Source organism: Eucyclogobius newberryi, unplaced genomic scaffold (genome assembly GCF_026437365.1).
Source record: "Eucyclogobius newberryi isolate DKJ021-1_F unplaced genomic scaffold, fEucNew1.0.hap1 SCAF_2, whole genome shotgun sequence".
Taxonomy (NCBI): domain Eukaryota; kingdom Metazoa; phylum Chordata; class Actinopteri; order Gobiiformes; family Gobiidae; genus Eucyclogobius; species Eucyclogobius newberryi.
In genome coordinates, this window is record NW_027315834.1 from 41,717,123 (window position 1) to 41,786,389 (window position 69,267).

At 41.1% G+C, this 69,267-nt stretch overlaps 7 protein-coding genes across 11 annotated transcripts in view; 5 read left to right on the forward strand and 2 right to left on the reverse strand.

The window, feature by feature from the left end:
- Positions 1-2,289, reverse strand: part of LOC140367490 (synaptic vesicle 2-related protein-like) — a 5,036-nt gene extending 2,747 nt beyond the window's left edge. Inside the window, exons 1-6 of the mRNA XM_072453988.1 lie at positions 2,202-2,289; positions 2,007-2,131; positions 1,414-1,499; positions 874-972; positions 736-807; positions 539-663 (exon numbers count right to left, since the gene is read on the reverse strand). Of these exons, the coding sequence (XP_072310089.1) occupies positions 539-663; positions 736-807; positions 874-972; positions 1,414-1,499; positions 2,007-2,131; positions 2,202-2,260 (566 nt within the window). The 5' untranslated portion in view covers positions 2,261-2,289. The remainder of the gene's footprint in view (positions 1-538; positions 664-735; positions 808-873; positions 973-1,413; positions 1,500-2,006; positions 2,132-2,201) is intronic.
- An 8,091-nt stretch (positions 2,290-10,380) lies between these two features.
- Positions 10,381-19,472, forward strand: myo1hb (myosin IHb). Of its 4 annotated transcripts, XM_072455461.1 has the most exons (31): positions 10,381-10,560; positions 10,739-10,854; positions 12,610-12,808; positions 12,897-12,977; positions 13,286-13,465; positions 13,535-13,633; positions 13,708-13,821; positions 14,350-14,421; positions 14,513-14,632; positions 14,726-14,793; positions 14,871-14,976; positions 15,055-15,135; positions 15,198-15,289; positions 15,363-15,457; positions 15,530-15,576; positions 15,643-15,723; positions 15,800-15,905; positions 15,973-16,090; positions 16,593-16,706; positions 16,784-16,860; positions 16,930-16,998; positions 17,077-17,161; positions 17,228-17,390; positions 17,477-17,560; positions 17,990-18,083; positions 18,183-18,238; positions 18,298-18,433; positions 18,498-18,583; positions 18,757-18,854; positions 18,928-19,027; positions 19,122-19,472. In XM_072455461.1, the coding sequence occupies exons 1-31, from the start codon at positions 10,435-10,437 to the stop codon at positions 19,146-19,148; spliced, it is 3,090 nt and encodes a 1,029-aa protein (XP_072311562.1). In that variant the 5' UTR covers positions 10,381-10,434; the 3' UTR covers positions 19,149-19,472. The 4 variants fall into 4 exon arrangements, 1 of the variants encoding a protein (XP_072311562.1); XR_011928161.1 differs by lacking the exon at positions 18,498-18,583 and having other exon boundaries at positions 19,122-19,211; XR_011928160.1 differs by lacking the exon at positions 18,498-18,583 and having other exon boundaries at positions 18,303-18,433; positions 19,122-19,211.
- A 412-nt stretch (positions 19,473-19,884) lies between these two features.
- On the forward strand, positions 19,885-30,464 carry LOC140368430 (sushi domain-containing protein 2-like). Its single transcript, XM_072455463.1, has 16 exons — positions 19,885-19,976; positions 20,042-20,240; positions 20,643-20,794; positions 20,878-21,045; positions 21,125-21,299; positions 24,168-24,369; positions 24,600-24,685; positions 25,585-25,853; positions 25,932-26,066; positions 26,455-26,616; positions 27,622-27,870; positions 28,297-28,480; positions 29,272-29,366; positions 29,440-29,619; positions 30,213-30,309; positions 30,384-30,464. Exons 1-16 carry the CDS (start codon positions 19,910-19,912, stop codon positions 30,430-30,432), a joined length of 2,469 nt encoding a protein of 822 aa, XP_072311564.1. The 5' UTR covers positions 19,885-19,909; the 3' UTR covers positions 30,433-30,464.
- A 1,074-nt stretch (positions 30,465-31,538) lies between these two features.
- LOC140368429 (heat shock protein beta-1-like) lies at positions 31,539-34,747 on the forward strand. The gene is made up of 3 exons (XM_072455462.1): positions 31,539-32,263; positions 32,463-32,526; positions 33,439-34,747. Exons 1-3 carry the CDS (start codon positions 31,879-31,881, stop codon positions 33,590-33,592), a joined length of 603 nt encoding a protein of 200 aa, XP_072311563.1. The 5' UTR covers positions 31,539-31,878; the 3' UTR covers positions 33,593-34,747.
- A 465-nt stretch (positions 34,748-35,212) lies between these two features.
- Positions 35,213-43,183, forward strand: taok3b (TAO kinase 3b). Of its 2 annotated transcripts, none has more exons than XM_072455465.1 (8): positions 35,213-35,962; positions 37,632-37,868; positions 37,934-38,062; positions 38,235-38,435; positions 38,677-38,916; positions 39,132-39,344; positions 40,850-41,032; positions 41,443-43,183. In XM_072455465.1, exons 2-8 carry the CDS (start codon positions 37,683-37,685, stop codon positions 41,602-41,604), a joined length of 1,314 nt encoding a protein of 437 aa, XP_072311566.1. In that variant the 5' UTR covers positions 35,213-35,962; positions 37,632-37,682; the 3' UTR covers positions 41,605-43,183. The 2 variants fall into 2 exon arrangements, with proteins under 2 accessions (XP_072311566.1, XP_072311565.1); XM_072455464.1 differs by having other exon boundaries at positions 35,215-35,962; positions 38,232-38,435.
- Positions 43,184-45,766: 2,583 nt separating this feature from the next.
- Positions 45,767-48,402, forward strand: m17 (IL-6 subfamily cytokine M17). Its single transcript, XM_072455466.1, has 3 exons — positions 45,767-45,871; positions 46,137-46,285; positions 46,604-48,402. Exons 1-3 carry the CDS (start codon positions 45,775-45,777, stop codon positions 47,078-47,080), a joined length of 723 nt encoding a protein of 240 aa, XP_072311567.1. The 5' UTR covers positions 45,767-45,774; the 3' UTR covers positions 47,081-48,402.
- A 1,164-nt stretch (positions 48,403-49,566) lies between these two features.
- tescb (tescalcin b) lies at positions 49,567-52,436 on the reverse strand. The gene is made up of 8 exons (XM_072453989.1): positions 52,217-52,436; positions 51,614-51,683; positions 51,325-51,405; positions 51,122-51,261; positions 50,994-51,055; positions 50,518-50,625; positions 50,103-50,150; positions 49,567-50,008 (listed from the first exon to the last, which is right to left on the reverse strand). The coding sequence occupies exons 1-8, from the start codon at positions 52,278-52,280 to the stop codon at positions 49,931-49,933; spliced, it is 651 nt and encodes a 216-aa protein (XP_072310090.1). The 5' UTR covers positions 52,281-52,436; the 3' UTR covers positions 49,567-49,930.
- Positions 52,437-69,267: the final 16,831 nt, after the last annotated feature.

Here is a 69,267-nt window from a genome sequence, read left to right on the forward strand (position 1 = left end):
TGTGTTTGTAGTTAATTAACAAAAGGGACAATGCGTATTATTAAAAACAAGAAAATGTTGTTGTGGAAAATATATTGATAATAATCCATTTCTGAGCCTTGGTGTGTTAAGAAATAAAGTATTCTTTGTTACAAGAGATATGGATAGGACAAGGCCTTCTACCAAAGACCGAGCCCCTGTCCTCGGAGTATTTTATACCTGAAGTACAACGCTTCGTACATAACAGCACAGCCATAGTAACTTTTACACTTGAAGACAGATTCAGACAAACAAAGGGTTTCCTGGGTGGAGACTGTGTGCCTGCTGAGCTTCTTTACGTTCTGTATGTTAATGTATGTCTGGTTTCTCTGGCAGAATCACATGCATTAACACAAAGATTAATTTCCTAATAAGAACATAAATATCGATACATTTCCATCACAATGCAAAAAAAAACATGCTTGCAATACAACAACATATCAGAATCAGACTACTGTATATGCTCATCACGTCAGTAAAATGACCCAGACCATTATTATTGTCGTTATTTGTTACTCACGCCTGAGGTGCTCCTCCAATACCGACCCCCACAAGTGCTCGGAGGGCTATTAACCAGCCATAGTTCGGAGCAAAAGAACTCAGCAAGCCATAGTACAGAATCCACACCATACAATAAATGACCCCCTATGAAACATTTACGTTCAGCAAGAGAACACTACATAGAGAAAACTGAAAACAACATAAAAGCCCACGTACTGTTCTTCTGCCATATCTGTCTGAGAAATGACCCCACGAAGGAGCGCCAATCCCCATCCCAGCAAACACCACCTGACAATGTGAAGATTTTTTCAGCAGTTTGCTACTAAATTCATGGCTGGGATTTGACAGACTTACTGATGTGATGAGCGCCACCTCCAAGCCCGACAGGCCCCACTCACAGTGTAGGTGCGGGCCCAAAATACTGAGGAGCATCATCTCCATTGCATCCCCGATCTGATCAGAGTGAAAGAGAGTTCATTACACCAGCATTTGACGTGGTAGATCCCTGTGCTCTGGACCGTCAGTAGTTTAAACACACCAAAAATATAATTGGACTGCACCACACCCATCAAACACAAGAACCCGAAAATGTATGAACATTTAGCCACATTTCTTACTGTACCCAAATGTAAATAATGTCTGAGAGTGAAGGAGTGAGGTTGAATGAATGAGTTTTGAATGTGTACAATGTCACTGATGTAGAATGTATAGAGTTGAATGATGTTTTAATATGTGTTGGTGTAGAAAAGCTGGGGACGGACTCTATATGTGTCGCATCAGCTTCAAAATTTGCTTTGCAACCATGTCTGACCGCATCTGTGCATTGTTATTGCTGTGACGAACAAATGCTGACACACCGACCAAATCATTGTATTGTGCGTGTATAAAACTTACCCATGACAGTCCTGCAAATAGACAGATTTTCCACTGGAATTTTCCAAAGCCTATGGCCTCAAGAGCATCGTCAATAGTAAAAGTATCTAAAGTACAGAACATACAGATCAAACGGTTATCTCACGTAGAGAACTGATTTCATAACATACTGTTTTATTGCATAATACCAGAGTCATATTTTGAGGAAATGCTCAAATGTTTTGTAATATGACACCACATTAGTATTTCCTTTTTTGTTTACGGACAGGACAGTAGTGTGAGTGAGAGGGGAGGGAATACTACTTTATTTGTATATTTTTGTTTGAAAAAGTTCAAAAAAAAATCTCAGCCATTTGAGGCAGTCTCAAACAGCAAAACAATCAGGGAGATTATTATATAATTTGGTTAAATACAGGCTCGGATATAGTCAGGTACTTGTCGTCTATAGCTAGAGACAGCCCTGGTTTTTAAATAATATAAATGAAAGGAACAGTGATTTGGGAAAGCAAACGTCTTCTAATTGGCTGAATGCAACACAATGACACATATGGCAGTGAGACTAAAGTGCCTATAATGGTATGAGACAGGTAATAATGGGACAATTAAATAAATACCATCGAGTCTGCTGGCTCCATAGAGGGTCGCTGGCTCTCTTGCAGGACGCCTTTTTGATCTGGTTTGAATCTCATTGTCAGAGCAGAAATCCTCATCAGATCGTCCCACTATGACTTCCTCAGTTCTGAAAGTAAATTACAGCAGCGTGTCAGTTATTACAGGCTGTTTCTCTGAGTTAACAAACCTAAACATACATTTGGTGGGAATCATCCCTCCATTTCTTGTACAGAACTTTGTGCTTCAACTGCTCCATGTTGAATCATATCCATCCGCATTGTCCTCGTCCAACCTGCTGGTTCACCGGCTCAGGCTCAGGTGTCTGTGTTTTCTATTTAGACCATGAGAGCCCAAGGGAGGAGTCAGGAGAGAGAAGGAGGAGTCACAAAACAGCAAAGGCGTTTAGGCTAACCCAGAGTTGTGCAGATTTGTGAGTTCAGGTCAAAAGCTATAACCAGGGGTCATCCGCGGGCACTTGGGGGCCATTTGGGCGGTTACCCCACGAGTCCGGAGGTTCACTTGCATGTGTGGGGAGCTGCGCGCTGAAGTGCCGCTTGTTGCGCCAGTTAGGGACCGTCTCTAAAATACGATTGCAAGTGTTTGTTTAAAAATGTGTTATCTTAAAAAATATCAAACATATTTATAAAAAAACAACAACAACATTGAGCATGAATCCAAGTAGCTAATCCTAGATGCCATAGTCCTTTTGGGTTAAAAAAATGAATCCTTTGTAGATTTTTAAAGAATATTTTTCTTAAAAAATCAAGGATTCTTTTCGATAGCTCACAAGTCAGCCAACCTACATAGTCAACGCTAAGTTATAATAGTAGTTTGAGTCTCTAGGTGTCATGCACACCTTTGACGTATTATTATTCTTTTTTTTAAATATGTTTTATCTTTTTTAAGATAACACATTTTTAAACAAACACCTTACGTAGTTTAGAGACGGTCCCTAACTGGGGCACGAGCCGCAAGGAGAGCCACAGTTTCGGACTATCACGCCTTTGGACTTGTGGCCACCCACAAGTCCTCTCTCAGTCGCAGGACCTGTTCTAAATTTAGAACAGGTCAGTTAGAGCTTTCTAGTTTCGCCAAACCCAAAGAGACGTCAAACCCAGAGTGACGCATCGTGTGCACAAACAGCGCTGGATCTGCGGTGCGACGCGCGGGAAAGAGACGTATTTAGATCGGCAATATTTCAATTCAAAGACAAGCAAAATGGAGACAATTAATGCTCAATCCCGTCAGAAGAGGGCTGTTTCAGAGAGCAGAGGAGGAGCTGTCAATGCAGGACAGGACCACTATCAGACCTGGACCAACCCAGAACTAAACCAGGTCTAACTCATGCAGAGGCAGAGCTAAAGTTTAAAGTGGCCGTGGCTACAGAGCCGTGGCTACAGAGCCGTGGCTACAGAGCCGTGGCTACAGAGCCGTGGCTACAGAGCCGTGGCTACAGAGCCGTGGCTACAGTCAAATAGCCCAGCAGTTTCAGGAGCCGCGGCACGAAATAGCCTAGCAGTTTCGGTCCCAGGACTCACACAGGACTGAACCAGGAAGACTAAATTTTTCTTATATTTGCTATGCACCTTTGCTTTTATTTTGACAATTGCATTACTCATTGAAGGAGTTAGGGCTGGATTGAATATAATTCAGATTTTTAAAGTGTTACATTGTTCTTATCACTCACTGGTTTAAAAATGTAAATTAAGGTTTGGTTTTAGAATTCAAAAATACACGATGAATACACATATATTGAATATTTACTGGGTTTAATTGTTGTGTAATCTTGTTACGTATGTAAGCCCTTGACCAAGTCAGTGTTAATAAATTAGCCCTTGAGGTTGGTGACCCCTGCTTTAAACAAATAACATTCATTTACGGTACCCCGAATAATTAAACTACATTAAACAGCGGCTTAAAGGCGCAATGGACGATTTTTCGGCGATTTGAGAACGCAGGCGGAAGTGCTCATGCGCACTCCCCCGTGCGGACTGATACAACACACACGTGCGTTTGTTTATTAGCGCAACGGATCACATCGCATCGCTCGTCTCCCGTAGATTTCTGTCCACTTCTGAGTCAGCTCAACTGTCTTTCTCCGTCTTCATTTTGCCCCGTACACTGAGAGAACTATATTATGATAGATCCATGCGCTTAGGCACGCGGAAACGTGGGGACGAACCGCACGCGGCTGCAGGTGAGCGATAGGTGCGTTTTATGATGTATACGTGGCAGGACAAATGATTTATCCACGCCATGAGGAAATATGAAATTTGCTGAAAAAAATCAATCGTCCATTCCACCTTTAACAGCAACTTTCCACAACATTTTAAGTTTCTAAAGATTAATGTTTGATTTGATTAACTGAAACAACACTTGATTGTTTCTCTTTTAGTTGGAATACTAACAAACATACACTACCCTCACCTATGGTCATGAGCTTTGGATAATGACCGAAAGGACAAGATCGCCGGTCGCAATGATTTTCCTCTGCCGGGTGGCTGGGCGCTCCCTTAGAGATAGGGTGAGGAGCTCAGTCACACGGGGGGAGCTCGGAGTAGAGCCGCTGCTCCTCCACGTCGAGAGGAGCCAGCTGAGGTGGCTCGGGCATCTGTTCTGGATGCCTCCTGGGCGCCTCCCTGGGGAGATGTTTCGGGCATGTCCCACCGGGAAGAGGCCCCGAGGAAGACCCAGGACACGATGGATGTCTCTCGGCTGGTCTGGGAACGCCTCGAGATCCCCCCGGAGGAGTTGGAGGAAGAGTCTGGGGAGGAGGAAGTCTGGGAGTCCCTGCCCTGGATAAGCAGAAGAAGATGGATGGACGAATGGACTAACAAACATGCAGTGAAGTAGATAAAGTTTACTTTATTTAGTTTGACAACAATATATAACAATATAACAATATTCTTTTAGTGTTTAATAAAAGCCTATCTGATGTATTAGCATTAGGCATGCACTTCAGTCATGTTAGCTCATGTTAGCTCATTTTAGTTCACGTTAGCTCATTTTAGTTCACGTTAGCTCATAGGGCTACTTAAGCCAAGTTAGGCCTACTCATGGTGTAGGCCTAAAACGGGAAATCTTATCTTTTGGTGTCAGTATTACCATAGTATGGTATGTATATGCATAGTATAGACCTATAATCACCTTATTCCGGACGTTAGACTAAGTGCCGCCATCCAACATGGATTATGTTCTTCCTTCCGCTTGTATTATTTAACCTAGGACTGCCGTCCTCGAGTTCTACACAGACGTCAAAGCTGTTTTCAGGCCGTCCAGGGAATTGGTGCATTGTTGACTTGTTGGTCACATGAACATTGGACATTTTACTCAAATACCCGTAGATATAAGCAGCATATTTTAGCAGCGAGACTTTTCCCTTGTTCTCCACTGAAGTGAACAGAGTTCCCCCTTGACCGGAAGTGCCATTACTACGAAGGTGCTGATCCGTGAGACAAAAGTGGGTGGAATGGAATAAGGTGAAGAAAGTGTCATTTGCCCATTTTCTCACCTTGTTAAGTCATACTTTAGTCCAGGTTTGTTCCACATAAAGTTAGATCAAATCCATAGGTCTCCTTAAAGCCACATTATTAGAGGTAGGCTATAGTAGGCTACTTGTTGTGTTAAAGAACCGACTTGACCTTTAGGGGTGACAAAGAGACAAGAATCTCTTTGCTCACATGAATAAGTTAGAGGAAAGTTGTGTGGCACTAATGGGACTGTGATGTTGATTTGGTTCTCTTGTAACTGAGTGCGTAGACTTGAATCAAGACGGTTAAGTTACAGTTAGACAGAACCTTGTCTTTTTGGATCTGTACCAAAAGATGGTGCAGATCAGCACTTCTGTTGTAATGCAACTTCCAGTCGAGCGGGAACTCCTTTCAATAAGTGGAGAATGAGGGAAAAGTCTTGCAGCTAAAATATGCTATAAAGTAGATTGATTTCTGTAAAAATATTCAACGTTCATGCGCAACAACAAGTCAACATACGACGCTTGATGTCGACAGCTCTGTGTTTGCAATCACAAGCGGTGGATTACAACTGATGGCGGCGCTCAGGGAAACCTCTGGAATAAGGTGAATAGGCATACAGACACTGGCCTATAGAATGATTTATCCTTTTGGGTCAATCAAGTTTTTTCCAAAAGAAATCTAAATGTACATTTGACTCACTGGTCTTCACTAAAGAAGCAGTGCAAAGGGGCAAGACAGTTCACCCGCCTCGCCGCTTGTGTCTGTGTACACTGGTGTGGCAATTTGTGTCTGAATGGGAGACTGGTTTCCTTTGAGTGCCCTGAAGTTAGAAAAGTGCTATGTAAAGGTATGATTTTATTTACCCACCTTACCCGTCAGTATTTGCATAAAAGATTACTTAATGACAATGCCAGGTTTTCCATTAGGCCTAATAATATCTTATGTCACTATTTGTTTGAGCCAAAGTTAAGGTTGTAATACAAGATGCCCTTGTTGATGCTTACAGGAAGCTTGAATTTAAATTTTAAACAGACGGAATAAGAGGGCGATGTTACGTTGGTCACAAGATCATATAAATAGTATTAATATCAGTTTGGCTGATTTTTCCTAAAACACATGACTAACATAACTCTCAATTAAAACTGAAGCTGTTTCCAAACACTAGAAAGTATGAAAACATGACTTTTCTCTTTGTGAAGCTGTAGATCTTGTGTCTAATTGACTCTAATTGAAAGTGATAACAAGCAGAGGAACGTCACATTTAAAATCCTGTCAAATATTAGTAAAACATATGATTTGGGGAGCTTGATAGTTCTCTTTTATCAGATGGTTGACAAAAATAAATAAATGGTGCAATTTTCGTATGTACCTCTACGGCCATGAAAGCATTTTAAGAGGTTTAAAAGCCTTTACTTTTCCTTTAATGAGGCATTTTGTATTTGCTCCACATTACTTCCACATATAAATACATAAAAAATGTTTGTTGCTGTCACAGTAGGGACCTAATCCCCTTTAACTTGAATGTCGAGCTAGTAATTAGTTTGAAATCCATCTACCTAATCAAAGATCAGTAAGGCAATACCTTGACTTAATTTTGTGTGGAGAAAGGTGAGGACGGGTCTCCAAGGGGATCGGGTTTCTACATCCTTGTATTAGCCTACATACGCTGTCCAGGCTCCATGCTCAGGTGAGGCAGTGAGTGAATGTTCACTGTCTGTGCTCCATAAATGTTTAACCACCTCACTGCTTCCAGGGCCAGATCGCTCATTACAGCCTCATTACCGACCACACAGAGGCTCCGGGCCGGCACCACATCACTACCACAGTCCTCCGCCTCTCTGTGCCCCAAACCAGCACTGTTTCCAACCAGGAACCAGAACCACACTTCCTCTGGTGCTGACGACTTGGAAAAGAGTGAAGCAGAGTGCTGTAGGACTTTTTCTCAGTGGATGACGGGCATAAACTCAACATTTCGGAGAGGTTTCCCTTTGGTCTGAAGATTTCTGAAGTTTTGCTCAGCCATGACACACCAGGCATTGGGAGTGAGAGAGGTAATTTGAAGTGTGTTTGATTTATTGAGTAATTTTTAACCTATATCCTTGAATTCTATCTTATTTGGTCATTAACTATAAGAGTTTTGTAATATTACATTTACAAATATGATTTAAATGTCCTTTTCATGTTAAAATGGCAGGTGGCTGATTTGCCGTGTGTGCAAAGAGTACTGAAAGTTTGTACTCAAGTGAAAGTACAGTTACATTGCTGAAAACATAGTCAGTGTTATGTGTGTTTGTCGGTACATAGAGGATACAGTGATGAGACAGCAGTGCATTGGGACAATTAGGATGTACTCTGTAACGCCTATGATTTTGAATTTGATGACGCACAATTGCAATGAATAACCATTATACTCGGGTTACAACAGGAACATGTTTAAAAAGAATCCACTAAAATGTTCCCGAAACCAATTAGTACTTTTTGCAATGACTAACATTCAACATCTGCTGAAATGATTCTTATCGCATGGCCTTGAAGTGAAGGCATGTGGCCGTACCAACTTGTCAATGCTCGATCTCATCAGAGCTCTGTAGCTAAGCAGGGACTGGCCTGGTTAGTACTGGGATGGGAGGCCACTGGAATGCCACAGGAGGGCGGTAGTGTATGCTGTCGTTGTGCCCTTTGGCAAGACACTCACCTTGCTTCCATTGTCCATGTTTGCTGGTGTGTGAAAGAGAGTGTGTTTGGGAAAGTGAATGTGACAAAATGGATGAAAATACTCTTTATTAACATGTTAATAAAATTATTATTAAATCGCTATTGCTGAATCATAAGGGGACCCTCACTCACTTTTTCATCCATCCTGCCCCTTTCATTCAAAATTAAACATGCAAAACAACCAAACGAAGATATATTTGGTAAAAACAAAAAGGATGAGCTTGTGGCCAGCCTAATTTCCCCCATTATTTGCCTTAATAGGTTTCATGTACACCCTATCAATGTTGCATGTACTGTATGTACAGTAGGTGAAAGTAATCAAGTACTGAACTGTACATTTTTTTTTTTTTTATGACAACAAATCTGGACAATTCTTTATCAAGATCATAATTTGACATTTGAACAGTTCTCAAAATGACTTAATAACTTAAATACATTTTTAAATTTATACTGTAACTTTGACTCTAGTATTTTCTTGCTCCTGTAACTGCACTTGTAACAAAAGCTGTACTTCTTCCACTGTGTATGCAACATATCGACGGTATACGGTGGTGACACAGCAGCATCACAGGAGGCAGTGTGTGTGATGGGGGTCCGCTCAGGTTTCGGCGCACACCCCAAGCCCCTAAATGTGCGTTGCCGGGGGCGATGCGAGGTGTCAGTCAGTGGCCCACGAGGAGTGCTATCTCTTTCAGGAGCATAACTGCCACTTTGTGACCGGTAACAGGATCCTGTGTCATCCTGGAAACACAGGGACAATAGAGCGCCCTCTCAGGTCAGATAGACTTACCTGAGCTGGTGAACACACGCATCAAACTGTGATGTTCACAATAACTGTATTTTGAGGCATTATAAGATTTACATTGCATCAAGGTGAGGTGATCTGCTTTGGGGACACTGTTGCATTTTAGTCTATTAAACAATGACAATGTGCCCATCGTTGTGTCGCTCCATTTATGTACTTACTAAAACACAAAAACAAAACCATTTATGAATTGAATATATGATTCTCAGATATGTTATTTAAATTGTAATAATTGAGCATGTATTTTCTATGTGAGAACTGTCTTGTCCTTAATAGTTTAAGTTAATTTAGTTTATCACACATTTTTATGTTTTAAAAATACATACGGTATATATTTCCTGTACATACAATAATTAGTTTAATTTAATCTATTGTGGCACAGCAGTATTTTCTTTTCTTTTCTATTCTAATAATCCCCCAAAAATATATATAGAACCAGATATGCTTCCTTTGGTGCCTCCTCTTAATAACTGATGCTTTCCTTGTGAAGGAAGTTAAAGCTGCAATCTATCAGAGCTTCCCGACACACCTCTTTCCCCCTAAATATAAAGAGATGTTCTGTGTGGGAAAGATACTTGCATTGCCATCTTGGACTTGGGTAGGTACTGAATACTTTTAATGTACTTTGTGGTGTCTGCTGTGTTTTCATTGTAAAACTAGGGATAATCCATAAACTTTTATGTTTCATATTTACATAGGGTTCATGCCATCCTATTGAAGTGCTATGCAAGTGTGTGTTATTGTGACTTGGAGACAGATGAACTTAGCCGTGATGAGAGCCAACGCGCTGAAGCATAGACACAGAGCCTCTTTGATAGTGCAGTAATTAAAGTGCACTGCACTCTTCCTGGCATGCTGTCATCTTTGAACTTGGAGCTGACCGGGAGTATTGAATAGACTTAACGGTGTTAACTTTCACCTGGAGATCTATACATGTCTGCGCTGAACAAAGGAGTGCCTAATCCTAATGCCTGATCATAATTCCAATGCAACATTGTATACCTGCACTTAAAATAATGTTTATTTAACTTTCAGGGAAAGTGGTCCTCTGTATTTAACCCATCATTGACTGTGCTGGGGCAACATGTTTTAGGTAAACGTGCATGTATCCTCTTGGACTATTTGTGTCCGTGTGGATGGATAACATTAGGAAGCAGATTAGATAATAGTGGCAGGATTTCAGCTAGTCATATATAGAGGATGCTGTCAAGGACGCACACAGGCTTATCTGGAAGTCAGCAGATACGGCAACCATCAGGATGTGGGCTGTCCACTGAAAACCAAACGTCCAATCAAATATAGATGCAAACACACCAAATAGTTACACTGACTATGGTTTGTCAAAGATAAATACTACTGTATTTATGTTATTTGTCCCACTAAGTCTTTCTTTAATCACAGAGTCTGGAGCAGCGCTATAACCGTATCCTGAGAAACATGGAGGCGTCGCTGACGGCCCGGGATCGAGTTGGGATCCAGGACTTCGTGCTGCTGGACGCCTACACCAGTGAGACGGCCTTCCTGGAAAACCTCAAGAAGCGCTTCCATGAAAACCTGATTTACGTGAGGCTTTCTTTTCTCTGCATTTTTATCTGTAAAAAACATATAAGGTTTATATAGATTATTATTACCTTCACAGTGATCCTTCTTGGTCTTCTTGAAGCTAAATGACATATAACCACATAAATGAACTATACAGCTGATCTGCTTTAAAACATCATCGTCATATCTTTCTGTGCAGACCTACATTGGCACTCTCCTGGTTTCTGTGAACCCTTACAAAGAATTAGAAATGTACAGCCAGAAGCAGATGGATATCTACATGGGTGTGAACTTCTTTGAGCTCCCTCCTCATATGTAAGATACACAACAAAACATTCTCTATCAAATTTACAGTAAATGCAAACTTAAAGGAAAGGTATGTATCCTGCGCTTTTACTGATTTAAAGGTCCCATAACATGCAAAATCGACTTTTCAGAGCTTTTAACCTTCTTACATTGCTATTTGTGCTTCATATATGTACCCAGAGTGTTTTTTTGATTGATTCCCGCAGTGTTTAGCTATATTACAGACTATCTCCTTTCCTCAAATCTCCAAACTGACGGGGGTTGTTCACAGGACCGCGTCATAATCACAGGCACGCGTCATCATCCCCCCTCCCCCCTCTCCACCCGCCTCCCCCTCCCGCCTGCCGCCCCCCGTCTCGTCTCCCAATACAAGCCCCGGAGTTTTTCTGCTTCGATTTACGACGAAACACGGCTCAAAGAGGCCCAAAACTTCATTAATGATATCACACTCTTTACTATTATCACAATGGTGAAGGTTTATGTGGCAGTTGATGCAGCAACCGGGACAATAAACGGAGAGAAGTTCTATCCGATACCGAAAAACCAGGAAATAAGAGCGCGATGGACATAAGACTTTTATATATATATATATAGATATATATATATATCTATATCTATATATCTATATATAGATATATATAGATATATAGATATATCTGTTCTGCGCACGCTGTAGAATAAACACCAGATTTATTTAGGCTCAAAGTAGTGTTGATCTGAAATTCTATCGTTTCTCACTCAGTCGCGCGGCAGGAGCGGCGCAGCGCGGAGCAGACAGCTGTGGGGCACACACTACGTCACGGGTGGGCGGGGCACACACGTGCTCTGAGACTACGTCACGGGTTGGGCGGGGGAGCCAGATCGCTCTTCGCAAGGGTGGGGGCGAACATCAAACCAAGCCGTTTGCATTTCCGGGTTGGTGAGGGGGTCCAAGGTCTGGGTGATATTTCTTAACTATTATGTTAAGGGTGTTGCACAACCCTTATTATTATCAATTATACACTTAGGATAGACTACGAAACGTGAAAAAAATTATGTTATGGCACCTTTAAGAAAGGAACTCCAATCACAACCGAACCTGAGCTTTAACCTGCAGATAGAAAACACAAACAAGTGTTTTTCCTTCTCAGTTTATGGACAGGCCATGCTCATGTTCAGCTCCTTCTCCTACAGAATTCCAGGCTTACTGAGCTGCAGAGGCTGCACTAGCACTGATGATTTGTGCATCTCATGATTGGCTGCTTGTGCTGGAGGTTAAGTCGTGAGTGTTCCGATCAGAGAGAGGACGCATAGGTTTAAACCAGCTGTCCCAATAGGAAGAGGCCCCGGGAAAGACCCAGGACACGCTGGAGGGACTATGTCTCTCAGCTGGCCTGGGAACACCTCAGTATCCCCCCGGACGAGCTGGACGAAGTGTCTAGGGTGTGGAAAGTCTGGGAGGCCCTGCGTAGACTGCTGCGCCTGCGACCCGGCCCTGGATAAGAAAATGGATTGTTTTAGACATTGACACTGGCAACCTAAAGAGAGACTCATGTGAGGCTTGAGTCTTGAACCAAAACCCAAAATGAAATCATCAAACACTTGGCCATCATGTAAATTTTGTTGTGTATTTCTGTGTTTCTTTGTTTTTTTAAGAAACAAACGTACCTTTCTCCATGCAGAACATTAACTTTGTATTTTCAGTGATGTGGCACCTCTACACAGTATTGCTTTAACCATGCCATATCAAAACGGCAAAATGTTTACAATTGCCTGTACTTTCAGCTATGCTCTTGCAGACAATGCGTTTCGCACCATGCTGTCAGAGTTCAACAACCACTTCATCCTCATCTCAGGAGAGAGTGGGGCAGGAAAAACAGAAGCCTCTAAGAAAATCCTGCAGTTTTATGCTGTTAGTTGTCCCAGCACAAAACTCCTGGACAACATTCGAGACAGACTGCTTCTCTCAAATCCAGTGCTGGAGGTCAGCATCAGTGAGCTCGAACTATGCACATGGAGAGATGTATTTTCAACTGCTCAACCAGTCATTAAGTTTTGTCTTCACCTTCCAGGCTTTTGGAAATGCCAAAACATTGAAGAATGACAACTCAAGTCGCTTTGGCAAGTACATGGATATCCAGTTTGACCACCAGGTACACACTGATTGTGATTTGCAGTGGCACTATTTTTTATTCAGAATTGTTGTCCCACAGGCCATGGATTAAACATGCTGTATCCAGACAACTTAGACTTTGCTTTAATTTATTTCATATATCTATTAAGAGTGTGTTTTTTGAAACTTCCTATAATCTGTCCTTTCCTCCTGTTCTACTGCGTGTAACAACGAAATTTCCCCTTGTGTGGATATTAAAGGATTATCTCATCTTATCTTATCTTTTATACAGATAGAATAAATTGCAGTATTTTTCTGATGTTCACAGTCAGTATTCTTCTGTTGCAGGGTGGCGCTGTCGGTGGTCACATTCTCAGTTACCTCCTGGAAAAGTCGCGTGTTGTCCACCAGAATCATGGCGAAAGAAATTTCCACATTTTCTACCAGCTGGTGGAGGGAGGGGAGGAGGAGCTGCTGCGCTGGCTCGGCCTGGAGCGGAACTGCCAGCATTATAGTTATCTCATGCAGGTAAACCAGCGAAAACACATCTTTTCGTGGAACATAATGCCATTCATTATATTTTGTGTATATTGTTAGGGAAACTGTCCCAAAGTCAGCTCGATAAACGATAAAAGTGATTGGAAAACAGTACGAAATGCTCTCATGGTCATAGAGTTCAGTGAAGTTGACATTGAGGTGAGGGGATTTTAATACAAAATTAGACCCGCGTAATTCTATATTGTTATATAATTTCTTCTTCTTCAATGCAGAACCTATTTGCAATAATTGCCAGTGTTCTTCATTTGGGGAACATTAAATTTAAAGCCAGTGCACAAGGATATGCCACGCCTAACAACAATCAAGAGATACACTGGGTGTCAAAGGTATAAGGCAACCAATATTAAAGGGGACATATTATGCAAAATCAACTATAATGGGATTTTAACCTTGTTACAAAAGTGTTTCTTCATTATTAGTTCACTCAAAATTTTTTTTTGAGTTATTCATGTTTTAATAATCCTGTATTTTCTTGCATCTGAGGCTCTAGTGCTCAGGAAAATGAAGACTCCGAGTTACACACATAGAGTTCTACAATGTCACATAGCCGCTTTTCAAAAATAAAACCATGTAAATGACAATCCGCTGCTTGTTACAAAGAAATGTCACAATGAAGAGGCGGGGCTTATCAGTTATGCGGTTTTGAACTGGATTTAATGTGTCCGTCTCTGTTAATGAGCCGGTTTAGATCAATATTGCACTTTGCAAAGTACAAAATATACAATCATGATCTACGTAAGTTCAATACTAAGTACCTAAAAAAAGCATAATATGTCTCCTTTAATGTGTCGCGTGTATATGTACCTGTTGTTCAATGTTTGGAAAAGTAACTCAGATAAACGTTTGCGATGCAGTTACTTGGCATTCCTGCCCCTGTGCTTCAACATGGCTTAACCCATAAGAAGATTGAAGCCAAAACGGAGGAGGTTGTTCATTTTATCTTGTGCTACTTTTACTACCACCTTGACTTTTACTACTAATTTGATCACATGACACTATGAATCTATTTTGTTCAAGGTGCACAGTCCCTTCTCTGAGGAACATGCTGTTTATGCCAGAGATGCACTTGCCAAAGCCATCTACGGCCGGACGTTTAACTGGCTGGTCAACAAGGTCAACGAATCATTAGCAAACAAAGTATGGAAAAAGGCAAATGTTCTAATTTGTTTTAGATTTAAAGGGATGTTTACTTTCATATGGTATCTAACACTCTACATTTGATCCAAACAGGACTCTTCTAGAAAAACAGTAATTGGTTTATTGGATATCTATGGATTTGAGGTATTTAGTGTGAACAGGTAAGTCTAGCCGAATAAACACTTGCTGGAACAACATCCAGGTTGAAGAGTGTGACGCACTGAAATTTGTATTTCAGCTTTGAACAGTTTTGCATCAACTTCTGCAATGAAAAGTTGCAGCAGCTCTTCATCCAGCTGACTCTCAAATCAGAACAAGAAGAGTATGGGATTGAAGGAATTGAAGTAATTGCAACACTTATGACTTTGTTATATTGTATGTCCCCAAACTGTCAGCTGTAATAATGCTTTGTTTCTATGCAGTGGGAACCTGTGCCATACTTCAACAACAAAATCATATGTGATCTGGTAGAGGCAAAGCACAAAGGCATCATCTCACTATTGGTAAACAACAACAAGCAATTTGTTTGTGACTAGTATCTAAAGAGAAGTGTCCCTTTTTCTAGGATGAAGAATGTTTACTTCCAGGTGAAGCCACCGATCTTACCTTCCTGGAAAAGATGGAAGAAGAAATTGGAAACCACCCACATTTTGTCACGTGAGTTAAATTCACTTTTTTATTTGATAAAACGATCAGATCATAATCTACTAATTGTGGTTGCCTGGTACAGACACAAACTGGCAAATCAGAAGACTAGAAAAACTCTTGATAGGGGAGATTTCCGCCTCTTACACTATGCTGGGGAGGTTACATATTGTGTTGTAGGTAAGGTGTGAAAAATGAAATCATAATTGTGTTAATGTACACTTTAATTAACAGTACATTTTTGCCTGTAAGGATTCTTGGACAAAAACAATGACCTCTTGTATCGCAACGGCAAAGAGGTCAGTTGCTTGTCTTTTTACTCTTTTTATGTTGGGTTTGTATGCTGACACTTTTTCCAATCCAAGGTCATGCGCCAGTCTTCAAATGCTATTATCAAGCTCTGTTTTCCTGCCACTGAACCAGACAGCAAGAGGAGACCAGAAACAGTAAGCAGCTGCTATAATCTTTGCAACAATCTTTTATTGTCAACAGATAATAGCTTCACTGGTGCCGTTTATTTAGGTGGTGACTCAGTTTAAAACCAGTCTGGTGGGTTTGACTGAGATTCTGTTGTCAAAAGAGCCCTGGTATGTCCGCTGCATCAAACCAAACGAATCTAAACAATCAGGTATAATAACCCTACGTCTCCTTACGCTGCTGGGATGACTGTAAATGACCTATACTGCTCTCTGCAGGACGCTTCGATGATGTGCTGGTGAGACACCAAATCAAGTACTTGGGTCTGATGGAGCACCTCAGGGTGAGGAGGGCCGGATTTGCCTATCGCCGCAAATATGAGTTTTTCCTTCAGAGGTATGTGTGCTGTAGTGATGTTTGACAGCATTATTTCAGTACTTTGACTACACAATTTTATTTAAAGAGAATATTTAATACTGTGTCTTTGTTTTAAATGAATTGCTATTAGTCCTGTGTGTGATGTAGTGTTGTCACAATACTGAAATTAAACTCATTAAAATGTTGATATTTCTATTACTAATACAAATAGTAATTAAATAGCTTGATACTCCTTGGATACCAAAATTATCTAAAAAAATGCTCAATGTTTAGACAATATAATGACATTTTCAACACTAAATAATTACCTATGCTGTACTTTATGTTACAACGTAGTTTGATAGTAATTCTCATAAAAATCAAGGCCACTCTAGAACATGTCAAGAAGGATCAGGTTTGTACTATTAATGTGATTTTGTTCAATAATAATACTAGTTTAATATTGATCAATATCTAATTTATACTATTTTTCACAACCTTAGGGGGATACGGATACCAGTAACACATTTATTTCTGACAGATATAAGGCCCTGTGTCCAGAGACGTGGCCCAAATGGAAAGGCACAGCCGCAGAGGGAGTGCTGTGCCTCATCAACTACTTGGGCTATACACCTGACGAGTACAAGATGGGCAGGTAAAGATGATTAAAAACAAACAAACAAACAAACAAACACCACTTTCCTACACCTATATTTAACATTTCTGTTGAAGAACGAAAATCTTCATCCGCCATCCTCGGACATTGTTTGCTACAGAAGATGCCTTTCAGCTCTGCAAACACAGACTTGGTGAGACACAATTGGGTAAACGTGCACGTGTATAATTCGTCAAATAAACGCGCGTGTTTGTTTGTGCAGCCACAAGAATACAGGCCAAGTATAAAGGCTACCGTGTGAAAGGCGATTACGTCAAGCAGAAGGAGGCTGGTAAATGATCAAATGTGTTTTGCTCTTATTTTTTCAAAGTCTTGGCACAATTTTTGTTTTACTTATAATCTTGTTTAGCTACTAAAATTGAGAACTGCTGGAGAGGGTTAATGGCAAGAAAAGAAAGGGAAAAACGACAATGGGCGGTGAAAGTCATCAAAAGGTAGGAAGACACACATCGTGGCATAATAATTAGAAATGTGAAAGTGTAATACGGTATATGTCTTAGGTTTATCAAGGGCTTCATGACCAGACATGATCCAGCCTGTGTGGATAACAGTGAGTATCTGGCCTATGTGAGACAGAACTACCTCACACGACTCAAGGATAATCTTCCCAGGACAGTGCTGGAGAAGGACTCGTGGCTCACTCCTCCTCCCATAATGAAGGAGGTGAGAGATGTCTTATTTACTCCTAACAGTAGCCAAACTACTGCCCCCCAGAGTCTTGTTTTTGCCATTGTGTTTGTGTATTTCAGGCATCACAGCTTCTGAAAAAGCTCTACATTAAACACATGGTGCAGATGTACATTCGAGGGGTCACTCCACAGAGAAAAGCAAAAGTACCCGATTTTAAGTCATACTTTTATTATTCTTCTAGGCCAGGCATGTCCAAACGACGGCCTGGGGGCCCAAATGTGGCCCTCAGACCAATTTTTGCTGGCCCTCTGGCTTCCTGCCAAGTTGGTCCAAACAACAAAAAGTAGTACTTTTTAGTGTAAAATTGGACAAATTCAAGCATTTTGATGTTCAACCAACCTAATATTAATGTTCCAAGTCTAATTAAAAGTGTGGCGGCATTGAGACAATGTAAAATGCAAAATGCCCCATATAAGTTTCAAAATGCGGCCCTCTGGGAAAAAAGTTTGGACACCCCTGTGCTAGGCCATGACAACAGTTTATTTGTAATTGCCCAGTTTAATTTGCATATTGAATGGAGTATGTATTATTATATTCAGCTTGTGGAGTGGTGATTATAGTTTGTTTTACAGATGCTGCTCAAGGTTCAGGCCAGCTCCATATTCAAAGGAAAAAAGGAAAACTATCCCTTCAGTGTTTGCATGCCCTTTTTCAACACGCGCATTGGTAACGGTTTCATGTTTAGTTTGTCTTTTACATGTGAGCTAAAGTAACACCTATATACAGTTTGTGAACTTTATGCCCTGTATTTTATTCTCCGCAAAGCTGAAGAAGACATAAGTCTCAAAGTACTTCAGATGATTCGACCCGAGCGTATTCAGGTAAAACCTGACAAGCACACTGCCCATTACTTAAATTGACACATTTATTCATCTTGCAGTACAGCGTCCCTGTGGTGAAGTACGACAGAAACGGGTTCAGGCCTCGTCTCAGGCAGCTCATCTTCACACAGGACGCAGCATATTTGGTGGAGGAGGCCAAGATCAAGCAGCGAGTAGAATTCAACTCTCTCAAAGGTTTGGAATTAAACTTTTGTTTAATTCCAAATGTTTGTTTCACAATATTTGTTGATTTCTATAGGTGTGTCTGTCAGCAACTTAAGTGACAACTTCCTCATACTACATGTAATATATGAAGACATGAAGCAAAATGACATCAAGCGAAAGGTTTTTATCAGCAATTCTGGCTTAAAATATGCTTTAAATGAGTTTCATAGCTGTAACATTAATATGCATATTATGAAATATTCCTAATATAAAGTAATGTTTCTGGTCAGCTATGGTCAGAACAAAATCTTTTTTATTCTATTTGATCATGCCATTGTGATGTCTTTGTCCAGGGGGACCTTGTTCTGCAGTGCGACTATCTGTTTGAGGCATTGACAAAGTTATGTGTCATTACCAAGAAGCAGGACTGTATCCAGGTGGTCCAGGGCAGGTAAACATCAATAGAAGTATTTGCAGAAAAAAGTGCATAATGAATTTCATTCATCTTTTATTTAATTGTTTAGTGTGCGATTTGACATCCATCCTGGCAGAGAGGGTTTTATAGACTTCAAGAGTGGTCAAGAGTCCATGGTCTACAGGGCAAAGAATGGACATCTGATGGTTGTAAGTTCAACAATAAAGCCACAGAGAAATTCCTAACAAACTTACTTAATCAACTCGTGTTTGTATTATACCACTTTTCCATCCACACTTTCAGGAATCAAGGACCAAATCCAGAATATAAAGCATATTTCACTTGAAGGTGTGGCCAAAGATGCATCTACAGAGAAAATGAAGAAAAACACTACTGGTAGATTTAAAGTCAACACTGTAAACAATAACAGCCAATAAAAGTGTTACATATATGCCATAAATACTGTAAAGCAATTATAATAACTCAGTGTTAAATTTAGAGAAGAAAAAACCCAGTGTTTCATATACTTGCATTTTGCCTCGCTGAAATATCCTTGTATCTTTTTAACTTTATATAATTTTGTAACTTACAACGGACTTTCAGAGGATACTTAAGTGTATTGTGTTTATCTAATTGCAGATAAGATTAAATGAAAGCAACTCTTTTTGTATGTATGATGTGTGTCTGCTCCTGAATCAATGGGTTACATCACCATGTTAGATTACATGAGTTACCGGCAGTTTTTTTATTGCTATTGCCAGTTCAACATCTGCTTCTGCTCCCCTCACATATATCCACACTTATTGCCTCTAAATGCCAACTAAAATACTGCTGTACAACCACAACACAAGAAGTATAAAATGTTCTTGGATAAAACAGAAAAATCTCAAATTATAATCTTTGGAATTATTTATGGATGGTTACTGACAAGGACGTTACTTCCTTGCAATAATGTCACTTGAAATGCATTGCTCAGAAGTTAATTATTAATAGCTGTTGGTAAAGCCTGAGACTAGGTTCAAGGTTTGAATTTTTACGAGACAAACAACACTGACAAGCAGAAAAGCAGAGAGCCACTTCAGAGATTCCTTATGGACAAATATACTTATACTGGAGTGGTACTCTTACTCCTGCTGTCGTGTGTGTGCAGTATATTTGGTGAGTTTACAGCATTATTAGTAGAAGGGTGTTTAGATGAAGTGAGTGACATTGTGTTTTGACAGGTCAGTCGTGTGAGGGAAAGTGTGGTGGCTCTCCAGGTCTGTGCTCGTGTCAGCCGACATGTGAGTCTCTGAAGAACTGCTGCCCTGATTACAGACAATACTGTGTGCTCAATCACCCTTATTCTGGGACCATTTTTGGCGGCACTGATTTTGTTGTTCTCCACACAACTTTCAACAAAACTGACCATATTGTTTGCAGGTAAGGCTGTTATTAGCTGTTAGCATTGGCTTGACAAAAAATCATCAAGAATTAAATCTATCAAAATGTGTTAATTATTTGTATTTTTCTGAGTCGCCTCACTCCTGGTCCTTTAAAGATGCAAAATGTAACTTTTTTGGTAGAGGGTGCACCAACTGCTTTGCCAAAAATGTTTCCCAGTGGGGCATTAAACTGGTCTGATTAAGTTACAGGTCAGATCTGCGTAGCTCAGACTCCGTGTTGTTAATGTAAATGTTAATGTTGCTTCCAAACACATTTATTTTGAATGGGTTGTGCAGCACAGTTTGTTGTGATTCATACTGTAGATTTGGTAACTGTAAACAAAGATCAGAGACGGCTCTACATAGTGAATGACAGCCCTAATGCTTCTCTGTCGGTCAGATTCAACTACAACACTGACACTGTGGGTTATGTGGATGAAAACAGCCGAGGGCACTGTATATCACCACTGCTGTATGAAACAGGATGGATCCCCTTTCAAATCTCAACTAACAACGGCACAACCTTCACCAGAGCTGGCAGATGGCTGTCAGGTAGGTTATATATTGTTGTATTGTAGTATTGTTATTTACACACACATATATACCACAGTAACACAGGATGTGTCTTGCAACAGTCCACACTGGAAAACTGGACTCTAAACTCAAGGCAGTTCTGGTCAATGCTACTAAATGGCAGTATTATGGCACGCCAGGTGTCTCTGGAAGTCTTCAGATGACATGGAACACTTCCATGGTCAAAGCTGACAAAGTCAACATAGAACTGTGGGGATACAGAGAAACGGGTGAGCAGCTCATTTTTTATTTATTTGGAGCTAAACTGTTAAAAGTCTACCACATGTACCCTTTTGAGTGTGTGTACAGGGACGGCCTACACAGTAAACTGGGAGGCTGAGTGGAAGTATCTCTACACACTTGCAAAGGGTCATTCTAACCATGGCACCTTCAGCTTTGAGCCTCAACCCGCACCGCAAGACTTTTCCAGCTGGGAGCTCGGGATGCTGCGCGTCACCTCTAGTGTGTATCCAGATGGCATGTGGTATGTAGAATCACCGATAAGGCAAGGCAAGTTTATTTGTAGAGCACATTTCATACACAAGGCAATTCAAAGTGCTTCACACAGCAGGAAAAAATGCCTTAAAATCACAAAGAAATTACAAAAACAGAAATACAATAAAATTAACTAAATAAAAAATGTAATAAAAAACACCTAGCCACAGAGGGTAACGTGTTTTCGGAGTCCAACTCCTTTTTAAATCAGTCCAACTGATTGTACGTACTTTTACACGTCCAACGTGTTTCGGAGTCCAACTCCCTTTTAAATCAATCCAACTGATTGTCTAAACTAATGAAATCACAAACAAAAGAGAAGAGTGCAAAGACAAATCCTTTCAGTCATATGCGCAGCTAAACAAAACTGTTTTTAGCTTAGATTTGAACTTTGTCAGAGTAGAAGCCTGTCTCACATCTTCTGGAAGACTCTTCCAGATTTTAGCTGCATAAAACTGAAATGCAGATTACCCATGTTTAGTCCTGACTCTGGGCACCAGCAGGAGGCCGGTCCATGTTTAGTCCTGACTCTGGCACCAGCAGGAGGCCGGTCCATGTTTAGTCCTGAATCTGGCACCAGCAGGAGGCCGGTCCCTGAGGTCCTCAGAGTCCGAGATGGTTCATATGGCACTAACATGTACTTTGGTGCTAGGCCATGGAGAGACTTGTACACAAGCAGAGCTGCTTTAAAGTCTATTCTCTGAGCCTGAAGCCAGTGCAGAGACCTGAGAACAGGACTAATGTGATGGTACTTCCTGGTTCTAGTCAGGACCCGAGCAGCAGCGTTCTGGATGTACTGCAGCTGTTTTACAGCTCGTTTGGAGAGGCCAGTGAGCAGGCCGTTACAGTAGTCCAATCTACTGGAGACAAACACATGGATAAGTCTGTCTAAATCTGGTTTTGACACTATATTTTTGATTTTGGCAATGTTTTTTAGACGGTAAAAAGCTGCTTATGTTATTGATTTGACTTGGCTGTTAAAGTTCAAGTCTGAGTCCATTATTACCCCCAGATTTCTAACTTGGTTTGTAGGTTTTAGAGCGAGACTCTGGAGGTGACCACTAACACTTTCTCTTTGTTTCTGTGGCCAAAAACGATTATTTCAGTCTTGTATTTCAGCTGGAGAAAGTTGTTTTTGTCAAGAAATTAGACATAAACCAGTGCTATTCCTTAACACACAGAGAACACAATTCAACTTAGAATCTGAAACGATACAGAAACGTCAGACTTTGTATGGCTTGCATGCAAGGGAGAAACCCTCACGACGTTTTTTCTCTTGCAGGTTGGTTTTATTTCACATTATGGAATAGGCGGCTCACATTCTCATTGGTTAACTTCACATCACTTGTTTTTACAACTGTCTTTCTTCCTTAGAGATAAAGCATGGGTAATGTTTACCTAAACTCCCCTGGGGTGCTACACCCCTCCCTGGAGTAAACATTCCTTTGCCCCATCTTTACGATACCTTCACAAATGCAGTTTGTCACACATGCCGTTTTTCTCTTAGACTAATGATGCAGATAATATACAAATATTGTCATATCACTATTATGCAGATAAAATACATCACAGAAATATAATCATATATTTACATTTTATTACAGTTTTGCATCCACACACTGATCTGTTGGATGCGGTGACAGAGTGAATCCACTGGTCCATATTCACCTGCCGACAGTGAAACATAGATCTGAGTGTCGTCTGCATAATTGTGATAGGACACATTTTCACTGCGTATCAACTGACCTAACGGCAGCATGTAGAGGTTGAACAGAAGGGGACCCAGGACTGACCCTTGGGGAACTCCACAGGCCAGGGTCATGTGGTCTGAGGCACAGCTACCAATTTCAACAAAGTACTTCCTGTCTTCCAGATAGGACCTTAGCCAGTTTAGGGCAGTGCCAGTGATGCCCACCCAGTCCTCTAGTCTCTGTAAGAGGATCCCATGATCGACAGTGTCAAAAGCAGCACAGAGATCCAACAGAATTAAGACTGAGGCTTTGCCCGTGTCAGTGTTCAGGCGGATGTCATTTGTCACCTTGACAAGAGCAGTCTCAGTGCTGTGATGAGGTCTAAAACCTGACTGAAAAACATCAAATGAGTTGTTTATTAAGAGGAAATCTGTGAGCTGTTGGTAAACAACCTTTTCAAGGACTTTGCCCCAAAATGGCAGATTAGAGATGGGCCGGTAATGATTCAGTACTGTGGCATCAAGACTGCTCTTCTTTAGGAGAGGCTTTATGACCGCAGTTTTCAAAGACAATGGGAATGTTCCAGATTGAAGCGACATGTTAACTATGTGAGTGAATGGTGCTAATAAACTGTTCAGCACAGACTTTAGAAATCTGGTGGGTAACACATCGAGGCAGCATGTAGATGAACTCAGACTGGTGATGATCTCATGGACAGTTTTGTCAGTTACTGGTGAAAAGTGAGTTAGCTTTAAGTGTCTTGGTGGTTTTAGGGTATTTTTTTGCATTGTGGGATTTATAGCATTTTAATGCCCTGAACTTTGTCATTAAAGAATAATGCAAACTCACTTGGATGTGGAAATGAGTTCTAACGGCAGCTGAGCTGGAGGGTTTGTTAATCTGTTTACTGTGGCAAACAGGACACGCAAGTTGTTACTGCAGCTTCCAATGATTTCAGAGAAATATCTTTCCCTAGTTCTTCAAGTTAATATTTCTATGTTTACACAGCTTGACATTAGTCATACTTAGAAGTTCACGCACTTTTTTTTATTATTAATTATAATGAATGTATACAGGTTAGCCTCTTGAGACCTATTGTCTTATTTTCAAGAGGGAGCTTTATTGCATATTTATCAACTATTAAATAGACTGATGCATGTACTTAGGAATGTAGAAGCTACTTGGACTGAAGATCATGCTCTAGCCTGGCACCTGGACGAGAAATTCAGAGCAGATTCTGCTGCCTGGGCCAAGGAGAAGTGTTTGACCTGGGACACATATGAAACCAAGCTGCCAAACTTTGTCCAGGAGATCATAGACTGTCCATGCACTCTGGCTCAGGCCAGGGCAGACACGGGCCGCTTTCATGTGAGTATTACAGAGAGCTCAGGTTATCTTCTTACATACGTACATGAGTACACATGCTGTTAGGATAGCTGTTTTTGAATCATCAAATGAATGAAGAAAAATTGTTTGGACAAAAAATACTTTATTCATAAACATCATTAACGTATTATTCAAGTGTCCTATTCTAGTTGCCACATCAGTCACGTCAGTTGCCTTTAACCTTATATTTAACAAAAGCATCTTCCCTTTAGACCGACTATGGCTGTGATATAGAGAAAGGCAGTGTATGCACGTATCACCCCGGGAGTGTCCACTGTGTCAGAGCCATACAAGCCAGGTCAGTCCCACACACTCTGCTACTTTTATTATAACCTTTATTTGTACAGGGAGCAAGCTCTCGTGTAGAAGAGCACCCTGCAAGCTGAGATGTCAATTGATGAATACTTGATCTGGTATTCAGCAAATTTGATAAATAATCAGGCAAAATGTCAAGAGAAAATGTCAACAAGAGCCTAATAAACAAACAAAGGTTTTTTCTTGCATCCAATGATAGTCATTCTACTTTAGAGTATAATTCACAGTATCCTTCTCCTATAATGAGCCTTAGAGCTGAATGATAAACTAGGTTCAGAGGTTTCAACACTGTTACTGTAGAATGCATATATATATCACCATAATCCAGCACTGAGGGGAAAGTAGTCTGGATTAACTGTTTTCTACAATTATTTTTTCTTCTTCTTCTAAAGAATAAAAAAAACCCTGGCCCATCCTCTTTGACCTCTTGAACTGTAATGACAATTAGTGTTATCAGAAGATTAAGGATATGATGCTTTATTTCTGTCAAATTGGTTTATTATGCGACTGTAAATAACCCCTTATCTGTAATATACCAGCAGCATACTACAACAGTCACAGCAATGTCATAAAGAGCTTTTTAATTATTTATCCATATTAACTCTTAACTTAAGAGTTAATATGCATACATAATGGCCCTCTACTCATAGTTTCTCAACAAGTTTAAGGGTGCGTTCACACTTGTTGTTATTTTGGCACTAAATTTTGCCCATTTTAGTCCTGATGTGGGCTTGATTTGGTCCTGCTCTTGTTCTGGTCTAGTTCAAGTTTAGTTTAGATCTTAGTTCTGATTTAGTCTCAACTTTAATGTGGTGAATGTTTCATTGTGAAGCTGTACTTTAGCTTAAACTCTCCTAAACTCCCTAAACGTGTCTCCCTCAGTCCCCAGTACGCAGCGGGACAGCAGTGTTGCTATGACAGCAGCGGCGATCAGGTGCTCACGGGAGACTCCATAGGGGGCAGCACTCCGGACAGAGCGCACGACTGGGGCTCACCTCCTTACAAGAGACCACCCCGCGTCCCGGGACAGTCCCACTGGGTTTACGACGTCCTGAGCTTCTACTACTGCTGCCTGTGGTCGGACAACTGCAGCTACTACTTCAAGCACCGTCCGTCCAGTGGCTGTGTGAAGTACCGCACTCCTAGATCAGGTTGGGAAGCTATCACTTATGTCCAGTCCCAAATCTGTGAAACGTGTAGTGGTCTAAATGTGACCAAAAACATTTCAGCCGCGGTGTTTGGAGATCCACACTTCCTCACCTTCGATGGCCTCAGCTACTCGTTCAACGGAAAAGGAGAATACGTTTTAATGTCTTCAAAGGACAAAGATCTGCTTATTCAAGGCAGAACAGAACCTGTGAATGGTCAGTGTTGATTTACTTAACACATAGATGCCATATTAACTATATTACAGCAAGGTGGTCAAATTGACTCGTTTTTAGACTTTTGACTTCCATCCAAAACTCATTCAGTATAAACCACTTTACTGTTTTTGCCTTTCTGCATTTTTTGTTGCCGAATGTTGTTCTTTAAATAGTTGTTTTTATTATTGAGTATAATAAATGCAAGCTTCTCAAAACATTTCCTTCTGCTTCAACTTGGGTTTAGGAGGGAAGTCGAAATGCCTTGATTTCTAAAAACACTGTCCAGATGACGACCTTTTAAAACTTTCTTACCATGGACCCCTCTTGGACAAATGACTTATGACTTATTTTAAAGCATATTTCCATGTTTTGATCATATTTTATTCAGACACGATTAAAGCAACAAAGATGACAGCTGTGGCCATGAGGGAGGGGTCTTCTGATGTCATTGAGGTGCGAGTGGTCAGCGAACCAAACCAATCGAGGCTCGAGGTCCTGCAAAATCAGGAGAAGCTCTCGTTCTCCGAGCAGAGCTGGATGGACCTGCACGGTTAGAGGGGCTTCTGTTTTATTTTTATACTGACAAAGAATGGGATGTCATTGAGCTATTGTATCCATGGATAATGTGTGATGTATTGAGACAGAAAAATATAACGATAATCAATAATACTGAAATTGCTGTACACAATCACACAAAAGCAAGATATTCCCAGTAAGAGCTTTTCTAAATGAATAAATAGCAGAATTATACACTTAAGTACTTATTTAGTATCATAGAATCTACTTATTCAACTCTCTAAAGTTCAGATCTTATTGTACTACTGTTTTCTACAATTAGGAACGCACTTTTTATGTCTAAAGGATAAAAAAAGGAAGGAAAACATTTATCTTTTATCCTTGACATTTAAGAAACCCAGCCCAACCTCTTGTCCCTGTGTGGTGTGGACTAACTGTAATGACTATATAATTAACTAGCATCAGTTAACGCTTTTGCAATTAGTCACACATTAGCAACACAGTCGATTTTAAATGGTCTGAAAATCTTTTAAGAGGAAATACATCTAAAGCAGAAGCATAAACGCTTGTATTTGTGAAATGTGTTGCTTAAATCAATTTAGTATTTTCTCTTAAATAGTTTTCAGGCCATTTAAAAACGACTTTGTTTGCTCATGTGTGCATTGTGTCACCATCGTAACTGTGATGCCATTCATAAGTAAAATATAAGTTTAAAAAACACATTTATATCAATACTGACAGAGGTGTCAAAAAGTATTGATAAAATGCAGTTTCTTCAGTACATTGTTTATATTTCAAGCTTCAAGCACCAGTTGAAGTTACAGAGAAATAAATGATATCCAGGGTCAAATTAATTTCAATACATTTTAATACAAAACTCATTGGTATTGGTATTGGATTTATATTGTATTGCATAGTATGACTTTGTATCAGACCTTAGTATCTAATTTAAACCACTTCTCAGTGAATGAAAAGACTCGTTGCCAGATGAAGATGCTAAATAACGTTTAGCTGCAGGTTAATGCCTCCTCCTCTTCAGGTGTGTTTGTCTTCTCTCCCTCCTCCACCAAAGTGACGGTGATGTTTCCGAGCGGGACAGGGGTGGAGGTGCGCCTCAGAGGGGACAACATGGCCACCACCGTGCTTCTACCAGAGGACTTTTCTCACATGACGCTGGGGCTGATGGGAAAGCTGAACGGCAATGCCCAGGACGACCTCACTCTCGAAAACGGTCAAGTCGTGCAAAACATCAGCAACCCGGAGGAGGTTTTCAGCTTCGGGGCGAGCTGTGAGAGCCTACAGTCGTTTCATGTGTATTTGGTGGTGGAGGAAGTACTCAGTTGTGTTAAGTAAAAGTACAGATACAGGAGCAGAAAATAGTGTCACGTAAAATTATCTATTTAAGTAAAAGTATTGATAAACCCGTTTGAAAATGTATCAAATCTAATTTAATAAAAAATGGTGTAGATTTTCAGTCAAAAGTGGCGACTGAATCAATAACTTCATTTTCCTGGTCATTTTTATTATGTATATATTATTGTTTGCTCAAATCAGGAAAAATGCTTTGCACCATTTTAGTCCAGTTAAAAAAAAATGGTAAAGAGTAAGTACAGGTGCCTAAAGAAGTACTTTTACTTTGGTCTGTGTTACTTCCACCACTGTGTATATTAAACCAAATAATCATGACCTGACATTGCACTCTTTTGTGTCACAGGGGCCATTATACCAAACTCCTCCTTGTTCACATATGATTCTACTTATCTTGAGAATGAGTACAAAAATGCTCCTAAACATGACGTGAGCTTTTTCCCTGATTTTTATGTTACTGAAAATGCAAGCGATCCACTGCTCAATCAGGCAATTCAGATCTGCTCGGGCGAGGGCTCCCAGTTCTGCAGGTGAGTCAAGACACAGATGTGCAGAGTAGATCAGAGAACGCATGTCTATTTGTGTTAAATATTCCCACAGACAAGAATCCAAGGCACGCTATGATTTGAGTAAAGTAAAAATCCTTTATCACAGCCTGGCTATTGACGTAAAAGGCTTAAAACGGTTCTGTTCAGCTGTGCTTTTGAGTGAAGGCATTTTATCTGCAATTCAATCATTTTAATTACATTTTAAAGTAATAATTTAAGCTTTTACTTTTGTCTTGTGATTTATATTGTTTATTTTTTTTTTTTTTACCATTATGGAGTTACTTTTGTAAGTACTGTGCTCTACAGATAAACTTTGATTGATGAGAGCAATTGATCCTCCAATCCAGCAATTTATATTATTTTAAATATATATATATATATATATACATAATTTGAATCAAATGCACACAATTAACAAATCGCGGACGCTGCAATTTTTTGGAGTACCATAATTTTCCGTTACAAACAAAATATGTTTTATACTGCATTAAAACACTCCAAACATTGTAGTTTATCTGTACAAGCATGTTCATAATTATTTTATTAGTTTATCATTTTTTGTCAATTCTCCTGGATGCATTTAAGACTTTGAACTTAATCCTATTATCAAAACAAAAATAGCAAATGTAATCTTAATCGCACTTGAAAAATGTAAAATAGTAGATATTTGTGCAGTTCTTACATGTACAGTAAGCACTTATTTGAGTCCACTTTTATTTGAGTACATTTTATTACGGCCCACACAAGTACACTTCATGTGCTCCTTCTTGCAGGTATGACGTCCTTGTAGGTCGCAGCCTAACGCTCGGAAACACCACCAAAATGCAATTTCACAGTCACGTTGCTCTTGTAGATGACCTAAAGCCAGGTAAGACCTCATCAGATCTTAAAGAACTCATAAAACTTGTAACTCGTTTCTCAGACATTATTGATCGTTGCAGTGGTGTCCTGTGGCTTCCTTTCCCCTCCGACAAACGGGATGAAAAACGGCACGACGTATTTGCAGGGCTCCAAAGTCTTTTTGTCCTGTGGGGAGGGCTACACTCTCGGGGGGTCGTCTGAGCGGGTGTGTCAGCCGGACGGACGGTGGTCTGGGGAGGACTCGGTCTGCGCGAAACCCAGTACGAATAAATGAGAAACTCAATGATTCTGTTGCTGTTTTTTTAAAAAAAAATCTGACTGAATGTGATCGTCATTGTCATCGTACGCCAGTCACACCACAACCAATCATATTATGGCAACAGACATTACTTTGATTATTGCTCCTAAGATCAGATCTTTTTAAACTAGGTCTACTACTTGAATAAAGTGATGAAGGAAAGATAAAGTAATTTCTATGTTTGTTCCCAAAAAGCACTTCAAAAATAGTCCAAAATATTGATCTATTTTGGTAAAGACTGTTTTTAGAGCATCCGGGACAGTATATTTGTCATGAGATCAATTCTGCTGCAAGATATAATGTAAAATCGAGATGTAGATCATATTGTTCCCTTTCAAACACCAAAATCTTTTAAAAACCACAGCAATCAGTACAATTTTGTGATTTCTGATTCGACCGAAAATGTTAAAATGCCTCACATTAATTCACGGTCAAATGATTCACACTTTAAAGTACATTGTCGGCTAGTTCATGTTTATTTCACTTATCGCACACACCGCTTTACTCTATAAACGGATGTTCTTGTTTTGACGTTGCTGTAACTGTCACTTTCAGCTAACGTGGCTGGAATCGTTGCTGGCTCTGTGATCGGAGGATTGGCTCTGATCGCCATCATAACGACCATCGTACTCGCCGCCAGAAAAAACAAAAGGTCTGTAACGAATCAAAACCGAACTTAGATCTGGTGATATCGTGTTACCAATAAATGTGTCACTCTTTATTTAGAAAGGCGCCAGCCCAGGCCAACCAAGTGGTGATAAGTTCGGACTTCTGAGCCGGCGCGGTAAAGATCAGTCCTGTCATTAAGAGTCCACGCCACAACATTCCTCCAGGGATTTAAGTCGTTAAGATAAACCACTGTAATGAACACTCCAGAGTCAGGGATGCCCAAAGGTCTTTGCACAGTCAAACAGTAACTCAAATTTCCATTTGTGACTGTAATTCATTTTTTTTTTAACAACCAGCATATCACTGCCAGTACAAGGAGGCATCAATGTTTACATCAGCTGTTTTTGTGTTTGTACTGTTTTACATTTAATACAGTTGACATGATTGAATAAACCTCAAGAAACGTGTAATTTAATATGTGTTGACCTTTGACCTTTGCACAAGCCTAAAGAAAATATATATGCTGTGTAAGCGTGTGAGCACTGAATAGACTTATTGCAGTAGGAAAATATCACGTTGTGCTTTACATTTTTAAAAGCGCTGTCATAAATATAAATGTTTATGTCATTTAAATGTGTCACAACAAATGTACATCAGTCATGAGTAACAGATCTTTGACAAAGAGTCGGTCAACTTGAAGTTGTAGTCAAGAGTAATCTGAGAACCCTGAACATCTAAATCTCCTTCTGACATGTATCAATTACTTAGTGAATGTGGTATTTGGTAAACAGATTTTAAAATTACTCTTGACTTTTTTAAAAAATTCTCACATTTTCTCTTTCATTTTTGTCTCCATTCAGACGGAATATTTCTCTAATTTCCCCCAGAAATCCGATTACGATCATATTTTTTTTCCCTCCTTTATCAACACATACCTACATAAATTATACAAAAAGCAACTTATATATATAATTGTTTACATTATTTGCATTTAGAATGATGTGTTCCTAAACCCATAGATGCCACTTCTTATTCAAGGAGTCAAATGTTATTTTCAGTGTCAAAAGGGTGTCCTTAACACGCCTTTTGGTGTCTATTTGTCATGTAGTATTAAAATGCCTTTGGTCTGATTTACTCAATCATACACTGGGTCATAGTTGTGGATGTCAAATTCCACATCGCTTCTCCACTGATATCACCCACCTGCAAACCTACCCTGGAAGAAACAAACGTCTACCTCCCAGTATTTGAAAAGGTTAATACTGTTGTTGGAGTTGTTTGTGTCCCTTGGCTTCCCTTGGCACCAGGTTGTAACTCGTGCAGACAAAGCGCACCAGTGTGTGAGAGGACTGCAAACGTTCTGCTTACAGCTTTCCCAGTCATTCTCCACAAACTTGCCATGTGCGCTGTGGTGGTATAAATACACATTATTGGCACCGGCCGCCGCGACTCTCAGGACAACCGACCAGGAACGCCCCGACCCCATTACCTAAGAAGACATTCTCGTCCCTTGGATCACACTTGTAGCCAGTCAACGCAAAAAAGTAAACCAACAACAACATCCGAATGTATAAGAAGGGACTGGTGAAGCTCCCACGCTGACAGTGTTATCATGGAGGAGCAGAATAAAGTCATGCAGCGTCCTATTTTCCGTCGAGATGCCAAATGGGACCCGTTCCCAGACTGGCCGCAGCCGGGTGGGATCTTCTCTCAGGACCTGGGGCTGCCTCCCTTCCTGGAGCCCGGCGATGTGGACTGGCTGGAGTGGGCCAAGAAGAGGCTCGCGTCGTTCACTTGGGGGAAGACGGAAGGCCCCCCGCTGTCTCCGGTCAGCGGGCCGCACCTCGCGTTGACCCAGGGTGACCTGAAGCGGTTGACCGGCGGGGTGTCGGAGGTCAGCGCGGGGCAGGACGCGTGGAAGATCCAGATGGACGTGAAGAACTTTTCGCCCGAGGAGATCACGGTGACGACCAAGGAAGGCTACATGCAGATATCAGGTGGGCGAGGTGGGCGAGGTGGGCGAGGTGGGCGAGGTGGGCGAGGTGGGCGAGGTGGGCGAGGTGGGCGAGGTGGGCGAGGTGGGCGAGGGGGGCGAGGTGGGCGAGGTGGGCGAGGTGGGCGAGGTGGGCGAGGGGGGCTTCCATCAGCTCGGTTTGGTTCATTGAAATAACGCTGTGCTGTTTTTTGTTGTTGTAGGAAAACATGAGAAAAAGACGCATAACTATGGAACTGTTTCGAGGTGCTTCACGCGGAAATATAAGTGAGTTGAACATAAAACGAGAAACATTATTAGACTGTGATCACTAATGCTCTAATTTTATTGATTAATTGCAAGATTTGTCCGCTTTCGTTGTAGTTTTGTGGGATACAAGCATTTAAATGACCTCTGTTGATGAAGAAATTTGGAAATGTATAATGATCCATGGAAAATTAGTACTGTTGCCATTGCAATTAACAATTTAAAAGTAAATAGTTAATTTGCAAAAAACAGATACGGGGCAATTTACTTTTGATCTTTTAAATTTTTTTAATCTATTTCAGTGCAGCGCAAATGTCATTCCAGCCCCTCTTGCGCAAAACTCCTCAACTGTTATTAATACTGTGTGTAGAAGATATCAAAATGGGATCAAAAAGGAAAATAAATCTTTTGAATGGGAAAACATCCACAAAATGCTGCATAAAACAGGAAGCTAATATCCAATATCTAGAGAAGGTTCCACTTTTTTCATTGATTTCTTTCTTTCCAATATATTTTGATACATGCTAATATTTCTTTTCTGGCAAATAAACCAAGACTGTTTTGGTTTTCAGGGTGATAATGTTGGTATTGCTATTCTCATCTCTTTCTCTACAACTTGAACTACAAACATAAATGAAAAGAGACAGAACTTTTCAACCCACCATAACAAGCAGTGGATGTTATGTTTTTATATTAGAAAAGTGGTTTCAGTCAGATAGGGGGGGTGGGTGAAAACAACACAGGAATAATTAAACATGAATCAATCAAAATACAACTTTGAGGAAAGAAAGCATGCGGAAACAAACCCTCTTTAATATCTATAGATGCTGAGAATGCCCCTATGTGACTCTATCGCTCACATAGCAGTAGGATGTACATATTGAGCTCAGTTGGAGCGTTGATGACTGAAATGAGAGCTCTGTTTCCCCTCAGACTGCCACAGGGGCTGGACCTTCAGCAGGTCAGCGCCTCTCTCTCTCCTGAAGGGGTTTTGTTCGTTGAAGCTCCTGAGTCCAGCGGCACCAGCAGCGACGTGTCCACTGAACTGGTCATCCCTGTTCAAGTCAGACGAACCGCAGACCAGTGACAGCCTTGGCCACAGAGAAACTGATGTGATGTTTTGTTGTATCATTTTGTACAGCCGTTTAGTAAGTCATGCTTTGTTGACTAACCTACACTTTCCAACTGCTTTAACCAACTAAAATGTATGGGCTCAGTTTCTTCTGATGCAGCCTAGAAAGCAAACTTTTTATACATTGAACCGTGGATAGTATTTGCCACCATCCCAAACACACAGCACAACGACTAAACAGACGTAAAAGTGAATCATGAGTCATTCTGATCTACTGAACGTAATAATTTGTATCAGTTATAATCAATAACACCTTCAAGTTCAAGTGTTGAAAGGTCTTAACAACGTAATATATTTAGCATTCATGGGAGGTCTGAGAAAGCAGTTAGATATTTCAAAAAGGAGCAACTGTAAGGTTTGTCGCGCCCTCTAGGGGACACCTCGGGTAATCACAGGGTAATCCGGCTACGTTCACACTGCAGGTCCTGACGCTCAGTTCAGATGTTTTTCACCAATCAGATCTTTTCGTACGTTGCAGATAAAATGTGACTCAAATCAGTTTTCATGTGTGAACTTAAACAGCCCTAAAGTGTTTGATGTGGAGAAGTGGGACACGACCTTTTGTCTTTTGTCTTTGACACTTATTGTTGTTGCACTTTTCTTTTCTCTTTTTAGCTTTACTTCTGTTGTCTGGCAGGCATTTGAATTCTTGTCTTTACCTATCAAAAAGAATAATGTGGCACCTGTTTTATTCCAGTACAGATACATGTGATCTGGTGGTCAGACTGCAGTCACTTTGCAAAAGATCACATTTGAATCAGATTTAGTTCCACATATGAAAGCATCTCATTTGAAAAATCAGATTCTTCCTGTTCTTCATATTTGACCTGTGGCGTGAACCTATCTATGCTCTCAAAACTCCTCAGTAGACGACACAAGTCTATTTACCTTATTTTGTTCTTCTCTAAATCAATGAACTTGAACTCTAATAACTAATTATATGCTACATAAATACAACTATTGTTTCTATAGATTTACATAATCTTTGCAACTGATCATACCTTTATTTCATAACATCATACAACTACAAGAGTAACATTTTTTTAAGGCTAAGTTTTTTCCTTCCGACTAAACATTTAACATTTACGAATAAAGACTATTATTGTTCTATGTTGTTGGTATTTCTTTCATCGACACATACCTTAATGAGAGGCATATAGGCCTAGAACACATTTCAGGTAAAACTGTATTTCAACTGCAAGAGGGAATTCAGGTAATTGAAAACCACACACAGTTCAGCACCAACAGTTACAGAAATCTTCCAGCAATCAGCCCAAATGAATTGATCTGTGCAAACGGATTGACTTCTTATCAGCCAAATAAAACGTGCTATTTGAGTGCGTTTTGATGATGCCAATTGGGAAACTGTGAAGGGGGCAGGTACTTGTGGTCAAATAGGAAATGACTATTACTATAACAATGATGTAATGTATTTGTTTGTTTGTGGCAATTGGAATCTGACGCCAGCAGCTCACTGGACGCACTCCCACTGCGTTCCTGATCAAGTGTTGGCCATTTTTCATTACATTATAGATCTGGTGGTTGTAGTATCGAGCTAAAAATCCGTGCTCTGTTCTTGTAGTAATGCAGTGTCTCTTTAAAGGAAGGGGAGTGTAGAAGAGGGATAGAGCAAAGCGATGAATAGAAGGCACCAGAACCACCTACCATGACCAAGTGCGCTGCAAATGTAGGACACAAATTGGTGTGGAATACAAACGACTCATTGCGCGACACGTTCGGACCAAACCATGAGTGGATGTGCCTTACTTTGCGACCGAGATCTTTCTAAATCAGTCCACACATGCGGTCATCATGGGAACGCGGGACGGAGAGCGGTTTTTTCTCGCCAATCTTCTAAAAAGGAAGAGGAGACAAGAAGTAAAATGCATGTGTGTGGAGTATCAATGGTAGGCATTGCATAATCCAAGCCGCAGGATAAAGGAGCTCCATCTACTCTAGCTGCCTGGCTTCTCCTTCTTCTGCATCGGTGCCTGCACTTGTTTGGCGATGCCCTTTTCTCTCTTAGGAAGGACTTAGCGAGGGAAAGGATGTGTTTGAAGCTGGATGTGTGCTGCATTCAGGGAGATTCGCCAATCACTGAGGCCAGGGACGAGGCAGTGGTTACTGTGTCGGGCCTGGGAAGCATCCAGCCCCACTATCTCCTCCTTTTCCTCCCCTCAGCAGGACCATGCTTGCGTGAGGGATGAGGCTGTGCACAGGGACACCAGGCCAGAACTGCGGCCTACTTCTCCTCCTCCTCACAAGAGCCGGTCTCCCGACTGCAACACCTCTGAACACATCGCCACCGTCAAATCAGCATATTTGGTACACGCTCTCACACACACACACACACACACACACGCGCGCTCTCACACACACACACACACACACACACACACACACACACACACACACACACGCGCGCTCTCACACACACACACACACACACACACACACACACACACACACACGCGCGCGCGCTCACACCCTCACACACGCTCGCGCACACACGCGCGCGCTCACGCACACACACACGCGCGCGCTCACGCACACACACGCGCGCGCGTGCGCGCGCACCCTCACACACGATAGTGCGTGTATCAAAAAGAGGAGGAAATGAGATACGTGTGCGTTTGTGCGTGTGCGCGTCAGTGGATGTGAGTTTATGACAGAGCGTGCACAGGCGGTGGTGTGCGCGGTGTCTGTGTTCTCAGCTGTACATCTGTAGTCATGGCAACCGCAGCCTGTTCTACCTCAGCGTCGCCTCAGTCGTTTATGGAGCCATAAATGTGCCCCTAGTGTTAGGTCAGATCCTGACGTGCGTGTTCCTTCATGAATGAAGAATAGTATAACATTACACATTTGTTTTTTATGACTTTACTTAACTATCAATTTAGATATAATAACAAAAGTTAAGATGCATGGAACAAAAGTTATTTGTATTATAGCCTACAAAGTTGTATTTACAGCTGCAAAAACTTTATAAGTTCACCTAAATGTTTTGCATATTGTGTCCCTCCCTCTCTCCTTCCTCTCTGGGTCTCAGTCCGGACACCGTCTCAGTCCGGGGTCACAGTCTCTGTCCGGGGTCACAGTCTCTGTCCGGGGACACAGTCTCAGTCCGGGGACACAGTCTCAGTCCGGGGGCACAGTTTTCTGGGTGCACAGTCCGAGTCTTGGTGCACGGTCCCAGTCTGGGGGCACAGTCTCAGTCTGGGGGCACAGTCTCTGTCCGGGGCCACAGTCGGGGCATAGTTTCAGTCTGGGGGCACAGTCTCTGTCCGGGGCCACAGTCGGGGCATAGTTTCAGTCTGGGGGCACAGTCTCTGTCCGGGGCCACAGTCAGGGCATAGTTTCAGTCTGGGGGCATAGTCTCTGTCCGGGGGCACAGTCTCAGTCTGGGGGCACAGTCTCAGTCCGGGGGCACAGTCGGGGCATAGTCTCTGTCCGGGGACACAGTCTCAGTCCGGGGACACAGTCGGGACACAGTCTCAGTCCGGGGGCACAGTTTTCTGGGTGCACAGTCCGAGTCTGGGTGCACGGTCCCAGTCTGGGGGTACAGTCTCAGTCTGGGGGCACAGTCTCTGTCTGGGGCCACAGTCGGGGCATAGTTTCAGTCTGGGGGCATAGTCTCTGTCCGGGGGCACAGTCGGGGCATAGTTTCAGTCTGGGGGCATAGTCTCTGTCCGGGGGCACAGTCTCAGTCTGGGGGCACAGTCGGGGCATAGTCTCTGTCCGGGGGCACAGTCTCAGTCCGGGGGCACAGTCGGGGCATAGTCTCTGTCCGGGGGCACAGTCTCAGTCCGGGGGCACAGTCTCAGTCCGGGGGCACAGTCTCAGTCTGGGGGCACAGTCTCAGTCCGGGGACACAGTCTCAGTCTGGGGTCACAGTCTCTGTCCGGGGGCACAGTCGGGGCATAGTCTCAGTCTGGGGGCATAGTCTTCTGGGTGTTTGTGTCTGCTCTTTCACCTCCTGCTTCCTCTGTCTCTGTAGGTCAACAGGTAGATCCAGGAGCATGAGCAGGACTTTGAGCTGCGGGTGCAGATGTCTGGGTATAAGCGCATGCGGCGGCAGCACCAAAAGCAGCTGATCGCCTTAGAGAACAGGCTTAAGGCCGAGATGGACGAGCTCCGGCTCCGACTGCAGAAGGAAATAGAGACTCATTCCAACAACACGTACATCGAACTGGAGAGGCTGGCCAAGCGGCATGCTGCTCAGACGGACAAAGAGGTATGAAAGGTGCAAAAAGTCTACTGCAAAGAATCTGTGAACAACACTGTCATGTCTCCACACAGATGAAGACCACTGCATCTGAGGAGCGGAGGATCCAGCAGCAGATCGTTGCTCAACAGAAGAGGGAATTGACTGCTTTCTTGGAGAGCCAGAAGAAGGAGTACAGACAGTGCAAGGACAAGCTCAAAGATGTATGGCCTGAAACTTGTACACTCTATTTATCTATTTTATTATAGCAAATTAAAATATTATGTCTGTCATATGACATAGCAAACAACATAAACGATGAAATTATTAACTAAAATGGGGAATATCCCCACCTCGTCTCAATGTTTGTAACGTAATGTGCTTGTATGCCAGGAGATGAGTGAGGACCCTTGTACGCCTAAAGAGGAGAAGCAGGAGCGTCTGTCACGACACAAAGAGACAGTGCAGCGCTCTCAGGCCGATGAGGAGGCTCATGTTTTGGCCCAACAGAGGCTGGTGTACGACCGCAGCTGCAGAGCCCTCAAACGCCGATCACTCATCCGGAGGCACGAGTTCGAACAGGAGCAAATCAGAGAGGTATAGTTTTAAATGATCTATCAACTTAACAAAGCCAGTGTATCCACTCCCACTTACAGGGAAATGTTTCTAGTCGTTTCTGTTACAGAATAGCAATTAATTTATCTTGAGCAATTTATCAGTATTCCTTGTTATCCAATGTTGAGACATTTCAGAATAAATCTATAGATCTAATAAACAATCTTCTTTATCAATATGACCATAGACAATTGTAATGTAATAATGATATGTTATGTTCCAGGAACTGAACAAGAAGCGGACACAGAAAGAGATGGAGCATGCGCTGCTGATCCGACACGACGAGTCCACACAGGACCTGGAGCAGCGGCAGCTGCAGATGCTTCAGAAACTGCGAGCAGAACTGATGCGGCTACAACACCAGACTGAGCGGGAGAACCAAGAGGAGTACAACAACAGGCGGGCAAGGGAGCTTCACAGGAAACACTCCCTAGAGAAGAGGCAGCAGCCCAGGGACCTCAAGGTGCACATCAATCTGAAAAAATAGATTAAATAAATATACTGGTACTAAACAATAAAACATTTATCATAGTAAAAATAAAACGCAATAAAAAAGCAAAAATACAAAACAAAGGACCACACAAAACTCACGCTGATTTTAAAAAAACAGAGAATAAAAGTGGATCTTAAGAGACTTCATTAATCCTTCTTCCTTCCCCTCCTTGTGTCTTGCTACAGACGATAGAGATGCAGATCAAGAAACAGTTCCAGGACACATGTAAAGTGCAAAATAAACAGTATAAAGCTCTGAAGAATCACCAGCTGGAGGTTTCTTCTAAAGGTGACCACAAAATCCTCCTGAGGAGCCTCAAAGACGAGCAGACGCGCAAACTGGCCGTGCTGGCGGAGCAGTACGAGCACAGCATCAACGAGATGATGGCCTCACAGGCGGTAATTATTATTTTAAGTTGGGATAAACTTATTTATCTGAACAACGATTACATTCAATGACATATCCACTGACAATAAATGGATATGTTTATATGTCTGAAAATTGTTTTAATTTAGGCTGCCCCAAATAAATTGTCTGTTTGCTGTAACCCGACCCAACATTTTTCAAGTGGGTCGGTAGGTAAATTCCATTTTTTGACCCGCAGCGACCGCCAGGGGTCAGGCTTCAACAGTCAATGACAGAAAACGTCTCGATCAATCCGATCGGGAGACTAAATCCCACGATTTTAAGATATTTCAATCGACCTTTTGTATGCCGTTATCCTTTATTTTGGTAGCGAGGGCGAGCGGGGGAAACATGCCGAACATGCGGGGGGCACGGGCGCCGCCATGTTTTTTGTGATTACGCTGCTGGGCGTGTTTCAATCCCAGAATGCAAAGCCCAGGTCAAATTTAACATGAAGCGACACCATGATGCAGAACGACGTGAGCGGTGACCAGACCAGTGGACAGACGGAGGCAAACCAAACAAAAATTAAGAACATTCAGGTTTCCTCCTGTATGGTCTATTCAATACAGAAGTATATGGAGCATCGCAAGTGTAAATGTTCATGCGCCGTGCAAGAGTAGTTGACTAGCGCGATAAAATTAATCTACACAGCGCTTTTGAAGAGAATGGTAGGTGACTTGGCGAAATATCAGAAAAACAGAAGAATTTGTTGTAATTTTGACAAAATGCTCATTTGTTATTTTTTTTTTGTAGGCTGTCGGCCGGGTTACGGCAAATATACATAATATTTTGCTCAACCTTATAGAAATTAAAATTTGGGATTAAATGGTACGTTTTATGTTGGCACTGCACTTTCTGGCCGGTAAAATGTTTTATAAGAATTTAAATTATTCCACCTTGCCCAGTGTTAAAGTACAAGTTGTATTAAAATGTCATAAACATTGACATGGCTTTGTCCGCAGATACAAGGTAAATATGTTCAAATTAAATACAGCTTTTTTTGATATAATGCTGATTTATTCTATTGACACGATGGCGAAGTGTCTGCTGAGAGAGAACTTGGTTTATTTACTCACCTCGGGAAAGCAGGAAAGGAGGTCAGAAGGAAGTGTTTGTCCACTTGGTGTGGGCCGGAACCACTGGGAAGCGTTAAGAGAGGTCAAAGGGCAGACAAATGGCGGGAAGTTTGTTCTACCATACATAAGCTTGTGTTAGACTAGTTTCAAGGAGTTTCCAGATTGTAATAAACGTCTTCTGAGCTGAACATCAGCCATGGCCTGTCCGTGAATTGAGAAGGAGAAAAACGTTGAACTATGCAGGTTAAAGCTCTTACAATGCAGGTTCAGTTGTGATTGTGGTTTCTTTTGTAAATAATTAAAAACACAGCCTACATAGCTTACTTTTTTTTTTTTTTTTAAATCTGCTGTCACTGGGGCACTTTTGTCATCATAAGCCTCTGTCTGTGGGTGCTCGCTGACCTCATACTCCCTTACAGATGCGTCTGGAGTCCGAGCAGGAGTCTGAGGTCCTGGCTCTGGAGCAGCAGCTGAAGCAGGAAATGGAGCTGCTGGATGCGTACCAGAGAAAGACCCAGGCCCAGATCGAGAGTCAGCACGAGCGCGAGCAGCAGAAACTCCAGCAGAAGGTCTCCATCCGCAGAGCACACCTGGAACAGAAGGTAAGACCAAACACATGGAGTATATTCACCAGCAAATACTCATGTTACTGTAATTGAGTTGATTTTTTGGGTAATTGTTCTTTTGTTAGTAGATTTTCAAACCTGTACTTCAAAACTCTAACCATGTAATTGTAATTAGTTACTTTTAAAGTAATCTCATCACTGTTCCTCTGCTCCTTTCTAAACCTACATACTCACAAAACGTCTCTGCATTGCCCGCTCTGACTGGCAAAGGCTCTGAGCGTATACAGGGTGAAGTTTAATAAACGGTTTTATATAAAACATTGATCCAAAAGGATGAACTATAAAGCATAGTTTGAATTTTAAACATGAATGTGTCATAAAACAAGATAAAATGATTGTGTTCTTTCGCATATTTGTAATGATATAGTAATGATTTGTGCCGACAGATTGAAGAGGAACTAGCAGCACTTCAGAAAGAACGCACAGAGAGGATAAAGCAACTGTTTGAACGACAAGACAGAGAATTACACACTTTTGACACAGAGAGCCGCAGCCTGGGCTTTGGCAGCTTGGGATCTCTGGACTTCCCCAAAGAAGACAACAGATGAAAGTGGACAAAGCCAATAATGGACTACATATCTGTGCTCTGCTCACACTCGACCAAGGACGCTACTTCTTCTAACGCTGACCAAGTCGGATATACCTTTCTCTTTTACTTTTCTTCAATTAGATATCGGATCTTTAAATCGAGGTGTTATGTGCAATGAACAACTTCTTTTGTGAAGCTGGAAAAAGGGGGAAGTATTATACAAACAGATGCAACAACAACAACAACAACAACAACAACAACAACAACACAGCAGTAATTCAAGCCTAGTCAGTGTAACTTCAAACCGACATGTGTTATAAAAGAAAAACTGACTCCTCAACGTCATTTCCACTTTTTTGGTATGAATTGAACAAATCAGGAAAATTTTAGTACAACGGGCACTTTGTTACATTTTGAGTAGAAACTTCATGTTCATACGATGCTATGTGTGTGTTACACGGAAGGACAATGTGGAATGTGAGCTGCGGACTCCCGTGGTGTTAAGCTGCTTCGGTCTGTTTATCGTTTGACGACACTTCACTATCTTTGATTGATTTGCTGTATGCTTAGAATGTTAATATTATTGTATAGGGTCCACCAAATACAGTGAGAGATGACTTCAATGATTTCCCTTCTGGCCATTCATCACATGCTTATGCACACAGTATACTCGACGACAGACAGTCCTTAATTTATCTTTATTTGATATAAGGTTAATTGGCTACTCCAGATCACACTTGGTAAATCTGCTTAATATTGCATGCACTTTAAGGACAAATTCAGGTTGTGAAGTGAAGCATGAATCTGTTTGTATATAAAAGTGGTCATAGCTTATATCTTTTCAGTTTATGAACACTGAACATACAGGCGCCATCTTTCAACACAGATCATCTCACGAATGCCTTCTTTTAAGTTGTGCCTGATGCAGATTTGAGTTCAGTTTATTTATGTATTTATTTTACCATGATTTTTCTGAGCTAAATGTGTGAATCATTTAATGTTCACTAATCAAAGTTCTTGTAAAGGAAAATGGTGAGAATTGTGCTGTATAACTTTTGATATGAATATTTGTACATGAGAATATAGATGATACAGAAACACTGGTGTATTACCAATTACAGAGCTTACAATAAAGACTCCGTTTTCTTTTGTAATGTAGAGATACAATAGCTCAGTATATTGCTATAGGTCAAATCACTAGACTGTCCGATTGTATAAATGCTGGTGAATGAAACCGCACTCTTCTTATACAGTTTCTGCTCAACGACCAACACAACACGTGCGTCTGAATTGAGAAATTTGTGTCTAAAGATCAGATATTTTTGCCATGAAAATTATGGTCATTGAACAGGTTGCACAATGTTTCCATTTAAAAATAAATGGAAAGAGAATTGTTCGGTGCTTGATTTATAATATCACCTTTAGCCTTGTAGGTTTTGTCCTGGAGAGAACGTTAATTTTGACAAAGTGTGAAGAATTCTGAACCCTCCCTGAGTTAAAACTCTGCTATAAGTTTGTCATGACATTTTCCCCAAATGAAGTGGAACACTCTAAAAACTGAGAATCATGTATGAAAAAATAAATACTATTTTAAATCATGGGTTTGCTCTTTAAAACATGATGGTGTTCAATGAGACGTTTCTCTGTGTTACGAGCATTTATTCTTTCTTTGGTTCTGTGATAAACAAACAATGAATGATGAACTGCTATGATTTGAGTAGTTTATTTTTTATCCGCCCTACCTTATGGTACAGATATGGCCTAAAATGTAGTATTTGCAGTAGTAGCATTTGATGTGATACTACAATCTATGGGGATTTTAATGAAGTCAAGTTTACATTTCATACTTGAATGCATAGTTTTGGTTCTATTCGTCTAAATGTGTAACAGCTGAAAGTCAATACAAACACTTCCTGCTCACACTATATAACTACATTTAAAAATAATTGGAAAATTCATAACACTTGATTAAACAGTGAAGTATATTGTTTTTGTTGTCGTTGAAGGGCTTGAATTTCACATGATTTATGCTGAAAAAACGGTTACTAGAAAGCTTTTACATTCAACTGGGGGGGACTTTCCTTAACAGCCACACCCACCACTATTTCCTGTGCAGTTCAAAGCCATAGTAAACGTAAACGACATTCTGATGAAAAATAAAAGCGATGTCCCAATCAACATCCTGCGTCTCATGACAGTGCACTGCTGAGCTTTTGTGACCGAGTTTCTCTGTAATGCGTTCTGATGTGGTCACACTTCGGAGTAACTGTAACTGTGCGACTGTGGTTTGCCTATATCGTCTCATTGACTGAAGTCTACTATCACTTTACTGTCAAAAGTTAAGAGGAGTACAGTAATTAGTCCTCGACAATGGCTATGTTCTATGCACATCAAAATCGGATTATTTAAATCACACACAAACCACAAAATCTGATGTGAGTCTGATCGGAGCAGGGATCGTGATCATTAAGAAATCACATGTTTGCACTGTTGACATGTCATTTCAATAATCTGACCCAAAAAAATCAGATGATGATCAGATTTTTGGTGTGCATGGAAAGATAGCCACTGTTCAGCAAATCAGACTGCTTCAAAATGGGTTAGGGTTAGTAATCAGATCAGTAAGAAGTAGTAGTAGTTGTTTTTTACTAGATTATATTGATGATAATGATAGTTATATGTTATATTCTCCATTCAGTATTTCGTTAGTACAATAAATTAAGCTTCATATATATTTAAATCACCAGTCTTCACCGCTGTCTGGTTCTCACACATAAATTATAAAATGTTGAGGGTTTTTCTTCAACATTGGCAGTAAATCAGGTTGTCGTTTCCTTGCAGTGTTTGGCTTCTTCACCACAGGCTCCTGAGATCCCCTGGGCCCTGTGGAAAGCCCCTCAGAGCAGGAGGATGCCAGGGCATGGTTAGACTTGACTCTACCTGTGGCACTGCTGTGGTGGCACAAACATCTCTCTCAGACGCTCAGGGCCGGTGAAAGGTTTCAGAGTTTGTTAGAGTTTCAAACGCCTGTTGTTTCTAGACCAGCAAAAACAGAAAGGGACTAAAATATAATAACAAAACATAAAAAAAAAAAAACATAAATAGCAAGTTCCGCTGGTATTTATTTTTTCAAGGACAATCTGCTATGATAAAAGAATGAGTCCAGCGCGTGTGGCTGTGATGACATCAAGTAGAGTTTGAAATAATGACTCAAAATAAGAAATTACATTGTCGTAACCATTTACATGATAACGTCTATTGTAAACCACAATCTCGGATGACGTAATCTTCTTGTGACACATAAATTCCATGTCAACACACAGCTCAGTACACCTTGTTATTCTGACAGCCTCATGTGCTCATCAGTGTCAAACCAGTGTCAACTTTTACGCACTCAAAAAATTATAGATTGAGAAATCCCAGACTTCCTACATAGATGCGCACGTACGGTATTTTGCTGAAATGACAAAGGCAAACTCGTGAGAAAAGTTGATAGAAATAAGCAGGATTACGACCCTAAACCTTTTAATACTGTAGATATCCGTCATCCATAACAAAATGTTTGGGTAACAGGAACAGAAACTTAAAAACACAACTTTTCTCTGAATTAGTAGTTACTATGCATTTTTAAAACCTTAAATGGTCACAATAGAGAGCACAACATCCTACGATATTTCTAATTCAGATGAATGAGTGTGATTCATCTGACGCTATCTATTTGTGTACAGTGTAAAATCCCATTCATGGTGTTCTGTTTTCTGATTAACACCTGTTGTCTTGTTTAACACCTCTAGAGGGCAGTGTCTGAAATAAAAACGTGGTCTTCAGTCCATCAAATCTACATTATCTTGACGGCTGCCTCATAAATAATGATATTGTATTTTCAGTCCTAAGTCATGCATCCATTCTCCACATGGGCACACATTTTGGTGCCAAAGTCGTTTTGCCTCCCCTTAGTGGTCAGTGGCTGTAATAATATTGAGACCATGCCCATACATGTCTGTTCAAAGGGCAGGCACATGTCCACTTATTTGAACTCAGCAAAATGAGCAGAGCAATGAAAAAAAAAAACTCATCTGAAGAAGGAGGACATTCTGGGAAATTCTGTTGTTTCACTGAGAGCACGTCACTTCCTCTTATGACAAATGTGTGGTTTTTGCCTTAAAAAAAGTTATAAAAGAGTGTGATTATGACAAAGTCGGGGCAAATGGCCTGTGGTACTGCAAGAAGAATGAATGGACATGTAAAGAGCATGTATTTTCAACTATACACAAAAACAGCAGCAAGTAAGTGATGCTTCTACTTTTTAATTAAGACACTTTGATACATCTTATTCTGCAGTATGTGAGTCTATGCTATTTCTATGACATTTGTCCGCATGACAGTTTTTGAATTTGGTATGAAAAATGTTCAATACTAGACATCTTTGATACATAATACCTAATCTTATGAAAGAAACGAGTCTGTGTCATTCTTAAAGAGTTTTGTGGCTTTGTGGACCTGTGGCTTTGTGAGCTGGGATGTTCTCTAACCTCTTCCTTCTGTTCTCAGCATTACTCTCCCTTATGCTCATGATGGTTTTTGATACGACCATAATGGTGGCAGCCAGCAGGACTCAGCAGTGTGGGAACTCGCTCCTGCAGGCGCTGAAACTTGCAAGATTGGTACAAAAGGAATCTGTGGACATAATCAGAACATATGTGAGTACAGTGATTCTGCTGTGGTGAATTGTGATTGTGCAGGGACTTTACCATCACCACCATGTGTAGTAGTAGAGGAGCCATTCTAGCATTGGTGCTGTAGGTTGAATGTTGAATCTGAGACTGTCTAAAGTCTAGAAATGTTATATGTGTGATAAGCTATGCAACTGAAATATATTTAGTTATTATAATTACATAAATTAGACATAAACTCTTGTTATATATATATATATTACTGGTCATAAGCCTTGGATTTGTTTCCTTTAGTCTCTGCATTCTGTGTGTTTTCTCATCAAACTGTTGCTTGTTGTGTTGTAGAAAGCCGCTCAGGGGGACCTGTCGGAGCTCATATGTAAAGTGACTCTTTACGGGCTTCCAGATCCAAACATCTCTGGTTTAGAGCCTTCTGAGCAGATCAGCAGCATTCACACAAGCTTGCAGGAGTTCAGTCCACATTTCAGAAGAGTCTATGACCAGCAGACGGACTTGCAGCTCGCAGACAGCCTGCTGCTGCTGCAGTTAAACTTGATCAGGGGCCGCAGCCAATACCTGGACGTTCAGATCAACCATGTGTATCAGGACCTGTTTCCAAACTCACCTCCTCTGGTGCCAGACTCGAGCGGTGGAGCTACGTCACTGCCTCCACCTCAGAATGTCTTTCAGCAGAAGGTCTACGGCTGTGTGGTGCTCAAAACATACAAAGAGTTCCTGTCAAATGTCTGCAAATATTTAAGGACCCTCAAAAATCAAATGTGTGGAATGAATATACGACGTGTCAACAAAACCTTTTTCTAAGGCTGGCCTTGGAAGTGGAATTTAATATTTTGTGAGAAGATGAAAAAGTCACTGGTTTAAGATAGTAAGCTGAAGGTGGCTGGTTCACCAGAGTTGATATCAAAGACTATTTAAGTTATTTAATATTTATTTTCACTATTTTTGAGAAATGTCAACAATACAAAAATGTACTATATATTTAAATATGTTTGAATTTGTTCTTGTTATTTGTTATTGCTTAGTGTGAAAAGTGTCATTATCTGAGTAAATCTTTTTACATTTATTTGAGTAAATGTTCTGAGTTGTTTAAGATTCAAATAAGTGTCTGAAAGGTTATTCCGTGATATGTTAGAGGAGAATCAGGAAGCTCTTGAGACGCTGACAGTGTAATATGAGCCTTGTGACACATGTGCCCATCAGATAGGAAACATTTCATGAAACTGGCGGGACGTCTGGGCAGTCACAAGGTGTACTGTATATAGTATGTATATATTCTGTTGCAACTTCATTTAAAATCCAAGAAAGAACTGCAACAGGAAACGACGAGGAAGTTAAATGTGAAGAAAAGGCATAAATGTGTTAATGTTGTGGTAATTTGGGGGGAAATGTAGTAATGCTTAACATAACTTTCCTCACATCACAAGTTTTAGGGAAACTGGAAGTGGAGGGGACTCATTCTGGGTCATGAATCAAGTTCCTCGTTATAACCCACTTTTATTTTAAGCACCAGGCCAGAGGCTATCTCAGGGCAACAGCTCTCTACAAATGCCCCACGAAAAGATTGTAAGCCGTTACTACAAGTGTTGACAACTTATGATTTAGCCAGTGCAGCAGTGTCAAGGCAAACGCACGATGCAGCACCAAAAGACCGAATTATTAATGTCAAAACAATAGCAGAAATCCACCATCAATATTGTAGATCACATTTTTATTTATAAATTATGAGTTGGTTAATTCAGTGAGTAAACATTTGAAAAAATTAGTACTGTTGCTCTCTGCAATAAAGATTATATTAACTCATCAAACAGACCGAAACAGTCAATTCACACGTGTATCAGCTCCTTATAAATAAATAAATAAATATATACACTGTATTTTTGAAAACATCGTTCACGTCGTCACAAAAATGCAGTACATAATTCTGACCGTAGATGGCAGTATAAGACAAGGATGACAGGTTAAAGTGCAGGAGGCAGCTGGTGTCTTTTCATATATTGCTTGAGTTAGTTATTATTGATATAATAAAATAAATCATAGAATTGACAACCTGTGTTAGTTACATGAGGATACAATGTTAATGCATGCTGGTGTATTTTCATCAATAACAGGATCAGTCTTGAATTTATTTTTCAAATTGTGGATCATGTTTAAATCTCTATATGTCTGAATAAAGCAAACCGAACATGAATGCACCAATGGAACTACTACTTATCTTATAAAATCCATAAATATGTCGCACCACTTTAAAATGCGCAAGGCAAACTTCAGTCAGCACGTTAGTAATAGTTGAAGGTTATACGTTTTCTTATGGCTTATAAGGATTTCATAAGGCAAAGTAAAGGGCAATAGAGGAGTGTGGCGCTACACTGTTCATGGTGGGGAAAGTCACCCGGACACAAACGAAACAAAAGGGAAATGGAGCCAAGGAAGAATGGGGTTTCTATCCCTTCTGTGTCTGGACTGTCTGGAAAACTTCAAAGGGTTTTCAAACACCACTACATTCCTGTTTACTTTAAACCCATCAATACACTAAGGCAGAAACTGGTTCATCCCAAGGACAAAATGCCCACACAAAAACAGAGTAATGTGGTGTATTCCATTCATTGCAGTGAAATGGAAACGACATTGGGGAAACAAAACAACCACTGCACTAAAGATTGTATCAACACAGAAGATACTCTTCCACTGGTTTGTAACCTGCTCTCCATCTTCATCTAAAGCCAACAAATCACACTTTGGAGGACTGAGAAGTTTTACATTTGAGGAGGGAGAAAGAATGGATTCAAAGCAGTGAAGGAAACCATTTATGAACGAAACCTGTTCTTTGAAGAGAAATTCAGTCTTTTGTCACCTGGGCAGAGACCTAACCTGTCAAATGCTAACGAGGTACTTAGCTCAGACCACCCAAACTGTAGGTGAAACTGGCGGACTAGTAAACAAAGCAGTGTTAGTAATTCCTCCCTGAGTGCAGGACTCATTTGAGCTCAGTAGAGTATAACTGCTCGCGTCTCAAACTATTTTTGTCAGATTGAGAATGACTTTCAGATGGAAGTCGAAACAAAAAACAGTGTCTGGATGACGACCACCGCCTGGACGAACGAGGGATTGCATTGTCTATTCTGCACTGACCTTGGGGGCTATTCAATTCATATTATACAGTAAAATAAAGTTTAAGGGAAAAATATAACTAACATTCGGCAAATCTAATATATCTTCACTAAAAAGATGACCTAAACATCACTTGTTTCATTGTTGCGGGAAAATTAACTTGTTTTGCCTATAATAGAAAACTCAATATTGCAATCTATACGTAGTATGTTATGACAATACAATCACAAATAGCTTGATATGTAAGTCAATTTAGATTGAATGTACAGTAAAGTATAGTTCACCTCTATTCTTGAATATAGTTATTTATAGTCTATATATAATAGCATGACTATTATTTAAGGCAGTTCTAAATAACATGCATATATTCTATAGTTATTGCTCATGAAACTTCTTTACATTAAAGAAAATAATGTTTCAGTCTCTGCTAGGTTGCATAGTAGTTTCAACTGAAGTAAGGCATAAACGTATAACAAGCAAAAGAGATTATGAAATAAAACGTTTTCATAATCTAAAAAATTCACAGCGTCTCTTGTATTGCTCTCACTTGCACAGTGTTGTGGCGTTCACCTTCAAAAAATGGATGCTCATTTTGTGTTCGATGTCAAAGCCACTCAGCAGCTGCAAGAACCATTTTAGTCATTTTAGTCAGATAATTAAGGGATTAATCATTAGTACAGACAGATGATGTATATATTTACAGTGTGATACAAACCTTAAAGAAATGTTCAAATGTGATTCCTTCATAAAATTCATCTGGTTCCTAGAAAAAAGGACAGCTTTAAAAAGACTTTGAACCTGTAACAGTAATACCTATAACAACTACCAAAATTCCTCTAATAACAACTGTAATACCAGTAATAACAACAGTAATACCTGTAATAACTACAATAGTACATTTAATAACAATTATACCTCTAGTAACAACAGTAATACCAGTAATAACAACAATAATACCTGTAATAACTACAATAGTACATTTAATAACAGTAATACCTCTAATAACAACAGTAAAACTTGTAACAACAACTGTGATACCTACAATAGCTACAGTGACACCGGTAACAACTACTCTATTACATGCAATAAGTATAGTAGTACTTGTAATAGCTGTACAATCTGAATCTCACCATGTGCCCCACAGATATACTGGCCACTTCCAACATAGCTGCATCTGCAATGCTTTTGGCGGTTTCCTTTCCCAGCGCTCCACTGCGAGACAACAGCTCCTCCACCACCTGCACGAGGTTAACAGAGGCACAAATATGCTCATTTGTTCAGTAAATGTTTTAGTTAATTTTTATTTATACAGTCATTAAATGTGGGCAAGATATAAAATATTTTAATTTTGTTTTGAAGATGCAAAAACTGTGTTGTCTTTATAATATGTCTTCATGAAATCAATTATCTTTATACATTTGAGTTCCTAGGTTCCTCTGCCTAAGTTCCAAGGCATTCGAGTTCCTAGGTTTGAAGACATGTTTTACCACATTTCTTTTGATTTTTACATAATATTGCCGGACTATAGTTCTTGGGATACTTAATAAAATATTGGGATTATTCTTTATTTGCCCACCCCTGATAGTCATTTACGTCCAGTGCTTACATGTCTGTACTCCTGCAGCGTTATCGTTCCATCGTTGTCAGTGTCATGCATATTAAACAAAACTAGGAAGAAAGCCACATTAGTCAGTATGTTTCCTGGTGTAACTTGAGCCTTTTTGTGCAGCTCACATCTGAGTTTCTCCTTCCTCACGCTCTCACGCTGCTCCTCTGTCATGCTGTGGCGCGGGGGCTTGAAATGAGACATAACCACCAGAAACTCCTCAAAACCGATCTCCTCCACTGGGCCCTCTGCGCTCTGACTGAAGTTTCTGAAAAGATAGTACAATATAGTAAAGGTCGAGTTCACAGATTACACCCACTTTCCAACTAACCTCCGGTCAAAGAAGGCCTCTATTATCTGTGCACGGATAGGATTGCACGCCAGATCAGGGATAGCATTCAAGTCATCTCTCCTGCAACAATGATGAGCACAGTGTTTTTAAGGAGTGGCTTGTAGTAGTTGTGAGAGAAAATACAACCTAGTTGGTCTCAAGCCTGTTTGGCAGGTTTTTACGTTTCAAACAAATGCCAGACTCATGTCCCACACACGCAAAACATGACACACACTGACATGTAAACAACCAGCATGAGTTACTGTCGTTGCCATTGTAGGAAGCGTACCGAAGAGCGTCTTCATTGTGGCTCAGCTGCTTGAATCTTTTGTGCAGCACAGCGATCTGCTCAAATGAAACTAAAAGAAAACACAGGAAACAGGAAATGTATTAGTTGTGTGTCTTTTCAGCGGTGCGTCTTTAAGGAATTAAACTACTGACTCAATACTATAGCCCTGCATTATTATTAGCCCTACAGTATGTGAATAGGCTGGCTGCTGTATGCAATGATTATTTGGATATTTATATTTATGCAAAACACAAAGGTTTGCAGCATCTGTCACCTGTTGCCTGCCAAACATAACAAGTGGATATATCATTGAAATGTAATATTGAACAATTGCACTTGTATGTTCCAGGTTTATAGCAGTTAGAATTTGCATTTAATCCGCTAAATGATTGAAGGCTGTGAGGCACACATTGAAAGCAGTTGTAGAAGAGGTTATAATTTGACCGACACTAAAGCAGTGTTTTTGCCGTGTTATTCTAATCCCTCTATTGTCATATTTTGAATAATTCACAAATAGCCCTGCGGCACAGCTCGTGCGTGTCTCTCGCGGGCCTGTCCCCTCATTAGGACAGGGGCTTGTGTAACATCAGAGCCTTTACTCACATCCAGTCCTCTCGGCCAGGTCGCTGTACTCCGGCTGCACAGGTATGGACTGCAGCGCTCCCATCTCTGCGCGATGTCCCGGGACGCCGCGGAAAAGTGCGTAGTGCTGGCGTCTGGAAGGAGCTGGACGGGTTTGTCAGCGTCTACGCCGGGCATTTCACCTGAAGGAATGTGGGGGAGCTGTCGTGTTTCCCTCGGTCTCCTGCAGCTCTCATCGTCCCGCAAACAGCGCCGCGGCCGGTGAAAACACGCAGCGACCAACAGGCGCGCGCGCGCTCAACAGGCGTCACTCCTCAATTATTAAACACTTTGTCTTTGTGTTGACGGGACGTGCCGAGGCCATGGCAGAGGCCTACTCACGGATACATTACACATACACATGATCCCAGAGAACTCACACGGCTTTGCGTTTTGTAGTAGAATCAAGTAGAGTGTTCAAATGTAGCACTGTGCAGGCAGATCCTTTATGATGGAATGTAGGCTATAGATATGGCATATTTTTGAACAAGAGAGGCATTCACTTTTCACATTCTATAGATTTCTATGTGAGGAACAATGGTGTTGACATTGCTATGCTTCCGCTCACTGCAGGTCATCTATAAAGAAACCTGAGAGCCTGTACTATAAACTTGTACTGACGATATGAACAAATACAAAATGCCTTTTGGAGACACCAATGAAGTTTGCAGCAAGAAAAACACACAATGTCACCTTGACTTTTCAGGAGGTCAATGAGTCACTGCATTTAGCTACGAATGGTCTTGTTTTTGCACTTATCAAAACCACAAGAAATGCCTATGTGTTACTTTAGTTTGAGGCTTGTTCAAAGGTTAGATTGAAAAAGCACAGGTTATGTGTAGTGAGAACAATCACCACATGATGGCAGCATTTTATAAAACAAGCTTTTCAGCTGATGGACTGATAGACCGGAGTAGGCTGTAAGAACTATACCAATAGTCTTTATTTATCCCCTTCATCTTTGCTCTATTATTTCCGTTGAAATAACATTTTGACCTCAATTTGTATTTGCTGTTCATTTCAGTCACATGACATTTTGAGCACTTTTGCCCATTCAAAATACAGAATATTATCATTTCAGTGGGTAACAGCTCCACATTTTCATCACTGTGAAATGAATGGATGTCATTACGGTAAAAAAAAAACATTCCCAGAACAAATGAATCGGTTTAAAATCAATCTGTCCTGAATAAACATTTATTTTCTCCAATCCGCCTGTGCCCTTGAGATGCTCCTTCTGTTGTGGCTGTAACGATGTGATGGTTTGAAATGGATCTAGATAAATCTGGTGAGGAGGGACTGAGGATGGCAGAGCGTTGTGGCACAGGTGTGGGGCGGGGCCGTGTGTGGTTGTTTTGCATGCACAGGGTCCGTTAGTGTGGAGTGTGTTACCTCCAGAGTGAGACAACATCTGCTCAGACACAGGAGACACCCAGGGGTGAGGGACACGACCCACCTGTCTGCACCGGTCTGCACCTGTCTGCACCTGTCTACTAAGTGAGTTGGAAAGTTTTTTTGGAAAACTACTACTCGAGTAATTGTAAGAGTCAAGTGTTTTCGAAGGCTACAGAACATGGAAAATAAAAAGTAAATCATATCTGAAGGAGGGCTGAGAGTAATGTAATGTTCAGATCATTTCATATGTCAACATAAAGCTTTTGTCCCTGGAAAACTTACTCAGTGGGAAGAGGAACAAAATATTTGACGGTGCAAAGTTCTTTCAACCCACAACAATCACTACTTTCTGAAGCTATTATCAATTCAACAAAATTTATTTTTGTTGCACCCCAAATCACAACAGCAGTTTCCCCGATGTGGGCGCCCCAGGACTGTTGATTTAACAAACAGAAAGTCCGAAAACAACAAGAAAGTTCAGTGAAACAGTAACAATTCGTGATGATAGAGGATGAACTTTGTGCTAGATTTTGTTTAAGCACATAATAAATCATGGACAAGGCAAGGCAAGATCATTTATAGGACACAATTCGTACACAAGGCAATTGAAAGTGCTTGACATAACATATCTGTAATCTTTAATACATGAGAGAACAGATTGGGCCAGGTGGAGACTAATTGGGTCTTATATGCTCAGGCTCAGACCTTTGTTACAGAAACAAACACTTTAAGCTTCAGCGCTTTAATGTGAAACAAAATTTCTCTCTGTTCTGTTTGTTTGTAATGAGAAATCTTCTTTCTTCGATGCCAACACCTCATTTTGATTTATCTTGTCACCCAAAGCTGCTCTGATACCTCTGAATCCATTTATCCACAGAGACAGGGAGGCAATTTCTGCAGAATAATTGTACTCAAAAGCGAGATACAGATTCTAACACTTTCATGACACAGCTCTAATCGTTTGTTTTATTTCAAACAGAAAGGAGTCTGTGGCAACTTGCAATTTAGCCCCATTTTCACAAACATATGTTTTGTCCACTTTCTACTTTCTGCAACGTGGTAAAGTAAGTCTTGATTGGTATTTGAATATTACTGTATAAAGTCCTACAAGGCATGTTTTAACTGACCCCCCCAGACTTATCTTTTTTCATTTAAGGATGTAAGCTTCTTAATAAACAGACCAAACACTACTCAGGAAAATACTGCTTGTGGGAGAAACTGTGGTTGTCAAGTGGCTCATCATAATCATGTGTATTTAATTCATAAATACTGGACTGATATTAATGAGGGACTGCAAACTGTCTTTGACACCGATATTCGTTTGTAAAAATGCACCAATGGAAGTGATAGATGGATACCTGTGGAATGTACCTTTGGCCGCAGCAAAAAAAAAAGCAATAACATGGAGAATTGGAAATGAATGAGAGGCCGATGGAGCCGACGGTCAAGGACACATTTATCAGATACTGGGACAGATGGGACCGATAGACAAGGGACCTCATTTTATTTTCTGGTTTATTCTTTGGTCTACTCTATTTCCTTTTGATATTGTCTTTTCACTCTCTGGTCACATATAATATACTTACTTATATACTTTCGTTAATAAATTGCGGTCAAATTTCAGAGGTGACTCACTCCAGAATTTAAAAAACACCTGGAGAGACGCTCACACAAAAGGGACCGCATTGGAATAATCTTCACGTCTTCGTGGTTTTACAGATAAGGACAAGACTTTTTGAGATCTGAAAATGTGTCATGTCAAAAATAGATAGGAAGCACTGCAGAGGCTGGACGGACCACACTCTGATCTCCAGACAGAAAGAAATCAATTTGAGGCTACGAGCTTGGTACAGCCGAGAGAAAGCTTACAGTGAGCCAGCCACTAAACTTTGATTTCAAAAGTCCCTGATCCATCTATCTTTTTGGAGGCTTTTTTGTCTGCCTGAGATCCAGGCCCAGTGTACAATAATTCTTCTGAATCATTTGCTTCACCTGAGGAATGCCCCCATCTGTCACCAAGAAGCTGGAAATAAGAACACAAATCTGCTACAGAGCTACATGATGATGTCATCTTAGTAAACTCATAAATCACAATGTACTTGTTTTTACATTCTTTCAATAGTAGACCCAATAAAGCCACATCATTTTAGAGACTACTCTACAAATGTAACTAAAGTTTTGAAATCAGAAAATCATCCGAATTCTCAGAAGATTGTTGTCCAACAATCTTTTAGTTAAAGCTATCCAGTAATTGGATGTTAAAAAATAAATGAAACAAAATATGACTTTGATTATGCAGTAATCACGTAAATTCATCAAATCAGGGGTGTACAAAAGTAGTAATTGTAAATTTTGGAGAAATCTGCAATTATAATCTAAACAACAAATATTTGTATGTGATACAGCCTCGTCTGTGGCCTGAGTTGGCCTAACTATCTGAGTTAGATAGCCCTCGTGCTATCCCTCGTGCCTTTTTGAGATTGGCATCACAGGTTCTTGTCCTCAATTAAATTAAGGGGAAGAAATAAAGAAATAAAGAGAAAAACAACATTTATATTATCTTTTTCACATGAACAGTTCTGTGATTTTCAAGTTATTGCTGAATATTCTTCAGATCTGAGGACAGTCTTTACTTAAGAAAAAAATAAAGTTTGGCCTTTATCAATGACCAGTCTTTAAAAACAGACAAAATACCAATTTCGTTCTTTCTCAAAACTCATAATCTCCTTCACACTGTGGGTCTCTAGTCTGCTGCAACACTCCAATGGTTGATGGATTTGTGTCATAATCCTACGTCCTGAGTTAGAGTTCATGTCTTTTATCCCAACAGATGTCAGCAGAAAACACTTAACAATAATCAAGAGTGATTATGTGACTTTTACAACAGAATAATATCCACCGCGCCTGTAACTATATTGACTTATTGACACTTCCACTTTCCTCTACAAAACAAACAAAAATGTGATTTGGATATTGGCGTGTCTCAGTCTATATCCCGAGGTGTTTGTGAGCCCAAACCCCTCATACTTGTTTTGCTAAATGAAATGCTGCTATAAATTTCTGCAAGTTGCCCATGGTGAAGTGCTTGGAACTTGCTCTGAGGATAAATCATAGTGTGTGGTCGTTAACTCCTCTCCAAAGATATGTGTCTGTTTTTTAAATTTTGTTATTACAGGGCGAAATAGAAAAGGTCATAAGCATGCACATTAAAGGACAAATATTATGCATTATTTGTGTTCTTCTTAGCCATTAAACCTGCACTTGAGCACCTTTAGTTTGGCATCTCATGTTTTGGCTCAGAGGGAATTACAACAGGTTAAAAAACAACAACTGCAAAGTTCTCATGGAAATGCAAAGAAGTACCGGTATGCAGTTGTAATAACCGTGATTTGACGGGAGAAATTCACAGAACGAGATGGCGAGGATTTATGGATCTAAAAGCAGCAGATAATATTCTCAAAGCCACGTCACAGATTGAGAAAACGTCAGTTATCGAGGAGATTAAAAACGTGTTTTTGACGGTCCGAGGAGATATTTTCTAACCAGGACGCATGAAACTGGTGCGAATGCAGCAAAATGTTACTCCAGGTATGTTTTTGATGAGGGATCAATGTTAGAACATGGTTTAAAAACTCAAAAAAGTACATTTTGCACAATATGTGTCCTTTAAAATACCGTCATTTAGAATCTGAATCAGAATCAGAATCAGAATCAGAATCAGAATCAGAATTAGAATCAGAATCAGAATCAGAATTAGAATCAGAATCAGAATCAGAATTAGAAAGGGTTTATTGCCATTTGTTAACAGAATTCACAAACATAGGAACTTGTCTTAGTGATTCGGTGCAACATAAAACAATGAACAATGAATCAGTCAAAAGATAAACAATTTAAGTCTACTATAGAATAAAAATAACAGTAAGCTATAAGATAAAAAATAAGAATAAAAATAATAAATAAAATAGGCTTAATATGTACACAAATTTATAGTTGAGTTTACATCTGTAGTGTAGAAAGTTAACAGTGCAGTGAGTGATTAAATTATGGTTAAGGTGACAATGTTTAGGCAGTGTTCATGAGTCCAACGGCAGAGGGAAAGAAACTGGCCTCCTGCTTGAGGGGAGTGGCCTCCTGCTTGAGGGGAGTGGCCTCCTGCTTGAGGGGAGTGGCCTCCTGCTGGAGGGGAGTGGCTCAAATAGTCCATGTCCAGGGTGAGAAGGGTCGGCTGTGATCGGACCTGCTCGTCCCAGAGCCCTGGAGACGTACATGTCCTGCAGAGATGGAAGTTCGCGGCCTATCACCTTCTCAACCGAGTGTACAATGCTCTGTAGTCTCCGTTTGTCCCTGGCTGTGGCTCCAGCGTACCACACGGTGATGGAGGAGGTGAGGATGGACTCTATGATGGCCGTTTAGAATTGCACTATCATCTGCGCTGTCAGCTTGGCTTTCCTCAGCTGCTGCAGGAAGTTCATCCTCTGCTGGGCCTTCTTGATGAGGGAGCTGATGGTGGGCTCCCACTTGAGGTCCTGGGTGATGGTGTTGCCGAGGAAGTGGAGGGAGTCCACGGTGATGATGGGGGAGTCTGAGATGGTCTGTGTCTGAGTCTGTGATTTAATATGAATAGATACAGGAGAAGTTCACATATTGCCTTGACTGTTGCACCCAATACAATAAAGCATAATTTTTCTGATTTGAATGGCAACATACAGTAAATATGACTTTGGAAATATGATTAACAAGTCAAATGTGTTGGTAATTCAGGTTAAAAATAGGTTAAAAAAAAATCCTACCCATGCATTTCAGAATGATGAGCTATTAGGACCGTTGACATTGAGATTAGCAATTTAAAGCAAAATATTTATTCTTTTTAATATTAAAAAACATTCTCTGTCATTCTCTTGCTCAGACTCAATCATTTGACCGATGTAAACCGAATTTATGTCAAATCAAATGTTCCATCACAGACAGATGAATGGTGATTTCCAGATTAAAGGGAAATATTATGTATTATTTGTATTGTTATTTACTTTAAACATGCTTTTGAGAACCTTTAGTTTGGCATCTCATGTTTTAGATGAAAAAATCACAAAAACTTAAATTACTTCATTCCACTTTTTCCACACCAGGAACTGACCTTCTGGCTCTCTTTACTGGCTGCAGAGAGAATTACACAAGTGAGATAAACAAATGCTAGCTTTCTTCCGACATGCTAATGCAGCCAAGCATTTTTACTGATCAGGATTTGAGGATTTATTATCATAAAATAAAATACTGAAAGGTTTACAATGACTATAATGGACTGGTTGAGTTTCTACGTAATCTTTATGCATGAGCATCAAATGCCACGTCTACTTATTTAGGCACGGCACGGCAAGTTTATTTGTAGAGCATAATTTGTACACAAGGCAATTCAAAGTGCTTCACACAACAGAAAAAAATACATTAAAATCTCAAAGACGTGACAGAAATCACAAATGAGTTGAATACATAAAAGAGAAGAGTGGAAAGAAAATCATTTCAGTCATTATGCACAGCTAAACAAAACAGTTTTAGCTTAAATTTGAACATTGTCAGAGTAGAAGCCTGTCTCACATCTTCAGGAAGACTCTTCCAGATTTAGCTGTATAAAACTGAAAGGCAGATTCCCCATGTTTAGTCCTGACTCTGGCACCAGCAGGAGGCCGGTCCATGTTTAGTCCTGACTCTGGCACCAGCAGGAGGCCGGTCCATGTTTAGTCCTGACTCTGGCATCAGCAGGAGGCCAGTCCATGTTTAGTACTGACTCTGGGCACCAGCAGGAGGCCGGTCCATGTTTAGTCCTGACTCTGGCACCAGCAGGAGGCCGGTCCATGTTTAGTCCTGACTCTGGCATCAGCAGGAGGCCGGTCCATGTTTAGTACTGACTCTGGGCACCAGCAGGAGGCCGGTCCATGTTTAGTCCTGACTCTGGCATCAGCAGGAGGCCGGTCCATGTTTAGTCCTGACTCTGGCACCAGCAGGAGGCCGGTCCATGTTTTAGTCCTGACTCTGGCACCAGCAGGAGGCCGGTCCATGTTTAGTCCTGACTCTGGCATCAGCAGGAGGCCGGTCCATGTTTAGTCCTGACTCTGGCACCAGCAGGAGGCCGGTCCATGTTTAGTCCTGACTCTGGCACCAGCAGGAGGCTGGTCCATGTTTAGTCCTGACTCTGGCACCAGCAGGAGGCCGGTCCATGTTTAGTCCTGACTCTGGCATCAGCAGGAGGCCGGTCCATGTTTAGTACTGACTCTGGGCACCAGCAGGAGGCCGGTCCATGTTTAGTCCTGACTCTGGCATCAGCAGGAGGCCGGTCCATGTTTAGTCCTGACTCTGGCACCAGCAGGAGGCCGGTCCATGTTTTAGTCCTGACTCTGGCACCAGCAGGAGGCCGGTCCATGTTTAGTCCTGACTCTGGCATCAGCAGGAGGCCGGTCCATGTTTAGTCCTGACTCTGGCACCAGCAGGAGGCCGGTCCATGTTTAGTCCTGACTCTGGCACCAGCAGGAGGCTGGTCCATGTTTAGTCCTGACTCTGGCACCAGCAGGAGGCCGGTCCATGTTTAGTCCTGACTCTGGCATCAGCAGGAGGCCGGTCCATGTTTAGTACTGACTCTGGGCACCAGCAGGAGGCCGGTCCATGTTTAAGTAAGTAAGTAAATTTTATTTACATAGCACCTCACAAAGTGCTTCACAAAACACAGAATAAAACAATAAAAACACAAAAAACTTACAGTGAACAATACATATACAATGATATACAGTAAAATCAGTCCGTAAAACAAGTGCATTTAAAAGGCTTGACTAAATAAAAAGGTTTTAAGCTGACCCTTAAAAGCAGCAACTGAGTCCAGTGACCGTAGGGAGAGCGGAAGATCGTTCCAGAGTTTGGGGGCAACTGCCTGAGTTTAGTCCTGACTCTGGCACCAGCAGGAGGCCGGTCCATGTTTAGTCCTGACTCTGGCATCAGCAGGAGGCCAGTCCATGTTTAGTACTGACTCTGGGCACCAGCAGGAGGCCGGTCCATGTTTAGTCCTGACTCTGGCACCAGCAGGAGGCCGGTCCATGTTTAGTCCTGACTCTGGCACCAGCAGGAGGCCGGTCCATGTTTAGTCCTGACTCTGGCACCAGCAGGAGGCCGGTCCATGTTTAGTCCTGACTCTGGCACCAGCAGGAGGCCGGTCCATGTTTAGTCCTGACTCTGGCACCAGCAGGAGGCCGGTCCATGTTTAGTCCTGACTCTGGCATCAGCAGGAGGCCGGTCCATGTTTAGTACTGACTCTGGGCACCAGCAGGAGGCCGGTCCATGTTTAGTCCTGACTCTGGCACCAGCAGGAGGCCGGTCCATGTTTAGTCCTGACTCTGGCACCAGCAGGAGGCCGGTCCATGTTTAGTCCTGACTCTGGCACCAGCAGGAGGCCGGTCCATGTTTAGTCCTGACTCTGGCACCAGCAGGAGGCCGGTCCATGTTTAGTCCTGACTCTGGCACCAGCAGGAGGCCGGCCCATGTTTAGTCCTGACTCTGGCACCAGCAGGAGGCCGGTCCATGTTTAGTCCTGACTCTGGCACCAGCAGGAGGCCGGTCCATGTTTAGTCCTGACTCTGGCACCAGCAGGAGGCCGGTCCATGTTTAGTCCTGACTCTGGCACCAGCAGGAGGCCGGTCCATGTTTAGTCCTGACTCTGGCACCAGCAGGAGGCCGGTCCATGTTTAGTCCTGACTCTGGCACCAGCAGGAGGCCGGTCCATGTTTAGTCCTGACTCTGGCATCAGCAGGAGGCCGGTCCATGTTTAGTACTGACTCTGGGCACCAGCAGGAGGCCGGTCCATGTTTAGTCCTGACTCTGGCACCAGCAGGAGGCCAGTCCATGTTTAGTCCTAACTCTGGCACCAGCAGGAGGCCGGTCCATGTTTAGTCCTGACTCTGGCACCAGCAGGAGGCCGGTCCATGTTTAGTCCTGACTCTGGCACCAGCAGGAGGCCGGTCCATGTTTAGTCCTGACTCTGGCACCAGCAGGAGGCCGGCCCATGTTTAGTCCTGACTCTGGCACCAGCAGGAGGCCGGTCCATGTTTAGTCCTGACTCTGGCACCAGCAGGAGGCCGGTCCATGTTTAGTCCTGACTCTGGCACCAGCAGGAGGCCGGTCCATGTTTAGTCCTGACTCTGGCACCAGCAGGAGGCCGGTCCTTGTTTAGTCCTGACTCTGGCACCAGCAGGAGGCCGGTCCCTGAGGTCCTCAGAGACCTGAGAACAGGACTAATGTGATGGTACTTCCTGGTTCTGGTCAGGACCCGAGCAGCAGCGTTCTGGATGTACTGCAGCTGTTTTACAGCTCATTTGGAGAGGCCAGTGAGCAGGCCGTTACAGTAGTCTAATCTACTGGAGACAAACGCATGGATAAGTCTGTCTAAATCTGGTTTAGACACTATACTTTTGATTTTGGCCATTTGTTTTTTGGATGGTAAACAGCTGCTGATGTTATTGATTTGGCGTGGCTGTTAAAGTTCAAGTCCATATTTAGTGCTCCAAAAAGTCCTCGAACCATAATATGGTTCGAGGACTAAATTATTTCTGCTCAGGGATGAATCTTGTTGTTGCGATTCCCCAGTAAAACAAAATGGCACAACTTGGTCTCGCACTTTGAAGGTTAAATTTTTTGTTTTATTACAATCTCTGACCTCACAAAGGACGACATAAAAATTGTGTTGGAAGTCAAATTCCCAATAATTGTTTTTGAGATGAATGAAGTCGGTATCTTTTCTCTATCTAAAATCTTTTGATACATTAAAATTAACGAATTCATTCCAACTTTAAGTTTGGCCTTTTTTGCCATTTTTGCTTTTGAATGAAAAATGTGTACAACATATGATTAGGTTTTAACATATTTAATATTATTAATATGTTTAATGGATGACAAAGCTCATATGTTTAAAAAAATAAAAAGCAATTTCAGACTCAATCCATTTCCTGAAACATTATAAAACAACATCTCCTCAAAAGTTCCTCAGACGGAATGTCATCTTCTTAAAAGTCAAGGGAAGTATTTTGAATATAATTACACTGGTGTGATCTGTGTTTTGTTTGACTTCCTTCTGAAGTTTTCATCCAAAATTCTTTGGCTGGCTCCAGGCTAACGCAGCTCATTTACAGGCTGTACACGCCTTTGTCAAGCCTCATTGAACAGTGATTTACAAGCATTTATGGTTTTATACATCTAACTATATTCAAAATAATAAACCCCTTGTTTGCCTATTGTTGGTATTAATGGCCCCTTTAATGTGACAATGAATCATCTCCCTCTGACATTCATTCTTCACATCCTGAACTGCCCCGACTCTGGAGACCCCCTGAAGTTCACTAATGGAACTTCAAAAGACTCTAAATGTCCAGGGAATTAGTTTTTCCTGCAAATTTTATGCAAAACTTCCTCCTGTTCTATTTATTGTTTTGCACTGGGACCAAGAGGCCATTGGGCAAAGGAGGTGAATTTACAGTTTAAGAGGATACTGATACATATTTAATGCAAATGAAACTGTTAAAACGTATCCTGTGTGTGGTTTACTGTTGTTGTTGACACTGATTTAGGAGCGGCAATTTGGATTGTTAATACCATGAAAACAAACTTGGATTTGAGACCACTCTTTATACCCAGAATCCCTCTCCAGGTTCTGTGATGTGAACTATGAACTATGAATTACTCGTCTTGACTCACATGGGACACTGGAGTACACAGTGAGACATGATGGTATAAAGATGTTCAGACATTATGAAGCCACAACCTCTTTTCTGAAAGACAGCAGCTTAAATCACTGTTGCACACATTTTCACATCATATTACAATATAAGTTCTTCACTTTTAAAAACAATATACACCCCCAATCCCTGCACATTTGTCAGCCTGTCAGCAGGCGCAGAAAACACCACTTGTATCAGAGTGTTTTGTGAGTGTTTTGCAAAGCCCTCCATCTTTCCTTTATTTAGTTTTTGCTTAGCATGAAAGGCTTTACACCAGGAAAGAGGTGGGCTCTGAATCTGAGCTCTGAATCTGCTACTGCCGTGCTGCCTGCCTTATCTCAGGCTGGAGTGGCTCCCCATGTCTCTTCTAAACTGCCCTGTTTGTGGAGATACACTGCCTTGTCACGCTGCGTCCATTTCCCCTAATGTTTACCTGCTGCAACACTCAAGGTCATCCGGACACACTGTGGCTTTGGCCTGCTTCCAGCCCTCTGGCGGGAGAGTGCATGAATCTGCTATTTTAACCACACCTTTGTGAACTGCAGGAGGAGAAGGGGATAGATGTGGGTTCTGATGATTGTGGGAAATTTCCATAAAGTGTGCACATCAATCAAACCTGACAGCACCTGTCTGTTCTTCACTCACTGGGCTGCAGATATGATCAGCTCCTGGGAGTCCTCTGGCAGCCGACTGTCATCTTTAGCTTTCACAGGAAAAGCCCTATCAAACTTTGTTAAAGGAGATGGTCTGCAGTTCGCCATCAGAACCTTCAGGTCTGTGGACGACGCCATCAACCTGGCTCTCCACTTCACCCTGCAGCATCTGGGCTCCCCGGGAACCTATGCCGGGATCCTGTCTGTGGACTTCAGCTCTGCATTCAACACCATCCTCCCTGCTCCAGGACAAGCTCTCCCAGCTAAACGTGCCTGACTCCACCTGCAGGTGGATCACTGACTTCTTGTCGGATCGAAGTTTGCGGACGACACCACCTTCATCCGGGGCTTATCATTTTATCATCTAGCGAAGTATCTCACTTAACATTGAAATTATTTTTTAATTAGTGGCATGAACAGCAAGTCGAAATATAATTCAGTGCCACATATCTTTGACAAAAAAGGCTGATAATATCATGACTATGTCAATACAAACAATCTAAAATGCTACACCTTACCTTTTGATCCTTTAAGGATAAGGGCCCAAATTTGAGGTGAACCTGTCTAGCTTTCATTGTGTGTGAACTTTGTGCAGGAGTGACTCTCCAGAACCCTCTCTCACACCAGTCCCAATGAAATTCAAGCACCAGTCTGACAAAAGTTTTGGCCCCTTTTGTAGTTTATAAAACCAAAATCATCATATTTCCAGTCACGTATTGTGTCATTTGACATCTCTGCATGATTACAAGTATGTAACACAATTGTTATTCTTAGGAATAAAATAATAATGCCTTTTCAATATAAAATCAGTGTTATGAGTAAAGATGGACCGGTACCAATATGCAATATATCTTACTGTTCTGGCTGACAACCTCAAATTAATGTTACATGATTTTAAAGTTCACAAATCAACTTTTCACTTAAAAAAATAATAATGACAAAATGTATTCATCTGTGATATAGAACAATTTCCAGCATAATTGTGTAGCATTTTTGCCCAATTGGTCTCATGTTTCTACTTTTACTCATGAATTTTTGTTTAGAAACAAAAGTCAAATGTGATACATTGATGATGAACTGGGAATGACACATTTACAGACTGGAACAAGGCAGAAAGAAAGTTTTCAATATTGAACCAATACCTATATATCTGGGGAAACCTTCTGACATCACGCATAGCCGATATACCACCCCTGGCCATAATAAACCCACCTAAATAAAGTCACCTCTGCTGTCAGAGCTGCTACCGTCTCAAACCCAGATTTTAATTGTTTACCAGGGTCATTATAATTCGGTCACAGTCAGTGCCGACAGGAGTAGATCCATAACGGGGCAGCAGGAGGATAATCAATCACAGAGCGCGGGCACCAACACTTGAGACCTGACATGTATAATCAAAACAACCACACACACTGTTACACATTGATCAGAAAATCGTGTCATCTCATTAAAACATTAATTATTACTGTAGTTACAACAGTGCAGTACTTAACTGTAAAGAATGATTATAAAGTCTGAGCCCTATAGTGGCTCTCTTCCATCACATGAAAATAAATACAAAATGTTCATTATATTATAATAATGTTTATTATATTAAATATACAAATTCCTTTTTAAAAACAGAATTTTAGGTGAAGGAAATACATTTTTCACAGAGAATATAGATGAACTTCATGTTTTTTGATTTTTATAAAGGGAGTGTCTGCAGAGCCGCGGCGCGCGGCCGAAACTGCCATGTTATTTTTGTGCCGTTTTAGACCGCGCCGGGTTAAGGTTAGGGTTAAGGTTAAGGTTAAGGTTAGGGTTAGGGTTAGGGTTAGGGTTAGGGTTAAGGTTAGGGTTAGGGTTAGTGTTAGGGTTAGGGTTAGGGTTAGTGTTAGGGTTAGCCATGACGCTATAAGAGAAGTCCCGCGGTTCCTGAAACTGCAGAGCCGCTGGCCGCGGCTCTGCAGCCACGGCCTTTTATAAAAGGGAATGTAATGTGCATACATGGAAAAATAAGGACAGGGCCTGGATGCGAGACCGCTGGAACACCAGGTGCCACAGTGGAGCGCTAGAGGGAATGTCGCTGTGTCCTTAGGCAAGACACTTCACCAACATTGCCTATTAAAGTGCTTTGAGTGTCTCGAAGGTGGAAAATAATATTAAAACATTTCAATTGTCTGTTATTCACTTAAAAGCACAATTTAACATTAGCTTATATTAGTTGAGAGAAGGCATTAGTTGAGTTGAGACAAACCCAAACCATTCTCTTAACCGTAACTTGTTTCTAAACTTAACCAAACCCTAACCCTATCTGCAACATGATTCCTGACCTAAATTACTAAAGCCTAACCATAAACTAAACTTCAGCACCGTGATCACCACAGACCATCTCTCCAGACCCAACTATCTAGCATGAACCTTTACCAGACAATGTGGTCCACGAACCATAAAACAAACACTATTATTACTATATAATCCCAGTTCCATATAGCAGGCCCTACTTGAACCTGCTACACACTCACAGCGGTTTCATTACCAGAGATAATGACTCCCTCACTCTAACTCCCAGTTTCATCTGGAGGATTGTTTCTGATATTTGAAGTATTTGAGGTTTTGGTCATTTCGGTTTCTATGTGCGTACCATATTTCCAACTTGAAGCTCTATGTGTAGTTCAATTTTACAATCTGCTTTTTGATTTGGTTCGAAAAGCATCACTCACCATATTAATTATGTGTGATGTCCACGCCCCACTGTCTGGAAAACTGTATATGTGTGCTATGCAGTCGGGTGACACAGGTCAGTTCAAGGTTCAGGACATATAATGACACTTTAGCATTATTAAATATCATTGGCACAATCATTTATTAAGACATAAACTTAATTTGTCTTCTTTGGTGTTTTATGGAGGTTGGTATCCAAGTGTTACATTACCGACACCTACTGTAGTTAGACTTTAGACTTTATTCTTCAGACTTCATTATTTAGACTTCACTCTTTAGACAGGGCAGCAGCTGGTAGTTTACAACCTCAGATAAGCTACAACAAGAAAGACTTTTTGAACGAGTTTTAGAACTAAAATACAAGGGTCAAAGTAATTTACTTTGATGATGAGTCTGGTTATTAACAACACAACTGCAGTAGGTGGCGGTAATGTAACACATGGATACCAACCGCCATAAAACACCAAAGAAGAAGTAGGAACAGTTTAGAATCAATTGAGCTGTTCTACATCACCTGAGCATTTAGACATGTTTAATCGTTTTCACAATCTGCCTCTTATTTGCGAATTTATGATCAAAACCCTTGATGAAATAAAATGTCTAGATTTACTAGCGCAAATTATCTTGTTTCTCGGAATAAGATAAGTTAAATTGACTGTTTGTCTGAGGCGTCTGCACTGTCCAGTGTGAGGCTGCATCTTACAGACAGTGAGTCCGGCAGCCACAGGCCCTTCTCCACTGACATGAGAGCCGGGGCAGCACAGTGAAGCCACAGAGGGCTGGGGCTCCATTGGAAAGCACCGAGTCAGGAGTTGGACCCATCAGTATTTCTAAAATGAAAAATAATGCCAAAAACAAGGTCATAAAGTGGATATAGTGTGATAAACAACTATATTTTGTTCCAGGCATAACAGACTGCTGAAATGACTCCAGATTACAGGAAAAATACTCCCATGCTTTTTGTTTTATTCTTTTATGTTTGTCCCAGCCCTGCTCAAAGCTTCACTGTTAGAAATCGATATAAAATAATATAATTTCCAAAGAAACATAAACATATTTGATACATGTTAAAAGCTGTGCATATTTTTATTTTAAATGATATGGAAAGGTGCCTTTTTTTCATGGCAGCACCTGCCCCTCAAAATGTCCCCGTCCCTGAGTGACTGTGGCAGAAAACTGCATCAACAACAAATGACAGCTATTAAGCAGCCGCAAATTCCTCAGAGCTAAACATCAAAGGCACAGCGTTCAGGTGCACATGACCATAATGACTGTATTTGTATTTTGTAATTGTGTTGAGTCTGCACTAACTTTTTCTATGATCTGCTGGTATGGAAATCTTATGATCTGTGCGAAATCATCACTCAATAAAATTGTGAATGTGAGTAGGAAGTTCTTGGGAGCCCAGCAGTTATCTCTCTCTGAGCTATTCTCCAGACAAGTGAAAAGGAAGGCTTTGAGCATCTTGTCCAATGATGCATATCCTCTTCATAATGACTTCAGTCTCTTTCCTTCTGGCTCTAGGTTCAGATAGCTCAGTTCTTTATAATAGTTAGAGGTGTTTCAGTCAGAAGCAGGAGTTTCAAAGAGGTTTATTTGATTGATGATGTTTCAAAGTCCCTGTCACTAGTGCACACAGCTGCCAAAGCAGCCGAGACAGAATAGGATATTAAGAAATGTTAACTCAAACACAGCATATCTTAGCCATTTTTCCAAACTGACCACACAGCAACTCAGAGGTCTGAAGTCTGTTTTCCAACATCCAATGATAAATGTAATATAACCTGCTGACCTGTAGTTGTGTGGTGCCAGACAGAGAAGAACTACTGTGACTTCCTTCTACTACCGCCCTGTTGCTCCAATAAACACCAGTCTTCCTCCAACAACTGCTGCTCTGTTTTAGAAAAGAAGATGCTGATGTTAGACAGAGATAACACAGAAGATTCAGTAATACTAACATCAGATTCAAGATCCAATAAACCATTTTACTACTAGGCTTGAATGTTTGTCATTCAAAATAAATGTACACCAATAAATTAAGTTTATCATCTTAAGTTTGGGAGCAGGACCACACCCCTTTTACGCCCCTTCCTGCGGCTACTTAAGCATCCAAGTCATACTCACCGGTGTGCATGATTCTCGTGTCCCTCCCTCCCACCCTCTTTTAATCATTGTAACTATTCAAATGTATCTCCTTGATGGGGAGTCTACAGCCCTCATCGCCAGAAGCCCCAAAACGGCATCCATTTGTGTTGCTCATGTTTCTTGTACGCCAATAAACACTTTGCATCGTAGCTGGGGTTGTGGTCCTTACTAGTGAATGTAAAGCAAATGTGTCCCAGAGCGTCCCCTGTCCTTCACAGGGAAGGAGAGATCTCCCATGGAGTAGGATGCTTATTCAATTACAACACACACATTATTGCTAAAAATGACTGATTACTCTGAGCGGGTATGTTTCTCCACAGATCGAGAAATAACGTTCGATAAGTTGAATGCCATACTGTGGAACATTTCATGCAGAGAAACAACA

Excerpts from the sequence above, each read along its gene's own strand:
- myo1hb (XM_072455461.1), top strand. The coding sequence starts at position 10,435 with ATGGAGGCGTCGCTGACGGCCCGGGATCGAGTTGGGATCCAGGACTTC. Across the intron at positions 16,999-17,076 it reads CGTCAAGCAGAAGGAGGCTG|CTACTAAAATTGAGAACTGC; the intron begins GTAAATGATCAA and ends AATCTTGTTTAG. Across the intron at positions 18,434-18,497 it reads AGAATTCAACTCTCTCAAAG|GTGTGTCTGTCAGCAACTTA; the intron begins GTTTGGAATTAA and ends TGATTTCTATAG.
- LOC140368430 (XM_072455463.1), top strand. The coding sequence starts at position 19,910 with ATGGACAAATATACTTATACTGGAGTGGTACTCTTACTCCTGCTGTCG. Across the intron at positions 19,977-20,041 it reads GTGTGTGTGCAGTATATTTG|GTCAGTCGTGTGAGGGAAAG; the intron begins GTGAGTTTACAG and ends GTGTTTTGACAG. Across the intron at positions 21,046-21,124 it reads GTGGGGATACAGAGAAACGG|GGACGGCCTACACAGTAAAC; the intron begins GTGAGCAGCTCA and ends GTGTGTGTACAG.
- LOC140368429 (XM_072455462.1), top strand. The coding sequence starts at position 31,879 with ATGGAGGAGCAGAATAAAGTCATGCAGCGTCCTATTTTCCGTCGAGAT. Across the intron at positions 32,264-32,462 it reads AGGCTACATGCAGATATCAG|GAAAACATGAGAAAAAGACG; the intron begins GTGGGCGAGGTG and ends TTGTTGTTGTAG. Across the intron at positions 32,527-33,438 it reads TGCTTCACGCGGAAATATAA|ACTGCCACAGGGGCTGGACC; the intron begins GTGAGTTGAACA and ends GTTTCCCCTCAG.
- taok3b (XM_072455464.1), top strand. The coding sequence starts at position 37,683 with ATGTCTGGGTATAAGCGCATGCGGCGGCAGCACCAAAAGCAGCTGATC. Across the intron at positions 38,063-38,231 it reads GCAAGGACAAGCTCAAAGAT|GAGATGAGTGAGGACCCTTG; the intron begins GTATGGCCTGAA and ends CTTGTATGCCAG. Across the intron at positions 39,345-40,849 it reads AGATGATGGCCTCACAGGCG|ATGCGTCTGGAGTCCGAGCA; the intron begins GTAATTATTATT and ends ACTCCCTTACAG.
- m17 (XM_072455466.1), top strand. The coding sequence starts at position 45,775 with ATGACAAAGTCGGGGCAAATGGCCTGTGGTACTGCAAGAAGAATGAAT. Across the intron at positions 45,872-46,136 it reads ATACACAAAAACAGCAGCAA|CATTACTCTCCCTTATGCTC; the intron begins GTAAGTGATGCT and ends TTCTGTTCTCAG. Across the intron at positions 46,286-46,603 it reads TGGACATAATCAGAACATAT|AAAGCCGCTCAGGGGGACCT; the intron begins GTGAGTACAGTG and ends GTTGTGTTGTAG.
- tescb (XM_072453989.1), bottom strand. The coding sequence starts at position 52,280 with ATGGGAGCGCTGCAGTCCATACCTGTGCAGCCGGAGTACAGCGACCTG. Across the intron at positions 50,626-50,993 it reads CGCTGCAGGAGTACAGACAT|GTGGTGGAGGAGCTGTTGTC; the intron begins GTAAGCACTGGA and ends AACCTCGTGCAG. Across the intron at positions 50,009-50,102 it reads CATTTGAACATTTCTTTAAG|CTGCTGAGTGGCTTTGACAT; the intron begins GTTTGTATCACA and ends TGGTTCTTGCAG.